At 40.9% G+C, this 72089-nt stretch overlaps 1 protein-coding gene across 1 annotated transcript; it reads right to left on the bottom strand.

Annotated features, from left to right (window-relative positions):
* Window positions 1-28454: 28454 nt before the first annotated feature.
* On the bottom strand, window positions 28455-57953 carry LOC148029225 (transcription factor TGA2.2-like). Its single transcript, XM_087687998.1, has 11 exons — window positions 57815-57953; window positions 52013-52116; window positions 40036-40112; window positions 39726-39926; window positions 39495-39575; window positions 37381-37440; window positions 37153-37230; window positions 36963-37005; window positions 32117-32388; window positions 29171-29407; window positions 28455-29082 (listed from the first exon to the last, which is right to left on the bottom strand). Exons 1-11 carry the CDS (start codon window positions 57910-57912, stop codon window positions 28936-28938), a joined length of 1398 nt encoding a protein of 465 aa, XP_087544124.1. The 5' UTR covers window positions 57913-57953; the 3' UTR covers window positions 28455-28935.
* Window positions 57954-72089: the final 14136 nt, after the last annotated feature.

Genomic DNA, 72089 nt, shown 5'->3' with positions numbered 1-72089 from the left:
TATGTTATTCTTGGTTCAAGGCGTCAATGACTATGACTCAAGCAAAGTGTTTAAGGGCTTGCATGGGACCAAGTTGGATAATAACAAAAGGCAAACCAAGAATCAACTTAAGCATGATGCATGGGATAAACGTAGGCTCAAGTTATGAAATCTTGACACTCAAATATCTTGTGTATTTATAAAGAGATATGTTAAATCCATGATATAGGGTTGAACATGGGCTCAAGTTACGAAATGTTGACACTCAAATATCTTGTGTGTTTGAAAGAGATAGGTGTTCTTTAATTGCCATTGGGAGCACACATTATGCCAAAAAAAAAAATTATTGTGGGACCTCAATCCACTAACCTCTACATCCTTATTGACGGGTAACTTCAAGTAATGCATACAACCATTGGGGTTGCAAACACAAATATGCTCTCTATCTAACATTTCTCTTCTTTGGTCAATACCCAAGGTGCATTTAGTAGAATTACTTTGGTGTATGGTCCATGCCCATCACATTAAGTATCGTGTATATCATCTCTCTATGCTTTGGTTTCCTTTGTATATATAGTGCTTTCCAAAGAATCTCGACTATATCTTCGAAAGGAAGAAAATGGAAGAAGAAGATTCTATCCATTTCAATAGGTGGTGATGCACTTTGGTTTTTTTATGCTCTCCCACAATCGTTAATAGTCTCATTGGGGGAGCCCATCTTGAATATCTACCTATTTCTTGAAACAATCAAGGATATAGGCTATTTCCTTTCATGATTGCCAACCACCACAATAGAAGGTTGTTCACCAACATTGTGCTCCATAATGAACTTGGAAACCCAAATGGATTGACTCTGTCCATAGCAAGGCCAATGGATTGGAAAGTGACATAACACCTTTGTAGAAAAACTTTGTTTGTGAATGAATGCACTCATCTAGAAGGAAAATGTTATTATTGAATAGAGCACTTTCATCTTGGCATGCATGTTTTGTACTATAGTCAATTCTTGAGATGAGGTCCATATCAACTAAGCACGAGCACAATACACTAACATCTCATTGCTCTCAAGAAGGGTGATATTCCACAATAGCCTATGCTAGAAAATATGAGAGGCGTCAAAGGTTATGAGAGAAGATAAAAGAGATAAGAGATAAGTGAGAGGCTATAGAGATGAGATAGGAGAGATGGAGAGAGAGGGGGGAGAGGGGAGAGGGGAGAGAGAAGAGAGAAGAGGATGGTACATATCCATGACCTTTGAAACCAACTTATCAAAGTGCTTGTACATTTATCACAAGTTCAAAGGTGAGAGGGTGGTGCACAAGATAGAAACACTAGCTCTAGGGTAAATAAGAAACTGAAGAAGCATGTGCATTTGGAGAAGTATATTTCAATCCATGCCAAGAATTATACATATGCTCTGTTGCTACCTTGTGATCCTCCTCAAAGCCAATTTCACAAAGTGTATCTAGCATACCCTCCATAATATTTGTCATTTCTAGCACCAACATGTTAGTTGCATGTGTTTGATCATATGTTTGATAACTTGCCTCACCCCTTTAAATTGCAAACCTTTTGGCTAGAGATTAATGGACTCTTTATTTTCATCATTCTTAATTCTCAAGTTCATCGTTAACAATAAAAGGGTGCAAGCATTCAATATGGAATACATTGTATTTCTTTGAATGATAATTGCAAATTGGGCATCATCTTGCAACTTCATACTTGCATAACATGTTTCTCCAATTCTTAAGCAGTAATTTTGGGTTGTGTTTTTTATATTGTGTGCAATAAAGTCAATTAAGCATGATGTGCTTATGATCTCACTAAAAAAAACTATGCACCTATTATAGATTTTCAAATATATGTTGGACACACATCACACATGATCCACCAAATCTTGTCAAGCACCATCCCTTGACATTGAAAAACCCTTAGTAGGTTCCATTTTACAAATAAACATGATGAAAAGTTTCACAATAATGGTAAAAGGGAAAGTGGAATTATATTTCTAAACTAACACATCAATCTCCTTTATTTGAATTATTAAGCCCCCTTTTTGGAGACCTCAAAGATAACACTTAAATAGTTTGTGTGTTGATTTTGATGAGTATAACAGTGTTGATTTCAATTTGCATATTGACAATGGAGAAGTTAAATAGAAATTTTCCCAAAATGGGTTTTTTTTGTTTCTCTCTCTCAATATCTCATGCTTGTTTCACATCTCCCACCTCTCTCCCCTTTCCCTCACAAATCTCTCTTTCACCTCTCCCATTCTCTCTTTCACCTCTCATATCTCTCTTTCTATTGCCTAGAATGCTCTCAAGGCACAACTAGACTAGAGTAAATGCTTATTTCTTGAGCACTTTACTTTTCCACCTCTCTTGCCTCTCTCTCCCATTCTCTCTTTCACCTCTCCCACCTCTCCTAACTCTCTCTATTTCCTACAATGCTCTCAAGCACAACCTAGTCTAGAAGAATGCTTATTTCTATGAGCACTTTACTTTCAAAGCTCAAGCTATCTCTCACTTAGATGGCTTGTGCTCCATGTTCCAAACCTACCAGCGCACTCTCTACTATAAACCAAGCAATGGAAGCAACAAAGCAAGTTCAAATAGCAATAGTCATGGCCACCAAGAGGAATAAGGAATAGTCTCATGATACTTTTATGCACTCCACAAATGGCATACTCTCCTCCTCTTTGATCCAATAGTTGATATTAACATAAGCAAAGAGAGTGAAGAAGAAGAAGAAAGAAAGCGAGAAGATTTTAGATTGCACATACTAGACTTATGGACTAATAGAATCACTCATGGATTAAAATGTTTGTGTGGGACTACACATGTAGGACACTCAATCTTTCATCCATGGATTAAATATAAGTCATACTTGGATTTGACCTTAATAATTCTCCCTCTATCATAGGATTTATAAAATGACTACATACTTACTATTTTAAGTGACATCAGGACCTAAAATTATTCCAAATAATATTTTACTATTTTTCTCATGCCCAATTAGACTCTTCCTAATGTTCTAGCTTCATGATACCCAATGTTATTTTTACTAGTTCATAATTTCAAGCTACTGCATTTCCAGAAACTTTTTTTTTGTAGCTTCTTGCCTTAAGACTCCCAGTTGCTTTCTACTTCAATTGTTGGCCTCCATTGAGTCCATTTGACTTTTTCTTGATTACCTTTGACTAGCTTTGACTTGAATCTCTTTCGTTTGGCATGCAAGCATAATGAAAGGTCTTTAAACCTTAGCCAAATGTATGCAAGTTCAATTTTATAATATCAAGGAAGGAAAAGGAGGAGGCTTGTCAACAAGTGATTTGGGAAGGTGGGAGGTTGATTACAACCTCTCTCTTCCTTTATCTTCTCCTTTCACGCTTCATTTCTCCCTCTCTCATTTTGGCACAACTCCTAGTCTTTCTCTCTTGTGCTTTCTTGTTCTATCTCTCATGGAGGAAGAGAGTGAGAGTGAGGATGGTGATAGTGACAAATTTCATGTGTGTCTTTCTTGTGTGTTTTGAGAGACAGTTTCTTGGTGAAGAAGAGAGTCTTCTTGTAGGTTTTTGTGGCCAGCAAGTGTAGTTGCAGCCTCTCTTGGCCGGTTTGAGCTTCTTGATGTGCCGTGGCAAGGTGCTATTCATTTGGTGCACTAACCGAGAATGAGGTGGCTATGAGATTTGCAAAGAAGATGAGATTGTAGATTGCAGTCTTGTTGACTTAAGGATCTTCATTATTGGCTGCATGTTCGAGAAGAAGAATTGGATACTAATTTGTTCGAAAGAAATGGTTTCCACGGGTAATTCAAATTTCAAGGAGCCATCATACGAGTATGAAGAAGAAGAAGAGAGAGTTAGAGTTAGAGAGAATAGGCGACAATTGTGTGACTATGGCGGTCACCCTACCAAAGTGATGGTACTATTATCGAGAGGGTTGCCTAAAGCTTTTCTTGTTATTCAATCATCTACATTGATTTCCTCTTAGCAAAAGAGCCTCTGCATGAAAGAAGGATGCCACTAGCGCCGCTACTCATGCCTCAAATCCTCTTCTCACCACCACTCAGTACAACATGCCTCATTTCTCTAGATACCCACTCCCACCTTACCTCTATTCACCCATGTTCAATGTCCTTTGGTGTTGCTCAGTCCATGCTCTCTGCAATTCGATAACCTCACTCAAGCAGTGACATTAATCCAATGGCCATATAGCATCCTTCCATGCAACCATACAAGCATGCCACTCTACACTCCTCTCATCCACATGTTCAATGTTGTAGGCCTTTGCCTCCTCATGTTCTTATCCCTGTATGCAGCAAGGCATTGACTTATCTCGACATAACTTTTTTTTTGAAAAGACAAAAAATTAGCCTTATCAATTAACCTAAACCTCTTTTCTAGGATTTGCATACATATCAATGGTTTTGTTTATGCAATATGTCTTTTTTTGAAGTTACCCTTTCTTCCACCAAGGCTACCCCTTAATACACACATTAATTTCTATCATTTTGTGTTTCATCGAAGTTTGCTTTGTTTTCTTTTTTCTTTATAACAATACTTGCCTTTTTCATTTTGCTTTCTCTCGAGTGGGAGAAGTCCAATGCATTATTTTTAGCAAAGGTGTACTCTATAATGATATTCTTCTTTGGGTTTTCTTTATGTGCTCCATGGTGTGGTTGTCTTTCTATCTAGCCTAAGAGTGCACTTGTTCTCATGTGTAAGCTAGTTAAGAGCCCTATATTTCAAGTTTTGCTTATGGTTTTATTTGGCATGCTTTTTAACCCTAGGCTCAATGTCCTAGTTGTGTACTTCTCTTTTGTGTTTTGTTTCCTTGTCAAATGGCAATTCAAAGATCCAAGACAAAAATGAAAACCAATGATAAAGATGAAGATTTTTCCAAGAGCTGATTGTGGTTCTTCTTCAGTTTGTTTGTGAGGACGCTTCACTCTTGTGGGAGGAATAATAACCAGGAAATATGTGCAAATAAAGGCACAAAAATGTGTTCAACATGGAAACATCTTTTCTGAAAATGCATTTTACTTTTGTACCTCTTGGAATTAGTCTCATGCTAAAATGAAATGGTCTTTAAACCTTATCCAAAATGTATGCAAGTTCAATTTTATAATATCAAGAAAGGAAAAGGAGGCTTGTCGCGGGTGATTTGGGAAGGTGGGAGGTTGAGGTGGTTATAACCTCTCCTTTCATGCTTCAGTTCTCCTTCTCTTATTTTGGCACAACTCTTGGTCTTTCTCTCTTGTGCTTTCTTGTTCTCTCTCTCATGGAGGAAGAGAGTGAGAGTGAGGATGGTGATAGTAACAAATTCCTTGTGTGCCTTTCTTGTGTGTTTTGAGGGACAATTTCTTGGTGAAGAAGAGAGTCTTATTGCAGGTTTTTGTGGCCAACAAGCGAACTCGCAACCTCTCTTGGCTGGTGTTAACCCCAAGTCGAAATGGCAAAAAATGGCAGAAAATGAAGGAAAAAGCGGAAAAAGCATGGAAGAAGAGCAAAGACACGCCGGTGACCTCTAAAAGCTAAGCCGAGACCAAAGGCACAATTTTAAGCGCCTCAAAAAACTTGGAAAACTCTTGTAAAAGAGCGCCAGGCTTCCTCCTGTACCAATTGTAAAATATTAGACGGGCATAGGCTAGAGGCGTAAGGCTAGAAGAGGGAAATGGAAAAAAGACCTTGCCACAATGGCCGGTCATGTAAAAAAGGGGATGGGTGCCCATGGGATTTTAGGGTTTGTATATAAAGTTCAAAAAGTGAATGGAAGCTCATTCTTTGGTGTGTGGCTAACAAGAGCTCTCTTCTTCTTCTCTTCTTCTCTTCTTCTTGCTTGTGTGTGCTCTTGAGAGAGGGAGTGTGAGAGTGGGAGGGAGTGACTGTGTGGGAGTGAGGGATCAAGAGGGTGAAGCTCTTCACCATCTCCTCTTCTCTTCTTCTCTTCTCTTCTCTTCTCTTTTCTCGTGCGCGCGGCTATGGAGGATGGAGCTTGGAGATGGAGGAGGCTTGAGGATACTTGAGCTAGCATCAAGAATCGTGGAGCTACCGAGGTGTGCGAGGGAGGAGGCTACTCACATCGCCATCAAGGTAAGCTCACTATACACGTAGGATCGACGACGCGTCGGCTAGGTGAGAGATAGCCATTAGAGCTTGCTTGAAACGCTTCAAGCAATAAGCGGTCCGTGGGTCTTGACGGTTGAGCGTGAGCTCCCACTACATTTTGGTTCCATTGCCAGAACCAACGGATTCATCCCCGAAACGAAGCTTGAGATAGGTAGGAAGTTTGGGTGTTTTTGATCTTCAAAATAAGTAAGTATTTTGGGATATTTTGGTTGTTTGATGGTTGGAAAACACGGAGAATCTATTTCAGTTTTTTGCCTTCGATTTTTGTTGCATTTAGCATAGGTTAGAATTAGGAAATCGAACCGGAGAAGGGTAGGGTTTACTGTTTAAAACAGGGCAAAACAGGGAAAAATCGTGTAAAAATTGGTGAAACGCTCGCTAATGATACCTAAGATCGGCAAGTAAGTGATTGGGGGTATCAACACCACACCCAGGAAGGGGTATAAGAGCCAGGAGTCCAAGGGAGAGCTCATTTGTTCCATTTCAGTGAGAGAGAGAGAGAGAGAGAGAGAGAGAGAGAGAGAGAGAGAGAGATAGAGAGCTCCAACCCGCATCGATTCGATCGCATCAACGATGCGCTTACTGGCCCATTCAGGTGTATGAATCTCTCCCTCTACTCCTCTAAATAGGATCTGGAAGTACATGGCCATTATGCTTGCGTACATCTTGTGAATCGATCAAATTTATGTTCGCGCGGTTTACACACGCCACACTCGGCCCGTCCGAGTAGCCTTTCCTGGGCCGAGTCCCAGAATCGGCCCTCGGCCCCTGTCACTCAGCCCACTCAGCCCAAACCCTAGTCGGCCGTCCGAGGCAAACCGTCCGAGTTCACCCATTCGGCCCGTCCAAGCCAAACCTTCGGCCATGTGGCACATTCGGCTCTCGGCCCGTCTGAACGACCCGTCCGAGCCTCCAATTCGGCCCTCAACCACTTTCCACATTCGGCCCTCGGCCCGTCCGATTTACCTTGTCCGAATTTGCCATTCGGCCCGTCCAAATCAAAACCATCCGATTCAAATCCTAAAATTCGGCCCTCGGTCCTGTGCCTCGGCCCGTCCAAATCAAAACCATCCGAGTCAAATCCTAAAATTCGGCCCTCGGTCCTGTGCCTCGGCCCATTCGAGTAACCTACTCGGACCCTGCAATTCGGACCAGTTGGTCCGAGTGCAGCTTTTTATCAAATTTTTCAGAAATTTGACCTAACCCGGCAAATATGCAGCAGCGCAAACTGTCGAAACCCTTCGGGCACTCAGAACTTGATTCTGGCACACGTAATAGGAAAAAAATCGTAGCACGCAACTGCTTAGCAGCTAGAAGTGGACAGTTGCGAGACCCAAGGACTTAGACGCGAGCCGCTGAGTTGTAAAACCTAATTGACCAAAAACAAACAAGGCAACATACAAGAAAAACCCTAAACCCTGACAAAATGGCCAGAAAATTGATCTACAAGCCTAGCAGGCCCGAAACAAGTGAGAGTGCGTAAGACACTGAGGAATTGCTTGCTGCACTCACATTGAAAATCCGCACTTGAAGTACACTTAAGAAAGCTGAAAGCCTGATTGAGCACAAGTGCACGAGAAACGACACACACACTGAGCAATCATAAATTGAGGTTTGTATTCAATAACTAAATGAACTCACTCAGATAAACCACTCAAGGAACCCACCAATAGGAGAGGACCCAAGACATAGACAAACCATCAAAGCGCAGATTAGGACCAAGCAAGGAGCACCAACGACATGGATTTAGCAAGTCTACTGAACCTGATCGACAGCTTGGTGGAGAAGACAACTCGACAATGGCAGAGAAAAGCTCAGACCGCTGGTCTAATGAGAAACTCGATTTGAACGTCTTCCCAGATGCTATTCAGCAGCAGCTGGTAAGCAGTTATAACGCACACGCCCGGTATGAGCACCGCGGTAGGACAGCAAATGCTATCATTGCAGATCTAGAAGAGGAGAGAAAGCTAGCCCGCAAAGCATTACAAGGCATAGCTGAATACAATAGGGATCAATAGGCTAGAAGCCAAAGGCAAAGTACGGAGTTGCGCAAGGTGCAGCGAGTGTTGAACTTAGCAGGTAGAAACCGAATAGATCACGAGAGAGCCCTAGAGGGGGACTTGACGTTGAGCGAGCTTCTCATGAACTAGCTGCTAGATAACACGACTGTAGAACAAAGTGTTGCGGCACTAGCGACATCGCTGCTCGCAGAACTAGGGGCGAACCAAGGCTCAAAGAGCCAATCCAAAATACCGATCGTTGCCAAGCAACTCGACAAGTACCAACCCCATGACGACCCATACAGCTTTGTTCAACAGTTTGAGCAAGTCTGCGAAGCCAACGGCCTCAACGACCTAACTCAATGCTTACAAGCGTTCAAGCTTTGCCTAGGCAGCAAGGGTAGGACGTGGTATACGAGCCTAGATACTGTAGAGCGAGCCAACTTCAATGGCCTCAAGGATCTCTTCATCAAGAGATTCGCCGAGCCCGGATACTTTGATAACCTACTAGTATGCTTGATGAACGTCAAGCAGAAAGAGGAGGACATCCGCGACTAAGTAACCCATGTGAGGAGTCTCTTCAAGAGAATCCCTCTGGGTGAGCGACCAACTGAAAGAGCAGTTTTGATTGTATTCATCAGCGGAATTCAAGACGAGGAGTTATATAAGGCTTTGGCAGGAAATTCAAGCTTGCAGCGAGATGTGGTAGCTAGAGTGTTTGAGGAAGCCATCAGAGTCGATGATCAGCTAAAAGAACGGAGCTCCAGGAGCTCGAACGTAGAAGAGACCAACTCGCGAGGTTCAGAGAGAGCGTCAACCTCTAGTGAGCGATCAATCCCATCATCCCAAGATAAGGGGAAGGCCACCGAGACAGACCAAGGCTTGGCTGATGTCAAGATGGAATTAGCCAAGTTGCAAGACATGTTGAGACGACCAACGCGCTCGCATGTCCAATGCGTGTACTGTGGCGGAAACCACTTGCCGTCGAGTGTCAAGACCCTAGGTCAAGACCTTGTGCTAACTGCGGTAGGTTTGGCCATGACGTCACGCATTGTAGATTACCAAGAAGACTTTTGTACTCGCAACCCTACAGCCAACCTTACCTGGCGAATAGGCCGCAGCCATTCTTTGGAAGGGGAGCCCCATTGGCCCTTCCCGCGCCTAACGATATGAAGCCAGCGATTCCCAGGATGGAAATAAATCCTACGGGCATCCCTAAACCGCCTGGTCCTTACGTGACCCATCCACTGAGCGATGCTCCAGTCCACTACGTGGAAGAGCCAGGTGAGGAAGAAGCTTACATATACCCTTACGTCTCGCATGACGACGAGGGCAACGCTGTCCTCATGGACTATCGACCCGTGCCAGTGATGGCGTTAGGAAGAGGATGAGGTAGAGGCCTAGGAAGGCAGACGCAGGATCCAGTCATCTGTTGGACTTGTGGTCACCCCGATCATGTCTCATCACGTTGCCCTGAAAGAGAGCAGTAAAACAGAGACAAGGCTGACCAAAGGTGCGCAGAGTGCAGAATCACCCATCTCTTCGTAGACTGCCCAAAGCGAAAGCCATCTTCTAGCTCAGCTGACGTACCATCTATCCCATTGGGGCTATTTAGTGTCGAGAACCTCAATGGAGAGGCCACACCTATCCCATTGCGGGTCATGACCCGAGCCCAAACGAAGCAGGTCGGCATCTCTCTGCCAGGACCTAGCAATCTTGATGCAGCCTCGATAGGAAAGAAAAGCCGCAGGCAGAAAAAGAAGAGATCGAAAGCTAAAGTCGCACTAAAAACCAAGAGTGCTACGACTTTGCCTGCTAGAAAGAAGGTTTCAGACGCAGAGGTAGAAACTTCAGCCGCTAAGACGGCCGAAAAGGGAAGCGCTAAGGTAGGGGAATACTCGCATCTGAAGCGACAGTTAGAGGCCATAGAAAAGGTGAAGGAATGGGTGAAGGAGGCTCAAGAGCATCTCAAGGACGCTGAGCCCATCATAGAGGATGAGATCGATGATCTCTCCAATGTAAGCACACCAATATCACCGCCTCAACCTATGTCGGCAGAAGCAACCGCGCCACAAGCAGTGCCGCTAAGACCAAGCCTTGATGCTACAGAGCCGCAGATCAGTCACGGCCATTGGCCAGGATGATCCAGGTTAAGGGAGAGACGAGTATCCAACGATCTCCTGACCACACTAGTGACTACCCCTGTAACACTTAGTCTAGGAGATCTGCTTAGGCAGCATCCTACCCTATGGCAAGATCTTAAGCAATGGGTCGAAGGGTCACGAGAGCAGGTCACGGTAGACCCTCAAGACCATGACGTAGAAACGCAAATACCGAGTTTGACGCTGCACTCTGTGCCTAAATCCTTGCACGTCAATACCTTCTGGGAAGGTTCTGAGATGCACGCAGTCTTACCGGTCCTAGCCCTAGGCGACACAACAAGAAAGGGAATCGTAGACACGGGAGCTGGGGTTAGTGTGCTTAGCCACGTAGTGCTTCAGACTTGGGGAACCCACCTATCAAAACTGCTAGGTTTAATGTCACACTAGAAAATGGTATGAGAGTAAAGCCATTCGGGGTACTTAAGAATTGGCCAGTAAAGATTGCAGGCGTCCAATTCTCTGTTGACTTTATAGTCATGAAGGGAGTGGACTACGATATCCTATTAGGCCGACCCTGGATGCGCAATGCTAGAGTCATCGAAGATTGGGGTAACGGCTTAATCTTCTTTGGCAACAGAACGGATTCCGTAAGGATAGAGATGGATACTTGGAAGACCTCACCGGTCGACCTAGACTCCATCTCTGCTATGCTCAAGGGTAACGCTCAGGTCAAGGAGTCCTATGGGCCCTTGACTAAGTAAATCCCATGCCCAGAGGATGAGCGGGATTGGATGCACGTTCTTGCTACAATCGACCTGCCATTCTCAGACCATCAGGCATATGAGCAAACCATGAAAACGATCGGCAAGCCTAGCAACACACTCTCCGTACCAATCTGCATGATGGCAGGAACCCTTCGGGGAAAGCCTAAGCCTGTCAACTTCCAAGTCCCAACTAACAAAAGGGAACTCCAGGAGATGCTGGAATACTTGACAGATAAGCTAGCTGGCAATTCAGCTGCAAACTTCAAACCATTACAGGATCTCTTAGGTGAATCCAAGTGGCAATGGACCAGAGTGCATGACTTAAACCTCATGTATAACTGGGCCCTAATCCTTGACCAACGACAAGAGGTGTACCAAGCCCTAGGAGATGACGAGCAATCTGGTGAAGGGGATTCTAACGACGAATTTGAAGACTGCCAATCCTTTAGTGATGGAACTGAGGGTGAAGTGGATACCGTAGAATACAACACTGAAGGACAAGAAATAGAGCAAATACGAGCAGAATCCAAGCCGCATAAGAGAAATATCTTTAGGATAGAGTGAGGGGTCATGCGCAGGGAAAGTGACCGCTCCTGATTGGAACACGTAGGAGCAATAGACCTTGAACAAGCAGGCTTAGCCCAGCCAGGGACGACACCAGTCCTTAGGACAGAATCACCATCTGAACTGCGTCCACCAAGAGAGACTACCTCTTCTAGCGAGGACGAGGAGTTCAACTCTGAGTCTGAGGTTAGTTCAGATAGTGATCCAGAAATCCCTAGGCCACCCACGACTAGACACACAAAGGGGGACCTACCCGTCCACCTAAGGTGCAGATGGTTAAGGCAGGAAAAGGTAAAACAACCCAGGGAAACGTGAACGGAAGAACAGCGAATACCGCAGGACCTTCGTAAGCGCTTCACGAAATTCAAAAAAGGGGATAGGGTAGTGGTTCTATTAGGTGCCAAACATCAAGGACAAACCAACGAACCAATCGAGGGACCAGCCAAGGTCAAGGAGGTGAATCTGGCCCAGGAAGGGAAAATACCCTGACCAGTCTTCATTGTCGACGACTTGACTGAGGAAGAAGAAACTAGTCTTGTCGCTCTCTTGCAAGAGTACATAGACGTATTCGCTTGGTCCTTGGAAGAGCTTAAGGGGGTAGACCCAAGTGTCGTGACTCACAACATACCCATGACGTTAGACGCAATGACGATCAAGCAGCGACCGTACCCTATGAATCCAAAACACGCTCATGCTGTCAAAGAGAAAATTGACAAGCTAATGAGAGCGGGATTCATTTACGAAATTGAGCACACAGACTGGGTATCACCCATAGTCATCATGATGAAAAAGAATGGAAAAATCCGAGTGTGTGTCAATTACAAGAAGGTGAACATTACTACGAAGAGGGACAACTGTCCATTGCCGTACACCGAGCACATGCTTGAGAGGGTGGCAGGCAAGGAAGCCTACAGTTTTCTGGACAGCTTCTCAGGGTATAACCAAGTGCAAGTGCATCCTGCGGACACAAGACCGCCTTCGCCACTGAGTGGGGCATCTTTGCTTACATAGTCATGCCCTTCAGGTTGACTAATGCCCCTATCACTTTCCAACGCCTCATGTGCACCATCTTTAAGGACGTGCTTCATAAGGAGTTAGAAGTCTTTGTCGACGACCTGTGTGTCCATTCGACCTAGATCGAACACTTAGACAAACTCTGCGCAGTCTTTGAATGGTGTCGCTTATATCGTCTCTCCTTGAACCCCTTAAAATGCCAGTTTTGGGTAAAGCACAAATGCATCTTAGGGCACGTAGTGTTGAAAAACGGCATTGCCACTAACTTCTCGAAAGTCAAGGTTATTGTTAACCTTCCACCCCCAATTAATTACAAGGGAATTCAATGCTTCTTAGGCCATACGGGGTACTATCGGCGGTTCGTACTGAACTATGTGTTGATCGCCAGACCATTGTACAAGCTGTTGATTGGCTTCGAGTGGACCGAGGCATGCCAACAAGAGTACGAAGAATTGAAAAATGCTCTAACCACAGCATCAATTCTACGAGCCCTAGATTGGACCATTACCTTCCACGTGCACATCGATGCTTCTAAGTTTGCCATGGGGGCAGTGTTGTGCCAACCTAGTGAGCACAACTTAGATTATCCAGTGAGCTTTGCTAGCAGACAACTCACTAAGTCGGAAATGAACTATTCGACAACAGAAAAAGAGGGATTAGCCATGGTGTTTGCTGTGAAGAAATTTCGGCATTATCTATTGGCCACACCCTTCATCTTTTTTGTGGACCATCAAGCCCTTCTCTATCTAGTAAACAAACCTTGTGCTACAGGATGCATAGCTCGATGGCTCCTTCTGCTCTTGGAATTTGATTTCTCCGTGGTTGTGCGGAAAGGAAAACAATACTACATGGCTAACCATATGTCACACATTCCCATGGGAGAAGCCGCTAGACAAGGTGTCGTTGATGAATTACCCGACGCCCATCTATTCTACCTATCTAGCGAGAGAGATTTATTTAAGGCTGATCTAACGCCATATTGAGCGGATGACATAGTCCAAGTGCTTGAGCACGGACTACCTGAGCGACCAATAGAAAAAGCCCGACTTCGGTGCTTGATCCTTAAGATCTAGCCCTATCAGCTGATTTCAGGCCAACTTTATAGAATGGGGCAAGACGGATTGCTGCATAGATGTGTATGTGAGCATGAGATGCATGATGTGCTCTTGGAGGCACACAGCGGCATTGCAGGAGAACACTTTAACGGTGACACGACCGCACGAAAGGTGCTACAGTCTCAACTATGGTGGCCCACACTTTTCCACGATGCCACGCGATTCGTCAAGCATTGTGATGAGTGCCAATAGACAAAAGTCCCGATTCGCAAGGATCAGATGGAGTTGATCCCAATTATTGCTCGACAACCCTTCGAAAAATGGGGAATCGACTTCATAGGACCCATCAGTCCTACGAGCAGTACTCACAAGCCAAGTACATCATTGTGGCCACCACGGATTACCTCACGAAATGGGAAGAGGCAAGAGCCACACGTAAAAATGACACTAGGACGACTGCCAAGTTCTTATGGGAGCAAGTGATCTCACGATTCGACTGCCCATGGAACTGGTCAGTGACCAAGGCACGCACTTCATCAACGAAGTGATAGCGCATCTCCTGTCCACCTTTCTCATTATCCATCGCAAATCATCGCCATACTACCCTTAGGCGAAAGATCAAGCAAAATCCATGAATAAGATTCTCGTCAATGTCCTGACCAAAGTAGTCTCAGCCTCATGTAGCAACTGGGACAACAAGCTTATGGCAACTTTGTGGGCTTACCGTACAGCTTATAAAATGGATGTCGGCCAAACCCTGTTCCGGCTAACCTATGGAACAGAAGCAATTCTACCCTTAGAATTCTTTGTTCCTAGCCTGAGAATAGCCCTTCAAGAATGATGGGAAGGGAAGGAGGCATGGACCCGTCTTCTAGCCACCCATGCACTTATATGTGAGAAGGCCCATCGCAAGAGTTGGTTTGACAAGCATGTCAAGCAGCGCGACTTTGAACAAGGCGACTTAGTGCTCCTCTACTCCATTAAGGGACATAAACAGAAAATGAAATTTCGAGGCCTTGGACCCTTCAAAGTTCGTGCGATCAGCCGCACAGGCAATGTCGAACTCGAAACCTTAGACAGTGAGGGAATAGGCTTCTTTAATGGCAGTCGTGTCAAGAAGTACTACCCTCCCACCCATCCTTTGCACGAGCCCCCGATGTTAGAACCGCCTGTCAAAGTACGAGTGGCCACAATCACTGAGATTGATGATGAGGATGAGGAAGCTGTAGAGCCCACATACCTACATATAACGGTCACCGCAAAACAAACCTGCGCTTTCAACGCTCTGATCGATGAGGGAGCAGACTTCAATGTCCTAACTCATGATCATTGGACCAAACTTGGCAGACCACCACTTCAGCCCACGAATGCTAAATTAAGCCCATATGGGGGCCCATTCCTACGCACTCCTCGGCAAGTGCAAAGTAGCTGTTTCTATCGAGTCTGAGATTGTCGCAATGATTTTTTATGTGTTGCCAAATGCTAAAGACGCAGGCACGAAGTCACTGCTAGGGTGCACTTTCAAAAAGCAGACTCACTGCAATATTGATTATGAGTCGCAGCGCATCTACCTTGCAATAGGCAACGTTCACATTGTTGCAGCTTTCAGCAAGGGCTGTGCGCCTTCATCACCGTCTGCAAAGCCACCGATAGAATCCTCCATAACCAAATCTAAGGAGGGGGTAGCGAGCGGCCGCCACCTCCCAGAATTCAAGAATCACAGCCCACAGTAGCAAAACATAAGGCTCAACAGCCTAGATTTCAATGGAAGCCTAAGCAGCCGCAACCGCCGGACTATATCAGGCCTCACTTGCAAACATCTGTCTACGTATGACTATGTTTGTTTATCTCCCGATTTTAAGCACGTGCTTTGAATGGTCAGAAGTTTTAGTCCTCAGTGTAACAGCAGAACAACAATCGACTGCAACATCACCCTCAGGTGTAAAGGACTCCTACATTTAAAGCCCTCTTACGTGCGCAGGGCTACTACGAGGGAAATACCTGGCTGTGGATCCCTAAGGGCCACACGGCCAAGGGCACCATTCATACACCGCCCTCAAGCTTGATCAAACCGTGTTCCATCAACCCTCAACTCCACAAGCCACAGTGCTCTCCTGAACCACAACCATCCACCTCATCCATGCCTAGGCCCAACAGAGTCCCACAAGCCCAAACCACAGGCTCCGTCACAAGAGTCATCACCCGCCGAAGTCAATCAGTCTCCCCAACTCCAACCTGAATGCAACAACCTGTCCGTCGTGGCTACTCCTAATCCACTTAACATCCAAGTGGCCCAACCACAAACTCACGAACCCTCCCAATCGCCCAACTTCGTTGTCAAAAGCTCTTGTTCTGTCAAACCTCAACCACTATCGGCCTTACGCCCTCCTATGAATGAAAATCCTTTTTAGCGCTAGCCGCTAACCTCGCTGAGGACACCGGGGGTGACGTGGTGGATTGTATTAAAAGACTAGATGACACTTTCGTGTCACTCGCGCTAAGCTACGACTGCTTGGACTTAGGTCTATTAGAAGGACCCTTTGCAACTGAAGTGCAAAATATGCCTTGCTCTTGGGAAACCTTTGAATTCGCGTTCACAAAAGCTTCTCGCTCCGTTGCTGAGTTGCTTAATAGCGAAATCTCCAAGGAGCAAGCCATCAAACAACAACTTATCACGTCATACGATCCACAAACCACTTCTGCTATCACTGACCAAGAAACCGCGGAGTTATCACAACTCGCTGATACTGGATCACCCTTCTTGAGGCAGTGGTACGCTCTTAGGTTGCAATGGGAAGTTGAAAGATGTCGCATAATGACCAACGCGGAGCAACGCTGCGCCATCAAAACAGTAGAGTATGATCCCACTTACGTCGCGCCCACCTCGTATAGAGTGTTAACCACTCTTCATGGCCGACCCATGGAAGAACACATCAAAGGACACCCCTACCTCGATCACTTGTTGACTGAGGAAGAGTTACACATTGCTAGCCATGTCGACTCTGGTGACTTCCTCACAGATGTTCTCACATACATCACGTACGTGGGAATTTGACCCTTTGATTTGGACCGTGCAGCTCAATTGGAATACAATCCAAATTTCTATACTTGGCTCCTTCACAAGTAACTCCTACCCCAACATGCCAAAAGCCCTTGATCTTTTGACCCTCAATCCTAGGAAGGATTCTTCTCAAGATGGAAGGGGAGGGAGTAAGGTAAAATGAATCAGATGAGAAATGAATCAAAGGGGGTAAATCAAAGCAAAATTAGTGAAAAACATAAACATATATTATGAAAAAATGGATGGGGTAGGAAAATGGGCATGAAAACTTTGAAGTAAAGGGAAAAAAGTCCAAGTCTAAAAAGGAAAATCTACATTGCTTCTTAATGAATTCATTCAAAAAGCATAGAGTTTTTCTTTTTCAGCAACAATCAGCGAATTAATATATGGAAAGCACTAATGAAAGTTACGATTTATGGCAGGAACATAAAATGTTGCAGCAAGACCACGCCCACTGACTCCCGTTCACAGACAAGGAAAGGGAACAATACCGCATCCACCTAGAGAACCGCGCCTTCAGTCAGCTTGAATTTCGAACCATCCACAACATAGAAGTTGTGGTGGCCAAGGAGGAAGCAGCTAGGAGGGTGGTTGAACAATGCAACCTCATGAAGTATCTTCCCTGCAGTGCGTGGAGTTTCTCAGAACGTATAACCCAAATCAAGAATGTGGCACTGTGACGGTGGGCAAAGGAGAAAATGCAAAGCAGGTACAGGTTTGCTTAGACCCAGCCTTGGTGGAGAAGGCTTTGGGGTTGGTGCCAAAGACGGAGAGGAAATAGAAAAGGGATGTTTATGCCATGCTTAAAATGAAGAAGGAAGATGTGCTCACAAATGACGGCATAAGCATCCAAGATATCCCCAACGCGAAAGCCAGGATGCAAGCCAAGCTGATACATGTGCTCTTCTCCAGCCAACGCTACAATTCATTGATGCATCGAATTAGCGTACATGTGCTGGAGAATGTAGCAGCCCATACCCTAGATGAAGTAGACTGGAACGGGTACGTGCGAAAAATGATCGACCAGGCAGCCAAAGCATTGGCCCTAGAAAGTGTGCCAGCAGGAGGAGAATCTCCAGCCTCTAAAGCTACAGAAAGAAAGAAGGCCTCCTCCAAAGCCTCCTTCATCGGGTATGGAGGTGTCTTGACTGCGCTCATCCAGGAGGCAGTAAAGGAAGCACAGGATGCAGAAGAAGGAGAAGGAGAAACGTCAGAGAGGTCGCCTCCTCACTAGGACAAGGATAGGTCCACTGATAGAACTGAGACAGACGAAGAAGGGGAAGGACAGACAAGCAAAAAGACAACCAAGAAGCCTAAGAAGAAGACAACGCAGAGAAAGAAGAAGGATGACGAAGGTAGAAAGAAGGAGAGAGAAGACTTGGAAAGGGCAAAGAAAGAGTCCCTAAAAGAGGCCAAGGAAAGAGAGAGGAAGAAAAGACAGGAGGAAGAGAAGGAAAAAGAAGAATTGCAGAAAGCAAAGAAGGCATCGAAACATGAAGCAGAGGAGAAGAAAAGAAAGGAAAAAGAAGAAAAAGAGAAAAAGAAGGAAGAGCAGAGAAAAACGGAGGAGGAAGGGAGAAGAAAGGCGGATGAGGAAGAGGAAGAACTAAGAAGGAAGGAGGAAGAGGACCTGGCTGAAGCCACACGCTGGTCCATCGAGCAACAAAGCTGAGCTGATGAATTGGGGAACTGGAGCCCACATAGAGAAGAAAGGCCAGGGTCTAGCACTCAGGTGCTAGAGATCGTGCCACCTGCAGTCACTGAGGGCAAGGGCAAGGCCCCAATTCATCCAATTCCTACCCTCCTGGTGCCTTCCACTAAACCCACCACCATCACCCCTGGCATCCTGACCAGTGCCGACGTGTCAAATTTTGTGGCATGGATGCAATACTTCATCAACAAAGAGATGGCCCAGGGACAGAGCACAGGAACCACGGCCACAGGACAAAAGCGGTCAGCTACTGATGCGGAATCCAAGCAAGATCCTAAAAGGCAAAAGGTAGAAGCCTCAACCTCACCCATCCATACAACGATGACGCCATCGGCTAACTACGATGAGTACGTTGCCGAGCTGCTGTCCCAATTGGAGAAAGCTAAGGAGGAACACAAGATAGTCGTGGCTGAGTTGGTAGCTGAGAAGAAAAAAGTAGCCACCTTCCAGCTGGATAAAACGAGGATGATAGCCATGCAGCAAAGGGAGATCGCAGATCTCAAGCAAGAAATGAAGGCTAAGGATGACAGGGAGGAGCACTGGAGACAGCAGCTTGAAAACAAAACACAGGAGCTAGTGAAGATGCAAAGAGAGCACAAGCTCCTGATAGTGCAATACCAGGAGCTCGTTACGAAATCTGCTCAGGTTGATGCGCTTGTGGCCGAGCTGAATACCAGAGATGAGGAGAGAGAACAAGACATGGAGAAGCAGCAAGAGGAGATTGAGTGCCTGACAGATCAACTAAACTCTGAAAAAGAAGAGCAAGAGAGGCTAGTCAGGGAGTTGGAGGACCAAGAGCAGAAACTCATTATACTAACCCTAAAGCAAGGAGAGAGCTTGGAAGAAATGAACAAAAGAGCAGAGGAGTGGGCTGTGCACAATGAAAAGAGGGTGAAGACACTAGCACGGCGCCTTGCTCTGGTAGAGAAGGAGAAAATCATTGCAGAGAGCAAGGCAGAAGCCGCCCAAGTGGCCTTCGGTGCCCAACAAAAAGCCTTCCTCGACACCATTATGGACACCACCCGCTCAGTGCAAGGAGAGTCATTGGAGGTGATGTAAAGAAAGCTCAGTATCGCACGCAGAGCCTTACATGCTGGATTGCAAATGCCACCCCTACCTGCGGAGTAAGGTAGACACTCCCCTTAGGAAGAGCACCGCACTTTCTCCTTTCAGGCATCACACAAGCGGCAAACCACCAACTTCGGAGGCCCCCGTCAACCATTCACTGTCCATCTGGCTTCCCTGACAAACATCAACTTCCACACGCACCTGAATCTACATGTGGTCCTTCCCTTTACACCATCATTGCCCAAGTGCCTACCACCCTATAACAACACAGAAGTGCCATGGGACTGGCACCCGTCTCGGAGGGGGGTAATGTTAACCCCAAGTCGAAATGGCAGAAAATGGCAGAAAATGAAGGAAAAAGCGGAAAAAGCATGGAAGAAGAGCAAAGACACGCAGGCGACCTCTAAAAGCTAAGCCGAGACCAAAGGCGCAATTTTAAATGAAAGGCGCCTCAAAAAACTTGGAAAACTCTTGTAAAAGAGCGCCAAGCTCCCTCCTGTGCCAATTGTAAAATATTAGACGAGCATAGGCTAGAGGTGTAAGGCAAGAAGAGGGAAATGGAAAAAAGACCTTACCACAATGGCCGGTCATGTAAAAAAGGGGATGGGTGCCCATGGGATTTTAGGGTTTGTATATAAAGTTCAAAAAGTGAATGGAAGCTCATTCTTTGGTGTGTGGCTAACAAGAGCTCTCTTCTTCTTCTCTTCTTCTCTTCTTCTCTTCTTGTGTGTGCTCTTGAGAGAGGGAGTGTGAGAGTGGGAGGGAGTGACTGTGTGGGAGTGAGGGATCAAGAGGGTGAAGCTCTTCACCATCTCCTCTTCTCTTCTTCTCTTCTCTTCTCTTCTCTTTTCTCGTGCGCGCGGCTATGGAGGATGGAGCTTGGAGATGGAGGAGGCTTGAGGAGGCTTGAGGATGCTTGAGCTAGCATCAAGAATCGTGGAGCTACCGAGGTGTGCGAGGGAGGAGGCTACTCACATCGGCATCAAGGTAAGCTCACTACACACGTAGGATCGACGGAGTGTCGGCTAGGTGAGAGATAGCCATTAGAGCTCACTTGAAACGCTTGAAGCAATAAGCGGTCCGTGGGTCTTGGCGATTGAGCGTGAGCTCCCACTACAGCTGGTTTGAGCTTCTTTATGTGCCATGGAAAGGTATTGTTCATTCGTGCATGATGCAAAGTAAAAGAGCTACTTAAGGAAACTGCAATCATATATCTCCAATGCAAATAATATCCGATGCTAAGTCATTTTCCAAAACTCTAATAGAACCTATTATGTTGCAATAGGACTGAAACCAATCCCTATGTGGGGTAACATGAATCAAGCAATCACTACTAAGAATACATAGACAAAGCAATTTTCACCTGAGAAGCATCATGAGAGGAAGCTACTACTCATCATCTGGCTCAGGCTATGTACTATATTTATCTCTTCAATCTTTACACTAGACTTATTAGGGATAATGATGTGATCATCAAACTTTTCGTGCACTTTGCACTTGCCTTTCTCTTTGCACTTATCATCGTGCATCTTATAGCACTACAACCAAATATGGCCTTGCTTCCCACAATAATGATATGTAATAGAGGGCTTACTACCACAAGACTTACTACGAGACTACGCACAAGACTAAGACCTCTATGAGTATCTACCACAATGGTCATCACCACTCTTACCATATTGAATGTCCCTAATAGTCAATGCATGAGAAGTATAGGCTCCATCTACATTCTTTCTATTTATCTTCTCTGTGAGTAAAGAACCCTCAACATCCTAGAGTTTCAAGCCATCCTTAGGTATATTAGCACATATGGCAATATGAAAAGTGGCCCATGACTTGCTTGTGAAGTGTCACAAGCAAGAACAAGAGAGGCAGTTTATCCGTGAACTCAATGCCCTATGAAGTCAACTAGCTGAAGATCAAATGAAATTCATTCAAATGTGTGGATACACTAGTCATTTCATGTAAAGGCACATGACCTATTTCAACCAATACATCTATGATACAAGACTTTCTTGTCATAGAGATTACATATCTTTTTTTCATAACTACTAGGCATTATCCTCAAGTGCTACAACATTGAAATAAACATGTTTAGATAATGATAGTATAAGATTGGATTTACATACCTCATCCTAATCATCCTGGTCTATGCCTTCAAGCTTTACACTCTAAATTTTCAACGGCCTAGCCTACTTCCTTTGGACAAATACTTGCCATACTTGCATCTTTCAATAGGTGAAATTAGTGTCATCAAGCTTTTCAATATTGAAAATAACACTATCATTTGAAGATCCACTATAATGTTAGTATACCAATGCAAAGTCCAAGAATAGGCTATTGTAAATTACTGCACATCAACCTCAAAACTTAGCCAAACTAAGGGCAAACTAAGGGCAAAATATAAGGAAATACGAAGGTAGAGAGCTATCCACAACTGCAAGTAATAGACTATCAAAGTACAATGTCTACTCTCCAAGACAATACTAAAAACTATAATTATAGCATTGTTGTAATAAATGCAATAGTATGCTAAGACCATTGTGGGCAAATAATCAAAAAATACCAAGCTTCCATTGCTAGGAATATCCAAGTAACAACTAGGATAGATAAGAGCAACTAGTAGTGAATAGGCTACTAAAATCTGTCATAAACCCAACGGAGTCAATAACCAATACATCCCATAGGCATAGATATCAATATCAAGTGCAGAGATCATTCAAATACACAACTAACCAAGCAAAGAGTAATAAAGCCCAATACATAACCAAGAAGCATGTATACATCAGTGAACCTTACAAACAAAGTAAGTGTCAATGTCCAAAGCATGTAAGTCAAATCAATCCACTAGTAGGTGTAACTGCATCCAACAATATCCAAAAGAGCATGTACATAAGACAAGAGTCCCACCGTCTCTGTAATCCAAGCTCAACTACGTAGAAACCCAAAGCTCTAACGCAATGTATCCAAGTAAATGCAAAGATCTTGAAAGTGCATCTACTAAAGTGTATCCGAGGTGTGAAAGAATAGTGCAAGGCTCAATACATCAAGTACATGATATCCAAGTGCCCAAAAAACATTAACCAATATATCCTGGAGCGTAAAACCGAATGGGTCATTAGACCCGCAAGAAGTGACAATCATTGAAATAACTGAAGTAATAGCCAAAGCTTCAAGACATAGAATCTAGCTCAAAGCGAAGCCTCAAATGTCACCATAGACATGGCCAAGCACATACATCAATGCCAAGCATTCACATAAGCATATATGATATACTCGAGAAGCATATAAACCTTCAATACATGTGTCTTTTCCGATTAATGTGTGCTGCCCAAATAGTGTACAGTAATGAAAACATGCATAAACTGAGCTATTTGAGCTCAAAGCAATCTAATAGAACTTCAATGCATCACCACAACATCCTCCAAGCATCGATGGACTAAATGGGCATCAATAGGCATATAGGAGCTCCAAACACTCACCAAATAACATTCTTTTGACTTATATTATAGCAGGCCTACTGCATTATACAACAGATAACAAAGGCTTGTGAGCTCCAAACAATGTCCAAGTGCAAGATACTAATACTAGGGAAATGTCAAAGCCTTTGCCAAGTGCCGAAGAGAAGCAAGAAGTGATTGACTGAGGCATAAATCACATTGGTCATGTTAATCCCTATGCTAATCCTACTGATGATGTTGCTACTATTGAGCCATGAGTAGTGATCAATAGGGTCTATTGAACCCTTGGATTAAGCCTTAGCACATGGGAGCAAGCTGTTGAGAAGAAGCGAGAGCAATATGCATACCTTCAGAAGAGGATTGAGCTACCATGAAACCTTCAAGTTGAAGCTTTTGTCATAGACTGAATGAATGATGAAGAAACTCCTCGAAGGGTTGGCTCTGACACCAATTGAAAGGAAAAGCCCAAGTGGAAGCATAAGCAAGCACAAGTAAGAGAGATGCAAGCTACTGAGGATAGAGCAAGAGAGAGTGACTTGAGATATGGGAACTCCAATAGTCACAATGTGTGATAAGCAAAAGCATAAGTAAAAGAGATGCCAGCTATTGAGGATGAAGCAAGAGAGCAAGAGAGAGAGACTCGAGATGTGGGAACTCCAACAGTTACAATGTGTCATCAACCTTCCCTTATTCAATAATCAATGAGAGAATAAAGAATAAAGTAGCAGTGATGGGTATCCTCTACCTACAGTGTACAAGTATGTGATCATGGTGAGTGTGAAGTAAATAGAGGGTGACATAGGCACATATGCCTTTATCCCCAACATGTAGAAAAGACTTCTTGATAGCATGTCAACTAAGAAAGCCAATGTCAAGCTAGCCACCAATCTACGTGCTAGACTAAAATAAATTCCTACCTAGAAATGAAAGAAATAGGCTATCGAGTGACAAAGGCATGGACAAATCTCCACCTTAAATGTATGGGACAAATAGATCAATAAACAAATACCCCCTCAAAGCTCTTAATGTCCTTGTTTGACTCTTACTAATTCACTTCAACTAAGCTGCATATGTAAGACATGGTTGTACATGACACACATGATCACTAAAATATGTATCCTTGGGTTGGGAGTTTTGGATCCTCCTCAATATTTTCATCTAAATATTGTTCATGTTTCTCTTGGTTGTATACACAATCATTAGGATATATGCTAAAGGGATAATATTGCAGATTAGATATGAGGCATAAGGGTGTAACCCTCGTGTAACCTTCTCAACTCTCCTCAAAATCCCTATGTATTCATCTTTTGTGATAAGATATCTAGATCTTGGGGGGGCCTTCAATCTTCGAGAAATCCTACATTCAATATGAAGATGTTTGATACTAGTCCCTCAAAGCCTCCGTGTATGGGATATCGATGCTAACATAATAGGCTCCAAAGAGGGTCCCTTTGGTGACAATTTCTAACACATCTTCTTGCATTCTCCTATTCACTTTTTAGTGCCAAGCTTTATCCTTAAGACTTAGGTATTAGTGTAAGTACCTAGCTTTATTACCATGTAAAGAAATGCTCAAGCACACAAAGAAACATAAAGTGTATCTAGAACTCAAGATACATAGAACAAATGAATGTTGATGTGCATGAATATGATACAAGGGGAATAAATGTGGGTAGTATATAGTTCATCCATTCATTGGAGGTTTGTAATAAGGAGATATTGTAGCTCGCTCATCTCACCAATTCTCTCTCTCCCTCCCTCTCTCTCTCTCTCTCTCTCTCTCTCTCTCTCTCTCTCTCTCTCTCTCTCTCTCTCTCTCTCTCTCTCTCTCTCTCTCTCTCTCTCTCTCTCTCTCTCTCTCTCTCTCTCTCTCTCTCTCTCTCTCTCTCTCTCTCTCTCTCTCTCTCTCTCTCTCTCTCTCTCTCTCTCTCTCTCTCTCTCTCTCTCTCTCTCTCTCTCTCTCTCTCTCTCATTTATTACATCTCAAACATTATATCCTTGATAATCATATTTGATATTCTCATTTTGCCTATGAAATGTTAATACACAATTACTTCTAAATCAAAATGTTATTTGACTCCAATTTAGCATATCCAAAGCATCATAGTTTCTTGTTAAATCCTACATTAAAAACCCTCAAAGGTTGAGTTGTGAACTCCTAACAATGCAATAGAACAATGGCCTAGAATAAGAACTACCCATTCCTTACATGTCTGTTAAGATCTAAGAATTCCTAATGCTTTAAAGATCAATCTAAAATTAGACAGTCTACCGTTGCTTCCTAATGGATGTCCATACAGAAGGGTCATTGGTTGTGAAGAGATTAAGCAAATCAAGCCAAAATAAGATGTGCCTCGATTGCCTTTCAATTGTGTCTATCTTATATCTTGACAGCAATTCAAGAGTAGTTTGGACCATCCAAGGACCCAAACAATATACTTAGGAAAAGCACTACATTAGGGATCAATATTGTTCCTTGAAGACTCAAGTTTGCCCCACTTGGAACATTTTTCAATTTTCCTATATAGTTAGTAGGCTTGCTTACTAGACCTTTCTAGTTAGTCCATGACCTATTGGGTTTCTATTATCCTTTTTGCATAGAAATAATAACACCTATATGTAATTATCTTGAATATTCTACAAGCTTCTAAACAAAAACGTAAAAAACTAAAAAATTTTGAGGCTTGTATATAAGCTCTAGTGAACAAGTATAGTGAAGGTATGTAAAATTTTGTCTTCAATTCTATGGACGAAACGCAATAAGATTTTGTGTTCAATTGTATGAACCTAGAAATGCAATAAAATTTCAAGAATCCTTACAAATAGGCGATTTCAATGCTAGAGAGCAACCACGTAAAAATGACTCAAGTCATCGCATATTGGCAACTAAGACATGTAAGAACACTATGCAAGATATATTAGTGTTAGATTTGTCCACGTGCTTATCGATAAGAACATTGATTAGTTTGCAATTATCACCTTTGTACCTATTTGCCACTTTCCAGTCACATATCCATGACACAAGGATACTTATTGCTAGGGCTAATAAAATATTTCCACCATATTCTTTTCCATGGCAACATGTACACAATTCATTGCAACGCACCTTGAACTTGTTTATTCTCTCTACTAACAATGTCTACTTTTGCTCTCATCTAGATGCACACGTTGCTCTTACGTGTAATCAATGTAATGCAATGCCATTACAACAGTCCTTGAATATCATGCCTTTGATTTCACTCTATACAAGACCATATCAAAACAAGAACTCAACTCAACATGATTTTTTGAGAATAACAATGTAGCACAAAGCATCATACTTCTTGAAATCATTTTGCAATGTAACCATTTAAGCATTGATCTTCTTGTTTTATCATGCCCATGTAATAGCATCATGCTTCTTGAAACATTTACATTTACATAATATAATAATTTGAGCTTACACGAGATAATGTGAAGTTGCATCCAAGCTAAGCACATGTGGTAGTCCTTGTTGCATGAATTATGGGGCCCACCAATCCTCTTTTAAGTTAACATCACAATCATCCACAATATCAAGTGGGCTACACTACATTGATGTTTGTACCAAGATGAGCTAGGCCCACAAACCTCCTTACCTAAAACATTTGGGCTATCCTATCTTCATATTTCTTCCATGTTGAGCCAACTGAGTACCCCTCATAAACCTCATATCTTGAAAAGTAAGGCATCCCAAAGGGCATAAACTATATTTACAAACTACATTTATCCGTGTACAAACTACTTATACACACTTACAATATTTTGTTGTCCATGGTTTTAGCATACAAGTGTTCAGCCCTTACAGAAGGCATACTAATACCTACTCTTGCATGGAAACTTAAAACATTAGATACATAACATCCAACTATCTTTATCTACGCTCTCATCCTTTCAATGGAGGCGGAAAGATTGTAGTTTTAATGAAGCCCAAGGTAGCTTTTACTTAAGTGAATGGGGCCTCGAGGTAGCTTTTGCTTGAGTAAATGGGGCCTCTCAACTTATCCCTCCTATGGACTTCGGGCACATGATATTTCATTCTACATGCACATATTTCTTTCTAAAGCAATTATCCAACTTCTATACAAATGATTGAAAATAATTAAAGAGTCTTGCAACAACATATGTCACACCTTGGGGCAATGTCCTATCAGCTCACATGATCATGTCATAAATTAAATTATCCAAGGAGTTAATAAAGAAACTATGAAGAATATCCTACAAAGATAAAATTTGATGCTCCAATTACTTTGTTGTGCGAAATAGCAAACATACAAATTCTCGACGAATACCAACTATGGCATTCACACACACTGCAGGTCATCTACTATACAAATTCAGTCTCATCAAAACATTCAATTAAGAATACTTCACTAATGGATTAAAATGAATTGTTGTTATTTAAAGCTAGGCTGGAGCCAATTATACAAAATTATCAATTGCAAAAAGAATACAATATTATATCCAGCCAAAATTCTCGGTTTTTAAGAGCGTGGGTATACAAAAAGTTTTGAATTTGCAAATCAGTAGTCAAGCACCAACAAAGTGACAGTTCTTTCTGGCATTGAGCTCGGCTGGAGCCAATTATCCTAAGATATCAATTGCAGAAACAGTCCATTATTAGGTCAAACTCCTGCTTTTCGAATGACTAGCAATACATAGTTCTAAACTCACAAATCATGAGCCAAACACAATTAATGATCGTTGTATTAAAGCACAGTCTGTTATTACTTACATTGAAGGCTTGATCACTTAGGATAATCACATGCAACTTTGAAGAGGCCATGTACAATCACACGGCAATAAGATCGGTATGGTATGTCAAATATCAAGACCACCTTAGTCAATTCCCGTTTTGTGACCAATCATGCAAGAGAATATCAAGAACAAGTCAAGGGGGCTCCCTAACATGCTGAAGGACAAAAACAATTTTGCAGAAATTACTTGTTTGGATCTCAAAATAGAGTCCCTTCTGCCGCTCTTGCAAGTTAAAACCAAAGAACTTTTTACAGACCAAACTATTAATAACTACCATGATTACATTCTTAAAAGCCTCTATGGACATTACTTGTTTAGGTACCCTTCTTAATATCTTTGACATGCAACTTGACCTGCATATCAAGGATGAATATTAGGTAGATTTAGAATACGAGGCAGTGTGCAGACACCTGTTTCTTGTTGCCCCAGCATTCCATCCTGGCATCAAGTAGTCAGTCCCAAAGTGGTAAATTCATAATTGTATCGTTTGGTCACATCTGATATAGACGTAAAAATGAGATTTTGCTAACCAATTGCTTCACACAAACGTGTGTGACAGCTGCACACTTTTGACACTTCAAAATTGCATGTCCTATGACATATTCACACCATATCTGAAAATGTTTCCAACCCCATTAATTTAGCAATCTTACTGTGGAATGTGAACATTGGGCTAAAACATAAAACACTCCACAAAATCCAGGAAGTTTTCAGGTGCATCAGTAAATAACTTTCGGTTCAGTAATAACATTCAATGTGATACACATCATAACTAGAAAAAATTGACTACATTGAGCAAGGAAATTTTACAATTAAACCCAAGTGGAGCCCAGGCACACAGACAGGCTGCTTCACCCTGATATTAATGTGAGCCAAGCACTAAAATTATACAAAGTACCTGGGCCTCCACACACAAATCATATACATGATCCTTCTTATTCTATTTTGCCTTATTCATGTTTTAACAGCCCATATTCTATATTTGCTGCTATTTCAGCCTATTGTACTAAAATGAGCTGGAAAAGTCGAGTATAACAATGCTATAGTGAAGTGGTTTGGCTAACACTTCAAGCCTACCGTTCAGCTGTAAGGAAAGAAAATAGAGACTAGATTACTTCACATATCCAACAGGTCATCGTGGGCTGAATCTTGTGGTGTTAAAGTAAGAGAGACAGTGAGTGCTTCGACTGCTCTGCATCATAGATTGCCTGGACGCTGAGTACAAGTTTCTCACAACTTTTTCTCAACACTTATTCTCGTGGACGTGCTACCCAAAGAGAGCTGAGAGCACGTAGCCGCGAAAAATAATCACCCATTGCAAGCAGGCCCCTTGCTGCCTGACGAGTTGTAAGGATACGGTTCATCTGTTGAAGTGTCTGTTGTCTCAAGTTGTCGGCCTGCTCAGAGGCAACCAACCAACATATGCAACAAGATTAATACCATCAAAAACAACATCGAAACTAAAAATATTATTACTGAACCAACCTGCCGAACAAAGTTCTCAAGTGTGCCAAGCTTCCCCATGGCCATGGCCATCTGACCCATATAATTAGCAACATTTGGTGTTCCCAGGGAACCAGCAGCGAGCGTGTCGGCCAGATTCTGCTGCAAGGCTTCCATCCCTTGTGATAGGGCATCCTCAGCCTGCTGTGAGGATTGCTGTAAGTTACAAACTGCTATTAATTGCTGCTCAGTTAGTGGCTCCAGCTGAGGAATTAAAATCTGTCGACAAGACAATTCAGAATTACAACCGAGGTATCAGAAGTATACATAGCTTGCACACAAGCAGCTACTTGCACAGCCAGTTAAGTACTTCCAATGCCAAGGATTATGAAAGTCAAAATATAGCCTAATAATATTTTAGATATATAGGTTCAAGTTTGTATCTAGGACTATTGCATCGCTCTAAAAGGTAGGCCTATCTTCTGACAGCACTAACTAGAGCCCTGACACATCCATTTGAAAACTTGCCACCATCATTATTTCAAGGCACCTACAAAGAAAGAAAGGAAGTTACATTAACATCCTTTAGGATGCCTCAAAGGCTCATTATGCATAGGACAAATGCCTCAAGATTTTAGTTACAATCCACTTTGGGGCTCTGATGGCATCAATAAAAGAAAACCCTATTTGCAAAGCCACTTAAGTAACAAACATAATGACCATATTGCAACTTGGTGCGTAGGCTTTCTAAAGTCCTCTGTGATAGCTTTACCACCTCAATAACTGCCCATTTTCCCTATTCCCTTGGCCGCCTGCATCTTGGCAAATGCACCTAGTCGTGCTTTGAGTTGTGCTAGTGTAAATTCATCTTTGATTCACTTTTTGGTTCCCCTGAAAATCTTGATTGCTGTCATGCTTCCACGTTATCTTGTATAGCTCAAACACCAAAGTTATTTGATTGTTCTCTTACTTGGTGATACCCCATGGTATCATGACACCCAATTGAATCCTTTGCTTTTCCAACAATGGGCTTGTTTTGGTCTCTAGCTTGTATGACTGAACATCCTTAGCAGTCTATATCATCTCATTTCTCTTGAGTTTCTTCACACCACCTATCAAGGAGGCCTCCTAGGCATGGGATACAATCTCTTTTTACAATGTAACTTCATCTACTGTTGGAAAGATGATGCCTTTCATAACTTGTATAATTACTTGCTTCCTTGTTTTCTTTCTAGAACTCTTGCACTCTTGCCATTTGCTTGAAGTGGCCTTCAATCATCTGTTAGTGGTGTAGCCACATCCATCACCAATTTATGCACTTTGACTAGTGAATCTTTAAGGCTATGTTCTCTGCTTCCAAGTTGCAAACTCATTGGCATAGGCATTCCTCCCATGTGCTTGGCAGGAGTGGGCTTATGGGATGCGAACAAGTTGAGGCAGACTGGCCAGGTTGTACGGACTCTACAGGAATATTGCAAGCTGCTGTGCCCCAGTGTCAACTGCTGTATGTAGGTGCACATGGAAAATATAGAGAGCGGAAAAGAGAGAAAAGGGGGTGGGGCATTACAGCAACACATACAAAAGACCATAGAATGGCATAGGTCTTTTAAGCCATATGTAATACAGAAAACCTTGTATGCTACCTTGTCATCCATATCAACAAAGAGAGGAAAGGTAACATGAACACTAAGTAACTTACCTGCTATACCAACAGCATCAAAACCTTTAATAACAGATGGACTCTTACCACCTTTGGTACCCTATGTGCTTAGCTAAGATGTAGACACAAGCTGTCATCTGAAGGCTGAGATTGGTTAGCTCTGCCTCACTTACCTCTGCACCCTGGAATATATATCAGGACCAAATTCATCCTGATTTCAATCTAGATGAGCAGGTACGCCAAAAGTTTAAACTGCTGTAGTAGAACTTGTGAAATGATGTAGCATCTGGAGCAGCAGCCTATACCACTTCTAAATCTTTTAGTTCTTCACCAAAATCTACATTTATGCATGTCAAACAAGCTATGTGCACACTCGTACATATACTTAAACATTTAAGATCATTCACATGAATGCTCAATGCACCTTAAGTAACCTACAGTATCAGACCTAGGCTCTAATACGAAAGAGTAAAACTTAATGTGCGTTAAGTAACCTTCAATCTTAGACCTCGGCTCTAATAAAGTCTGATCAACTTTAATTTCTTCCAACTCAAATGCATCATCTGCTAGTGGTGTAAGACCTACATAGTTACCTCATGCAATTTGTCCAGAGAACCCCTCATCACATATCATGCCAATGAATCCAACGACTCAAGTACAGCTGTCACATGAAAACTCAGTTCATGCACATGACAAAAATCCACACTCACACCTGTGTAAATCGTTGCAGTTGATGTTAAAGTTGTCCCTCTTTCTCTTACCTCAGCTATGAAGATTTAAACTTGCTCTTGCAGCAGTGATCGGCTACAGCCTTGCGACTAGATCAAGGCCTTGTGCTTCTCATTCTTGGAGGTATACCAATGTCAGGACTCTCAAAGTTCATATTGGCCGACAACACACCACATGCTACGTATTAAGGGAATCACTTGGTGGCCATCTTGGTTCAAGTTAACAATGTTGTTTCCTAGTCATTGGTATCATTGTTGCTGTTAAGTTATAACCATCGTCCTTATCTTTGTGCACTGCTGATGTTGGTATTTTTTGCACACATGTTGTGTCAGCAAATTAAAGATGGGGACTTCGCAATCAACATTAAGCAAAACAAAGCCAGTGACACCTTAACAAAAAGAAGCAACTCCTTATTAAAGCCTATTTATGTAGTTGCGTGAATGTGTTGTGTGCATATAGGTGTGCATGCATGCTTGTTTGAGTGCACAAGGGGATATGATAAATAACTTTTTTTGGTGAAAGCAGGGGCAGAGAGAGACACAGGTGCACACATATACACACACACACACACACACAGAGACAGACAGAGACAGAGAGACCTTCAGCAGTTCCGACGGTCGAAAGCCCCCCATCCACATGAAACAACGCTCTGCTGGTGTCTTCCACATACCAGATACAATGTGAAAGACATCTGCTTTGACAGCAATACCCTTAAGTCGAAAAAGTTCATCATAATGTGCCATACCATTATCCACCAGCACACGCAAGTCATTATCAGTCACATGTGCAGCCAAAGCAGACCGCAGTTCACATAATTGCCTATTTTGTTCCTCAACCCACCGTGCATAGTCCATATCAAATGCAGCAACACCTACCAATCAAAACACAACATAAGACCTTGTCAGCTGTCCAGGTACTTGACCAACTAATTAGCCATTTGACTACTACATTCTAGAGCAAGGTTCTCTACAGGGAGCACTGAAATTCAACATATAAATTAATCAAGCATTGTGTTTGACCAAAAGACTGATTAAACACACACATGCACATGCAAGCGTGCAGACACGCACACGCACAAAGAAAAGTGAAAGTGAAGGGGAGATGAAGGAAAAAAAGGCTGTCATCGTATGGCTCCTTTGCATGTGTGGAAGAGAGGAGACTCAGCACATTCTATGCCAGCATCTTTTCATGCATTGGTTGTATCTCGCTGATCCTTGCTTGACTTCTTTCTCCATTTGTTACATCACTTAAGCTGCTTTGTATTGGTTAGCATATTGTGATCTTTTTGCTTCTGCTGTTTTTGTTGTATTCTCTACAATGTTATCAAATGTTTAGGCTGTGCTTGGGCCACAATCTTGACTGATGAATGGTCTTTGTTGCAAGACAATGTACACTTTATGATTGTATTTACCACGAGCTTGCCAATCTAACTCTTGTTTTACCTGATTGCTTGGCTAGGAACAAAGTCTGTTGCTTTTGTGATAGCTCTGGATGTTTGCCTGGCCTGCCTAATGTTTCTAACTTGATTTTGGCAACCCCCTTGCTACTATTCCACCCAAGCTTCTGTTTGCCATGCATTGACGGTGAGACGTCAGCATCAAAACTAGTCCACCCAAAGTCACTGTATGCATTACCCATACATTAGAGTGGTCACCGTCTGAGCTGTTGGCAGCATTCATTACATAGGCATGGATTTATCATTGACATAGGGTTTTATTTTCTGTTTGGTTGCATATCAAGCTGTTGACTAGGCTGGCATGGCAGCAGCTGTAAATTGACGTGGATTAACATAGCGTTAGACCTTCCATTGGTTGCACAGCAAGCTATTGACTGGCCTGTCATGGAAGTGGCTGGCTTGTGCTACATTGACCTGGTTAGTGTCATCTGAGATGTTGGCACTGACTTTAAGGCAATGATGCATTAAAGCTGTTTGCTTTCTAACAGAGAGTCTGTCTTTGCTTTCCTGATTATTCATTCGCTTTGACTTTTTTTCTTGTGTAGTTAAGCCATTGTTCACATAATAATAACCCCCTTTGAGAGTGTTAATAAGTAATTTCTTCCATGTTTTCTGTGTGGTGTGGTTCATCCTTTGGCCTTGTATATGCATTTAGAAAGAATATTTTTGTGCAGGCTTACTTTAAGAACGGGTTATTCCGTGTGAGTTTGCAATGAGATTAGTCTGTATAGTTGTGTGTTTCCTTCCAGTTTGATCACTGACATTAAAAAGCTTCCCTTTGTTACCATCCCTCCTGCAAGGTAAAGTACATTTCTTAGTCTCACTTCATCTATGATTCTAATTTCTACTTATACCACCCCTCCTGCAAAGCAAAGTACATTTCTTAGTCTCATTTCACTCGTACCACCCTCTTGCAAGGTAAATTACATTTCTCATTGAGATGTTGCAAAGCGCTAAGGTGCTTATAAATGCCTTTCACAAAGGGTGTCAAATTGCTCCGACCTTCAAAGTTCAAAGGAGTGCCAACTTCCATCACCCTGCAATCTACATTTCTCATTGAGATGTTGCAAAGCACTAAGCTGCTTATAAATGCATTTCACAGAGTGTCAAATTGCTCCGACATTCAAAGTTCAAAGGAGTGCCAATTTCCATCACCATCTTGTTTGTTCCACTCTGCAGAGTGGGTCATACCTATAATCAGAGAGAGGGTGTTAGCAGTTAGTATTTTAGGCATTGCCATCATTTGATCTTGCATATAAGATTTTACTGAGGTCCAAGACACTTTGCTATGTTTGAAAGATCTGGGAAACACCATGAATGCCTACAATTCCAACCTAGCCATAGCAAGGGATTACTTGTTCAAGAGCGATCTTCCTAATGAAACCAAGCCTAGCACGGAACAGAGTATGTGCCGCGCTGGAGTAGGTAGAATCAAACTTATTGAAAGCTACAAGATTTCCCTACCACAAACGTGACCAGCTTGCTGGTAGTACAGACAAGATCTTGTGCACTATCATGTTGGCTTGTCCCTCCTTAATACCACATGTTGAAGATAGGTTGAACCAGTTGCAATTCATGTAACACAGGAGGCACCTTAGAGTGTTTTGTTTGTTTCTGGTTTTGTTTCAACTTCATAAAGGCAAAACCCTCCGGCCACTACCTTCTTCGAGAAGGGGATCTAATGTCCCTTTGTTTGTCTTTTGGTACTTGGGAAAGTTTCCCAAGATCCATTGCCATTAAAAGCCACAACCAATGCAAGCACCAAGTGGCCTCATGTAAGGGCCTAAGTAGTGCAGGACTTGTTATACAGCACACACCCTAAAATCAACCAACGTAACAGGTTCCCATAAAGGGATGGCTTACCCTAAGGCCTAAGGCAGAGACCTCAACTTCCAAGGGATGCCTTGTTCTGGCAAGCAATGACTACCTCCTAGCAATTGCTAAGCACCAAGTACCCTCATGTAAGGGTCCAAGCAGTTTAGGACTTGTCAAATGGCAGAACCACTAAAACCACATAGCCTATTAAGTCCCCATAAAGAGATGGCTTCCTCAAGGGCCTAAGTAAGGTCTCAAATTCCAAGTGATGTCTTGTCCTAACAAGCCATGACTACCTCTTAACAATTGCTACTCATACAATTGCATAATATGCAGTGTATGAGCTTGCACACAAGATCAAAATAGAACACATTACTATGTTTGGAAGAATCCCTAGGAATAGCAATGAGCATGAATGCTTGCATTTATCCTTCTATAATGAGACTACACTAGCTGTAAGCCAAGCCTAGAGAGGAACAAAGCATTATCCTTGCATATAATGAGACTAGACTAGCCGTAACAAGGTAGCACTTATTCAAAAGTAATTTCCTCATGTAGCCAAGCCTAGCAAGGAATGAAGGATGTCCCTCACAAAAGTAGGTGTGGTTAAAATGGCAAATAGGTCCAAGCCGACCTAGAACAAATGTATCTAACATTGGGCTGCAATATGATCTGTTTTGCCACAATAGTGACACACAATACCAGAGTTGTTAGAACCTCTGTTCTGCCATCCACCTCTTCCTCTAAAGCTCCCCCTACCTCTAAAGTTACCACGACCTCCTGAAACCTGCATATCGCCAAATTGTTGATTCAATCTGCTTTGCTGGTTGTCACTACCACGTCCTGTACCATGGCCTCTTGAAGAGAACCTGCCACGTCCCCTTCCTGAACTGGAGTTCACCATCCTATTGGCTTGTCCGTCCTACAATTAGGAGACAAGTATCTTTAGAGGCCTATTACTGGACCATGTGCCATTTTGAGTTGGAGATAGTTGTAATCTAGAGGATCCAATTGCTTTACTACTTGGAGAGGACATCGTCAAAGGGAGCTCAAGGAATGCCATATAGTAGAACACTGCCCTATTGCCACATTCCATGGCATCGTACTACCTCTGTATTTGGCAGTGTTAAATTCTTGAGCCTTGCTCAAGGGAGTGAGAAAGTCGCCCAAATTTGTTTGCAAGCTTCCTTATTGAAAGGGGTCCATTGAATGGTTTGAGTCACCCAAGTTCATTTAGATGCAACAAGGAACACACAAGTGTGAGAAGTCTTGGGAAAGCATCTTCCTTAACCACCATATTTTAATGTCAAAATGACACATGATAAGAAAAGGACCCACGAGGGGAGGGAAGAGAGAAGATCTTCATTTGAGTGTCATAAAAGAGTGATGACAATCCTCCACCCACAAAGACTAGCACTCACCAACTAAGTGCAAAGAAAGGCTTCATTATGATCAAAACACGACTCTTAATTCTCTCACTAAACCTCCTTGGTTCAATCACTGGTAAACTCGCTCTCTAAGCCTCCATGGCTCAATCATTTGGTAGAGACCTTCATAGCTTAGTCGCGAGTAGATCGCGTATCCATGTCATGAGGGCTCATCATGTTGAGTGTTATATAATTCACATTATATTGTTTTACAAAACCCAATGGATTCTGAGCCAATCATCCATTGTTGAATGAGTGCTTGTGTTGCTTGAAGGGTTGTAACTACAAGGCTTCGTTACTTTCCACTCCCTCGATAATGCAATAAAGCTACTCAAGAAGTGACACAATATTGTAGAGGTGAAGGATGTGTTAACACACCCTTGCACACATAAGAAGAATTGCTCATAGTAAATATCCACACAAAACTTAATCCAATATCAGTGATGATACAAAAGCTTTTGAAAGGCTTCATGAGTACAAAGGACAAATCAGCTGCAACATGACAGCGACCAAAAAAGAAGATCACAGTGACCAGCAACACCTCAAATAAAAAACTTACCACACCCACAAATAATTCTGAGCCCTACCACTACAAGAGGAAGGTCAATTAAAGGCATATGAGACACACTTTGAATAGCCATTCAGAACAGAATGAGAGCAAATCAATTTAAGATGCCAATATGAATGCTGGAAAACCAAAACTGTAGACCCTTAACAAAACTTAAACTTGCAGAATATAAGATGTACCTGGATGACTGTGATCACCTCCAGAACCTCCAAAATACGTCCCCTGCAATCCCAAAGAAAAGAAAACTGATTATACCATAACATGTTTTTGGTTGAAACCTGAGGAAATTAATTGTAGAACCCATAGTATGCTAAAAATAGCTCCTTGTGGACCAAAGAAAATCAGATACCAAGTTTGTAGCCATATCACCTGTTGTCGAACACGGTCAAGCTCTTGCTCTAGTTGGTTAAGCTTCACACGGCTAGACTCTAATTGCTGCACATAAGCCTGCAGAAAGGCTGTTCTTCAGTTTACAAAGAAGAAAAACATCAAAAACATCAAAACAGAAAGGCTTCAGACTGCAGAAAGGCTGTTCTTCAGTTAACAAAAAAGAAAAACATCGAAAACATCAAAACAGAAAGGCTTCAGACTGCTTACTTTTTTCCTTAACCGACTTTTACGAGCAGCTTCGCGATTTTGAGCCAATCGCCTTAGAACCTGTAAGTAAAGAAAAAGCAGGAACAGCAGTAAAACGCGCTGTGGAAAAATGAATACTTTCAACTGAAACATTCCACAAAGCAGAAGCCATAGTAAGAAATTCAGATGCTACAGGAACAATTACTAGCCTATCAATACAAAGGTGAATATCCCACCTCCTCGTACCCTTATTAATCACATTTGCACCATTGAGAACACAGTCAGGTATGACATTTTTCAGGCCAGCCTTAATTACAACTTTGTCACACCACAATTACTTGATCACATTTCATTCTCGAAACTCCATTTTCTAAACTGCAATCTCCTAAATGTTTGAGAGATTATGGTGAATTCAAGATTTTTTGAAAACAAAGCATGATTAACCAGCCAAGGGAAGCATCACACATGTCAACTGCTTCCTTTGACTCCTCACATGAGTCTCTTCTATGCAGCCTCTTTTTCAACTACAGGTTCTTTGACTTGCCTTTCCAGTGTCTCGAGTCTTTTTGCCTCTTGTTGACCTGTTTGCACTATGATTAGGCCTACTGCATACTTCGAGGTTGTCAACTCCTCTGTTTATTTTGCCCAAAGCTGATGTGTTTGCATTATGAATAGACCTACTGCATACTTGATGGTCTTCTTTCCCCTCTAAATGTGTTTTGACTGGTCGTAATTCAATATTGCTTGATTTTGTTTATCAACAGGCATAACTGCAAGATTCCCTTCTAACTCTTTTGCTTGATTGTCTTAATGCCCTCATATTCACACTGTCGTCTTGTCTTCTTCTTATTGCCTCTGGAATTACTCTAGATCTCCCAGTGGCTTCTCTGGTACGCCAAAAATTATGGAAAATTTGCCTATACCTGCACTGACCCCTTCATCCCTTATTTAATGACTTCTCTAATCTACTCATGCTCATATTTACTGAAGGATGTGTTATAAAGCCACAGAGAGATCTAAAGTAATGTCCCATATTTATGTCATTACTTCATACTTACCAAAGGATGTGTTAAAGCCACAGGGGATCTAAAGTTCTGTTCTCATCATCTTCACTTACCTTCAATCCTCCCACAATTTGAACTTCCTTGGTCCCCCTGATTTCTATCAGTCACCCTAACACAAAGCCACTCTCCTGTACAATTTCGTTGGAGAATTGCACATAATCATAAAGAAGTTATCATTGACTGCTCAAACCTTTCACACAGTTCTTTTTTTCATTCAATTCAAGCCTTTAGACACCAAGTTATGAAAGGGCTTCTCAGAAATCATAGAGCCACCAGAGCTTCAACCTGGACTTTCAACCCTTACAAATTTCCACTTTGACTAAATCCCAAGACCCAGACAGACAAGTTGGAAATAACACCTCCAGAAAACATCTACACCAGGAATTGATCTATAACCATAAGCAAATTAAAGTTGATACTTTTTCTTCTCCAATGTCTTTTTATCTGTCTGCAACTTCAAACACCCCATATGGTTTTGCAATCAAAATTAAGAGTTCCTGTAGCTGCTCACAGATGATCATCTGGAAGCTATGTTGATGGACAAATGAGAGAGCAGAATTTAAATAAATTCAAAAGCACTGATGTGGGAGAAGAAAATAGAAGACAAGAGTCGTGATTAGCTACTGAATAGACCATCTGAAAAGAGCGAAAGAATCAACTCCTCCAAGCTTAAGAAAAGTTTGAGCCAGCAACATGCATGAAAGTCCGTCAAATGATTGCAGTGAAAGCACAACATAGTTGTCCCACAATCAATTGAAGTGATTCTGTAACAGCACAAGCATGGAAATCTAAATAGTTTCAGGTGAAAAGATCAATTTTCAAGGCACAAGTAATGAAGGGTTTTGCTTCTACACCTGGAACAAAATAAAGTACCCTCAAAATTATGGTGCTCAAGCCCCTTTCAATTACAGTTTCTAGCCACTATTGTCACAAAAAGCTTGCTAAAATCATTTTCACAAAGTTGAGAACTGAGAGGTTCCCTGATGACCTTTTGTCAACCAAAAAGCTTGCAAAAATCACTTTCACAAAATTTGAAAACTGAGGGGTGCCACCAGGGCTTCAAGAAAGTACCTTTGAATCCATAACCTTTGCTCTATCTGGATCAGAAGAGCCTGATGCGACTACGATGTCACCACGGCTACCATTCTCAAGCTGTCCCCATGCGAATAAACAGGCTTCTAGTTCAATCAGTGACTCATTTGGAAAGCAAGCTCACCATCAGAATGATCTCAAAGAGATTATACACTGAAACAACTGTATATGTCAAAAATTAACTCATGGCCCCAATTCAGGAATTCTCACCCTGTTATCATCCTTAGCCTCCCCCTCCATACTTGTGGAAGTCTCTGCTCTAGAGCTATTATCAGCCCAGTTTTGGAAGTGGCGACCTGGAGGAGATTCAAATCCCATACGGCTGTTGTTGCTAGCTGGTGTATGTTGGGCAGATTGTGATTCCGTGCTTACTTCAGATAAAGAGCTAACCTGTGAGGACTGGCGATATTCCTAAGCATGAAACAAACAATCACTACAACATTATAATGAGCCCAGGATACAAGTCTAATAATACTTATTGGGCCTGATAGAATGAATCAGAATGAACTCCGAGATATACCTCTTGTCCACCTTCAAAACGAAGAGGAATGGCTGAGAGAATGTTAGAAGGTGATGTGTGTTTTGTAAGGAAAAAACCTGCACAGACTTCAGAAAAATTAGCACAGTTGTATAATGTTCATCGCCACGCAATGCTAAAAACATTATCAAAGGCAGCATCTGAAGCTAGTAAAATATTAGAATCCTATCATGCCCTGTAGTGAGATTGCCACAGATTTGATATAACCACCTACCTAGCTTTGTTTCTCACAATACCACGCACTCCCACAGAACACAGAACAGAGCTCACCTATCTAACTTTGTTTCTCACAATATTACACACTCCCTCAATTCACAAAGAGAGCTAATGCATTACCCTTCCCAATCCTTGCTATCCACAAGGCAGCTACAAATACAAGGGACCTAGCCTGAGCCCATGTAGCAGGCTGCAGGACTTTGGAACCAAAGCCAAGATAAGTTGGAAAGGTCTTATGCAACATGATGTATACATGCTTTTCAACTCTACTTTAAATTTCATCATGTTGACATAATATGCAAAAACTTGGCCCAATAGATCTTTGACCTTTTGAGGAAGTTACTAACTTTAACTTCATTCCTCCAACACTGCCAAACAATTCATAATCAAAGGAAAAGCAAGTGATCACACTGCTTTCAACTATTGACAACACCAGAAATGCTTCACAACCAAAGGGAAGGCAAGTATAAACACTAATTTCAACAATTGACAAACTTACCTCTGTACTTGGTATTCAAGCATAATATGTGGTAAGATCACAGATGTTTTTGTGTTTCTTGGCTGGTCCATAAACCAAGTTTTGAAGTCTTACCATGTCCATAAATTCTGTACAGAATTCAAAAACCACCTGTAGCATCTTCAACATTATTAATAAGAAGTATTATCTGGAATCTCCAATGTACTCCTTGCAAAATTAAGCCCACCTTTGTGTGAAATTAAGTCTCCAATTCTCTCTCCGTCATGAATTTATGTGCCCTCACTTCTGGTTGTAATGTTGCTAGGGCGGCTGTTGTGATCATCAGGGCTGCTAGACTGATAAGAACCTTTCATTTTTCTCATCTGCTCAAGCACGAATGTAGAGCCTTTGTTACTTCTTTGCTCCAGCCCTGCTGATGTGTCCTTGTATTCTTCAGATTTGAGTATTTAATTTTCCAACTACTTTGCTTTAGAAGGAAAGAATAATAGTGGGCATTTCCTGTCCTCTCCAAGTATGATGTGCAAGGTGTCTGGGCTTGGACCAATAGAGAGTACCTCTTTGAGTATGCAAAGTGGAACTCAAAAACTCAACCGAGATAGACCCACCAATCAATCCACTATGCAAACAGCCTAGCCCCAAGCCTTTCAAATGTGCAAACCCTATAATGCTCCCATAAGATCTTGAAGCTCTTCCAAATGGAACTCTCCAAGGGCTCCAAAGCTTGTCAATTAGATGGGAGGAAGTGATGGTGGGATGCGGAGTCAATGCAATGAGAGAGCAAAAGAGTGAGACACACACATAGAAAAGAAGTATGTAAGAAGTTTTTGGTGGATACTTAGTTAACCGTTATTCTTCATTATCTTCACATGTATATGATTGAACTGTGTATACTACTATAAGGGAGCCCGCCCAAGCCTTTGGCCATTGGCCTTTACCCCAATAACCTCCCACTTAAAGGCCAATGACCTTCAAGGGAGAAAAGCTAGTGAAGACACTATCCAACCATTAGCACTCTACATTGCACAAAGCACTCAGAAAATAAATTCTTCACAAGAAGATCTACAAGGTTATCATCCGCATAAACCTAGACAAGCTCAATCCGCTTATACTTAAGCACCTCCCTAATGAAGTGATACCTCACCTCAAAGTGCTTTGTCTTTGCATTAAAGACACCATTCACTGTCAATTGGATGGCACTCTAACTATCACAATGAAAAATAGGTACCTCGTCTACAATATCCAAATTTCCCAATAAACAAGTAAGCCAATCGAGAGACCATGAGATTACACCCCCAATGAATGTGAAGATGAAACATGTAGTAGACTTGCTAGAGTCCAAATTCCCTACAAAATCAGCATCTACATACCCAAGGATAGATGTGTCCTTCCTTCCAAAGCATATGCACATCGCTCTAGTGCTATCAAGTATCCCACGATACTCTTCACTGCTTTCCAATGCTTCTTACTAGGGTTTGCCATACACTTGCTAACAACTCCCACTGCATGGGCCATATTTGGAGATGTGGCAACCATGGCATGTATCAAGCCACCAACAGCCAATGCATATGTCAAAAGTAGGTGCAACGAGGAAGCGTGAGAGTTTGTTGTAATAGGTTGCACGATATAAGAGACAAGAGAGACTACAAAGAAAGATGAAAACTATAAACGAACAAGAGATGTACAAGACAAGAGGCAATACACACTCAATAGTGAGTCATTGGCTATGCAAGCACTAGCATTGGCTCCCTTTCTCCAACAAGACTCGCAAGTAATGGAGTATGCACTAAAGCAATTAAGGAGGAGAAAGTCCTAGCCACCATAAATAGACCACAATCACAAAAAAATTAGCCAGCTTTTGGGGCTATAAAATAATCAAGTTGGCCAACAAAATAATGACCAAGCAGCCAAAATCTAGACCAAATAAATTGGCACATATATCACAATTGGAAATAAAATGCCCAACCTGCAGATGCATGCACAAACTCACACATGACCAAACTAATCTACTAATAGCATAAGGTACCTTGGCCATTTCAACCTTCTACTCATCTAACTTTAGGGCTGTCCTCTTGGCTAAGTTTCAAATTTATAGGCAATCGAACATTGATAGCATTCACCCTCTCCATATTGAAATGCTCGAGTACATTCCCAACAAACTCCTTTTGAGATAGACAAGAATATTCTTGTCTTTGCCCCACCACATAATCTACATGCCAAGAATATGCCCTACGTTCCCCGAGTCCATGTCAAAGGACTCATGCAACCTTTTCTTCAATGCATCCACATCCATGTGACTTCCTAACAATGAACATGTCATCCACAATAGTATCAAGATCATAAGGCTACCATCCATCGTCTGCCATTGTGTATAAACAATATCAATCTCACTCCTAATGTATCCTTGAGACCTCATGAAGGTATACAACTTATAATACTACTCCCTGGGAGCTTGTTTCAATCCATATAAGCTCTTATAGAGCTTGCATACCAATTGTTCCTTGCCTTCCATAATAAAGTCCTCTAGCTAATGCATATAAATATCCTTGTGCAAATCCCCATGTAGGAAAGTTGTCTTGACGTCCATCTGTACCAATTTACAAAGGGTTGTCATCTTGACTACTGGTGAGAAAATTCCATCAAAGTCTATCCCCTTCTCTTGCTTAAATACCTTGGCTATCAATCTTGCTTTGTGCTCACACAATGCATCAAATGGAGATTTTTTCAGCTTATAAACCCATTTGCATGGTAAGGCATGCTTACCTTCAAGCAAAGGAACAAACTTCTAAGAAGCATTCCCTAACCAAAGAGTCCATCTCTGACTACACAACCTTGCCCTTAAGCAAAGAAACAAACTCATACATTAGCCCAACCCGAGCCTCTAGCTGCCTCAACTATCTATCCTCCCCAATGTAAGGCTGCCCACTTGCCTTGGCACTCCCACCTCAACATGTCCTAGCTATCCAAGCCCTACATCTATGGGACAAGTCCTACATGCTACTAATATGGTGGCCGTCCATCCTCCTGGAATACTACCCTATGTATCTTAGTTATCTTGATGGGTTGCTTATGCATCTTATCCTCATTGAAGATAACATCATGGCACCATACTATAGTCTTCGCTTCAGGATCACAAGGATGGCAACCCATCTCACTTGAATCTCGATATCCAAGAAAAAAACACTTCTTCAACTTAAGATCAAGCTTGTTCCACTTGTCCTTAAAGATATACATATAAGCCTCTACCTGCACCACCCACTCATACTCCTTCTCTAGCCTCGCTTGTCCTTAAAGATATACATATAAACCTCTACTTGCACCACCTTCTCATACTCCCTCTCTAGCGCTAGAGAGTCTTGAGGGATGACGGCAAACTAGTGCTAATAAACCAACCACATGGTCACTGCTACATTGGTCAATCAACCAAAATCGATATCAAAATCCAAGGATAATGAAGAGTCAATGAAGGCCTTGCCCTTTGTCTCCTTTACTTCTACATTCATGCCAACTTCTGAAGACCCTTCTTACTACAAAAGTAGCACTACCCCTACTACTACTGCTGCTACTAGTGCTTCTTCTTCTTCTTCTCTTCTTCTTCTTCTTCTTGTCACCCTTCCCCAAGGCAAGGAATGCTCAATTAGAAATGCCACTAAACAAAGATGGAAACCTCCCTCGTAACCTACATGAAAACTTGTGCCCCAATGACATGGAGGTCATATCCTGAAATGTGACTACAATCAATGACATTTGGGGACACAAGGCATTAGCCACACCATCATACTAGGAAGGCAACTTATAGAGGATAGTTGCCACTAAATGAGCTTCAAGGAGGGCAAACTGCATGTTTCGAATCTAGCCCTTGAATCTAGATCACTCAAAGAAGGAATGATTGACTGGTGTCGATAGACTCAAATCGCATGGTCTGAAGCTAGCAATACAATGTGATGTTATTCCCCACATTTATAGAGCGTTATACATAAGTTTTCACTTCTCCCACATCTTGGAAGTTGTCCCACCAAAGGTCACCACCGATCAAACTTCCTTTGAGATACATTGAAGAAGTGTTAAATATGCTTTGGCATCATCAATATCCCAATAGTCAAGGACTGCTTCCTCGAAATCATCTTCATCCCAACCAAATGGAAGAGGAGACGAGAAGTGGATCCCAAAACAAGGTATTACAATAGCTTCTACACAAGCCACTACACTTCAAGTTAAATAGTCACGGCCTTTGAGCTTATCATCAGTGGAAGAGAAGGAACCATTGAATGATAAAATGAAGATAGAAGTGAGGAAATGAACATGAGAGCATACTTGGGGCAAAGAAATGGATATGAGAGAATAGTTGGGGCACTCATGGTCAATTCGCCCAAGGTTCAACGTTTCAAGCAACAAAGTTTAATTAAAGCACATACAGATGAGATAAATCCATGAAGAGATTGCAATGCACAAACACAACAATTGTCAAACATGAACCCACTCTAAAGCGAGAAATAATGTCAAAGGTATAACCAGCAATAAGAAAACACAATAAGCATGTACAATTAGAAAGCAAAACCATCAACATGGAAAGCAAAAATGGCAGCTGCAAATCAAAATGTAGCAATCCAAAGATACGCATTGAATATAGCAAAGGCAAGAGGTAGCCAACCAAGAAGAAAAGCTGACAATGTGGCCACAGCTCTTGCAAAAGAGAAACTGTAGGGTACACAACAGCGCAAGGAGGACCAGCCAGCTCAAACACAAAGTGCCCAACTAACTAGAACACAGCAAAGTAAAAAATGCAACCTATAGTCAATCTAAGGCAATGAAAAATAGCAGCACAAGCACCAAAAACTAGCAACATTGGTCATTTGGTACCATGTGAGAAAGAGAGACAACACAAAAGCAAAGAAACAACTATTGAACACTAAAATAGATAAACAAGAGAGCAAGAACACAAGAAATGAATGAATGATGAAACTAGCGAATCCATATACTAGAGCATGGGAAGATGCATACAAGCCACACAGGCTACAACAACCACCAGAGTGCCCATGGTCTCCCTCTCTTCATCAAATGTAGATGTGCAATGAATGAAGAGAGTCGAAAGGAGGCACATATAAATAGGCCACAAGGTGAGGCCCAAGACAACTAAGCCGAACATAAATGGCCACCAAAATGCACACTCAGATGCCCAACCAAATGCCTAATTACAACCAATCAAACCCACGAAATGTGCTAGTGTAACAAGTGTCTCCAATCTCCCCCTCTCTCATAAATGTAAACATGCAATGAATGAGGAGTGGAGCGAAGACACCTACAAATAGGCTGCAAGGCCAGGCCATAGACAGTTCAGCCGAACATGGATGGCTTTTGAATGTTGACTTAGGTGCCTTCTGAAATGGCTCCTCGTCCTTATTGACCTTCTCCAATACCATCTAGTTGGAATAAAGATGACGTTTAAGGAAGCATTTCTCAATCGGGATACAAATGATGCCAAAGCATAATCATCGCTTCTCCAATGTACCTCAACGAAGTCCTATCAATGGCATCTCTTGTTGGACAACCTTCAAGGTGAGGACAAAGCTCCAACTTATGTAGAGATCTCATCAACCATGTGGGCTATCACATCCTATCAATAGCATCTCTTGTTGGACAACCTTTAAGGTGAGGACAAAGCACCAACTTATGTAGAGATCTCATCAACCATGTGGGCTATCACATCCTATGGTCAACTTCAAATCGTCTAGTTCAAGCCACTTGACACCGTTCAATCATTCATTTTTCTACTAACCCAAATCCAAGGCCAACTTTGTAACATGCAATCTACCCTACCAAATCTCATTGGTAGGGACAATCCTAAAGAAGTTACCTTCTAAGTGTGCTAGTGTAGCGAATGCCTTACGAGCTCACACAACAATGGCTCCAATAAGTTTCCAACATAGGACTTCTATGTTATTGGAGCAAGAGTCTATATAGCAGTTCAAGGGAAATTGCCATCTCATTCAATAGCACCCATGAAAATTAACTAGCTATAGAGAGGGGTGAGATGAAGAAGGAGCCATGCTACTTCTATGGCAAAAAAGGGGCATCTCTAAAAGGATTGCAAGAAGCTAACATTGAGCAATAAGAAGAAGAACAAGAGCAAGTTCTCCTCTGACCACAATTGGATTCCCACATATTAGTACCCTTGTGGAAAAAGTTGTGTCTGATGTGAGTAATTTTTTTCAACTTCGTACTTAACTTTTTTCCATTAAAATTTTGGGGCAAATTTTTTAGCATTCCACACTTAACATTGTGATTGTGATGCTTTAACATTTGATCTTTTACGAATTCAAAATTTAGTACGTTATATTGGTTTGAAATTCCAAATTTTCAACTTTAAAATGTGAAATGTGTTGCTTCGTGGATTTTTTCATTGTAGAATTAGGGCCACACATGGCAACATGGAATGGAGGAAATGATAGTGATATTTTCTTCAATATCTTTGCATTGTATATTATTCTTTCTCCTCATGGATATCTAAAAAAATATGTTATAAATGTTTGTTAATCAAGAAGTGGAATCGAATATACACCTAAGAGGATATAATTTGATATAAAAACTTACTCGTTTATTATTAAGTTAGAACACAAATGAGTATGGTAGTTCAATATCTTCATTTTGTAAATCCATCCTCACTTGATGTAGCATACATGATGATCTAACTTTTAGGATTGCAATAATGTCCTCGTTGAACCAAACATCAAGATCCACTATAGGGTCTTTGCTGAAATTATCAAGATTTTGGTCTAAAGCAACTAGACTACCATCAGCATAATGCCATCTACTATAATAAAAACTAATGATGAAATTTTGAGTAGCAACTATATATTCACAAGCTATAGAGTCTTGATCTATCTTACATATAATTTTTCTTTCTATCCTAATGTCCCATCCTTCATCAATAAATTATATAACATGATCATATGGTAATCGCTTCACTTAAAGTATGACCTTTGATCTTCTTATCTCAAAATTAGAAAAGAAATCAACAAATATATTAATAGGCATAAACAAAGTAATTTTGTTTAGCCTACTTGAGACATTAGGTTTTAATGCTTTGTGTATCTCTATGTGGGCAAATTTTTTGACTAAACCACCTATTTGATTGATAAGCATGAAAAGTGTTGCAAGATCATTGGGATGGCAAGAGCTACTTCTATTTAAGATGCCTTTATTAAGGAGGCATGAAAAATATTCAATTATAATAAAGTCATCGCAAAAGTGATGAAACATTGTATTTACCAAAAGACATATCTAATAACATATCTAAAACGGAAGTGACCTAGTCGCACCATCAATGTATATTAATGAGCCAATTATGCCACACATAATTCATTTGACATTTCATTATTTGGTGAAGGATTCTTGTCTCAGCCTCCCCTTTCTACTTCTACAGAGAGTAGTAGGATGCCTCTACCTAGCTCCTCAATTGTAGTGAATGGGAAAGATCATTCCACAATAATGGATGGGAATGGGCAATGCGTTGCAAATTGCCAAGAACATCCCCAATCATGTTCCTGACAGCATTCGCTCCAGGGAATGATCAAACTTGAAGGAACGTAGTAGGAAACGCCACATTCTATTTGCTTGTTCCCACTTGTGACCCATTTGTGCTATTTTCTCCATATATTGCTCGCGTACATCTATCAACCTTCCCACCCAACCTTCCCTCTCTCTCTCTCTCTCTCTCTCTCTCTCTCTCTCTCAGAGCATTGCACACCCCTCTTGTCAGTCAAAGCCATAAATGGTTGCTTCTTCCCAATGCCATTTCAAGCAAAAGGCGCTCACCTAGAGGTTAGTCACAGATGCAACTTGTGGTTTTGGCTTGCCATCAGCTGTCAAACATTCATGGCTCGAGTCTTTACTCTTTAGACTTTTCCAGTATGTACTTGTTTTGCAGCATCGCAATTAGTCTTAATATATGATGCATTGTCCATTTTGATTTTACTAGCAATACAATGTATAGAATCTGCTTTTAGAGTGTCTTGAACTTGTAAAGTTGTTTATTTTAGTATTCCAAAAAAATCCATAGTTTACCTACTTTTAAATGTCTCGTTCCCTTCCCATTTCCAAAATAGGGCCTCCCCATTCCTAGCACATTTCCCATTCCCATTCTTGTTCCATGTTGCTAAGGCAACCTAAACGGTACTCCAATAATACTTCTCTTATGTGCTTGTTGTATAGAAATGTAGAGCAAAAATTATGCCTCCAACTCTTCATTGTCCTCAACTCCAATATGAACTCCAATCATGGGCACAATGCTACAATAAAAGGAATTGGTCTTCTAGCCCTAGTGGGGTTATGATCCCTCACAACTATCCGGGCCAAAGAGGATTTGTGAGAGGGCAATGGAGATGGGGCACAAAGGCATTTTGGCTTGCATGGGGCATTTTAATAGTATGCCATTGATGGCCACTTGGAAGTTCATTTGCATATCTCGGTGGCCAGATTTTGATTGAGTATTTTCATTTTGACAAAATTCTTTTACCATTAGGTAGCCTACATTCTTCTCTGACATTTACCATGGCATTGCAGTTCTTCAAGCATGTGCTTCACTCAACTGATATTCCTTCCGTTATATGTCCTCCACAAGCCAACTTGATTTATTTATTAAGTCAATCTAATTTATACAATATTTAGACAAGGACAATATGCGCATCACTTAAGATGTAATCATGTAGATTCTCCCACTTAGTAAACCACTCAATGCCTTAAATTTCATTGTTCGCAAATTGGGCAATGTCCCCTTCCATCCTCAATCTCTATGTCATATGTACATCTGCATCATACAGGTGTGGAGCTCTCCTTAGGATTAGCTCCTTGATTCATAGGGGGATTAGGAGCTTTCTCCATTGAGCTACCCAAATTTGCATTCTAACTGTAATACATTTCTGAAATTTTTCTGGCTTGTTAAACAGCCCCAAAAAATGCATTTTTACTTTTCGTACAACATACAATACTTTTTCCAACTCCAACATGTTTTATAAATTGGGTCTCAATGTGCACACCACTTTCATCCCCTTATCCCACATTCAATGCCATCACCTTGTCTCAATGTCCCCATCATCACTTTATCATTGGCGTTGTACCTTAGTCCTAGAAGCTCCCACCTGGCTATCAAAAGGTGTTGCCCCTGCTACCAATCTACCACCCACTTTCCCAAAGCTGCCGCAAACTAATCGGTGGTTCTTCCCAAATGATGCCATACCTCCTAGCAGTCTCCCTAGCATTGCGGTTCAAATCTGCAGCACTCTTCATCAACTTCCATTGTTGCTATGCATCACGTAGCATCTAGAATTCTATGTTTTAAATTCTAGGTTGTTGTTTAGCAATGTCCACATCACCTAAAGCAATTGCCTACTATCAAAGACTCTTTAGTTGGCAGAGATTTTGCTGCCAGCTGCTCCAGGATATCATTTTCATCACTAAATAGCCCTCAATTGAAGCATTTCATTACCCTCAACTCCGAATCTAGTACATCAAGATCATTCTTTGTGGTTTTGCTGCAATCAAGATCCATGCACAAAGAACAACACTCTTGACACTCTCACTTAGCCTATTCCCATGAGACTCAATAGTTGTTGGACACTCCTACTCCTTGGGCACCCGTGTCTCTACCTTCTTCATTCGATTCATTACTACATCCATTCATATGATACTTCTCTCTCTCTTGCAATTTGTATTCTTGTCCGAGTTCACTGGTTTTAGTCTTGTTCATACACGCTTAATGTTTCTCTCTCCAAACCCTAAGGGTATCTTCACTCTCTCAAGTCAATTTCAAGTCTTGGGATGCCTTTCAGCCTACCCTATTTTTCAAGTCCCATGCATGTATGCATAGCACCCATTTTCTTGGACCTAAACACCACATTGTGGATTACTACTCCAATCATTTTCAAGTCTCGGGATGCTTAAGGCCTACCTATTTTTCATGTCTCATCCATGTGTGCATAGCACCACTTCCTTTGGACCTAAACATATAATGTTAAAGACAATCCAATCTCACACTCTTAGGAATTTCATCCATAGTTATTTTTTAGCATGAGTCAAAACTTTGGCTCTAAATTGTTGTGCTCTCCTAGGTCCATCTCTATCATCACCAAAATACCTTACACTTGCCAGACGCTGTCGGTGGTGGTGGTCATTGGCAACAGAAGGTTCTAGCACCTAGGCCATGCCCAATGTTGCTGCTCTTGTAGCCACAAGGACCTGCTGCAAGTTGTGGCAAATGAAGCTGCTGGATGAGGTGGCATGGGGATTGGGATTGTATGCAAGCAGAGAGACTTAGCAAGCCTGTCTGCAATGTTGCTGCCTAAAGCACAGAACCTGTTGCAGCTGCTCACCTGACTTTTTGACAAGAAGCAAACATACTTCTTACAAGTACCTACTGTGCACAGCTGCTGTTAGTTGGCTGGTAGCTGAATTGCAGCTCAAGTTTTCTACTGCTGCCGATGTTGATTTAAATGGTGGATATCCAAGACAGCATGCTGCACAACTTATGTTGGCGCTATCAGGAACAAAATGCAAGGGTCATGCTTGACAAGATCTCTATTAGCTAACAATTAGCAGCCCTCTTATGACAGTGGACAAAGTTGCTTTGACAATCAAACACGGAATTTCCAGAAAGCATGTTTGTTTCTTCCAAGTGAAGCATGCTAAAAGTGTACTTTCGTCAACCTCATCAAGCCTTGAACACAAGGAAGGTTAAGAACCTTGTAGCACGCCACCAAACTTTTCTGTACAAGATCTCTGCTACCTAAGAAAGAGCAGACATAAGTTTACATGACCACTAACAAATGTGCCTCCAAGTGTATTTTTTCAACCTCATCAAGCCTCAAACATAAGGAAGGTTAAGAACCTAGTAGCACGCCACAAAACTTTTCTGTACAAGATCTCTGCTAGCTAAGAAATAGCAGACAGGACTTTGCATGATGACCAACATGACGGCCAACAAACATGCATTCACAAGTAAGTACCATGCTGACAGAGTTGCCAGAAACTATGTTGGGTTCTTCTAATTGAAGCATGATACAAATAGCTCCTCTCCAAAGATGATTAAATCCTTACAAAACTCGAAACCTTATCACAGTGTTCATGCACAGGAAACTGATCCTTTCAAAACCCAAGGTAAGAAAAAGTTAAAATAAAAGCAATAAAAACTACATAGCCTTACAAACCACAGCACACACTTAGATTCATCAAACTATATGCAAGAAAGGTACAAAAAAGGGCGAAAAGGCTCACTTTTGTCCAAATAGCCAAGTCCGCCGTCACTTAGCCCAATGTTAGAGGGTTGATTTATTTTCCCAAGACCAAACAACTCTGAGCACCTTGCCTCCAAATTGTCACTGATACATTGTCACAAAACAAGAACAAAAGAAGTTGATCTCTCTCTCTCTCTCTCTCTCTCTCTCTCTCTCTCTCTCTCTCTCTCTCTCTCTCAGTTTGAATTAATGGAATGAAATGCTTACAAAGGGCCTTCTAGCCAACCAAGTGGACTCGAACACAAGTAAAAGACAACACATGGAGACAAAAGACTACAAAAAACACAAGGCTACAGTAACAAACAAAGAAGATCATGAAGCGGACAACCAAGGTAGTGTGGATGATATCCATCCACACAACACCCACCTCTCTGAGGATCACACAAGCAAAAACCATGGAACTAACTTGCCACAATAACCATCCTTGTATGTGGCCCACATGATCATAGATACCTAAGGCCAAATCAAAAATAAATGCATTATGTGTTCACCTAATGTGCCAAAAACCAGTCCAATGCAAAAAATGAAAAAGACGGGTATACTCATTTCTTTCTCTCATAGGTCAAATGTACTCATTTCTTTCTCTCGTAGGCCAAAAGACACGCATGCTATAACTATTAAGTGGCAAGATGACATGGTAGAATGTACTCATTTCTTTCTCTCATAGGCCATTTTGGCTTTTTGGAGATGCTACCGAGAGCACTTCCTGCACATATCTCCGGACGGCTTCATTACCCGCCCAAGCTACATGGACACACACTTGTCCCATGGAATCAAAAGCGCCATCGGACAGATCCGTAAATCTTCACACCAGCTATGGGTTGAGACAGGTAGATACAGGGCCTACCCCCTCCCCCTAGAAGATCGGATCTGCCAAATCTGCCAACTCGAGCCCGAGACAAAAGAACACTACATATGCAGGTGCCCAGCATACTATGAGATCCGGGGACGCTTCCACTGCCTATTCAGAGAAGGATTCGGGCCACTCTCTAGAGTGATGGATTTCAAGGACCAGAGATGCCTTGGGCTCTTCCTGCTCGAAATACGGCGCCACAAAGACCACCTCCTCCGGACCTCGAAGCAGAGACGGGGAGCCGCCTAATGCTTGCTCACAGAATTCTACGGAGAGCCAACTACCATCCCCACCAGCCCAACTAGCCTCCCGGCCGTGGAGGACCACCCTAGCCATAGCCACGGCAAGAAGCAAAGCCCGGTGCCCACGCCCAACCGGCCCCCGTAGGAGGCACATGTCGAGGATACAAGGGATACTACGCCGCCACCGGAGGGCCCTGCCCCACCGATTCAACCTCTCGGTGTTAGATAGACCCATGCGGGACATTTTAGGATGACCAAGCTCCATACTGGGACCTGGAAAGTTTCCCAAACATTTTGTATGTAACATTTCGGTCTCATAGGCCACCTTGGCCTTTCGTAGACATTAATATAACTTTCTTTCTTTCTTTCTTTCTTTCTTCTCTCTCAAGTGACTACCCTGGCGGTAAGTTACTTATTTTATTAACCCCTTAACCCGGGTTCAAATCTCCCTTTTTTTAAACACCTATGCTAAATGGCCATGTGGAATATAGAAGGTGAACCCAAGACCTTCTAGTTAGCACACCTAGAACTTTGCCAATTGTACTACATTAGTTTCATCTCTTCCTCCCTTCCTCCCCCCCCCACCTCTCTCTCCCCCCCCCCCCCTAAAACCAACCCCCCCTCATTGCACCAACCTTGAATGTCCCACCCTCGCCTCAACACACATGTCAACCGACCCTATCCTACCCACCCCGCCCCTACATTCACCATCGTCTTCTTCTTAGTTTCTCAACTCTACCATTGTTTTGCTCTACCTCAATTGACACCTGTCATAGATCAGCAACCTTGGGGTGAAGTAGTCCCTTCCATACACACTTTTCTTTGTATGACATCATGTTCTGAAACAAAGAATCTTTCTCAAACAATTCATCTTCCAAGACTTTGACCTTGTCCCATCCATCATCCAAGCCTCCTACCCTAATTTCCTCCCAAGTTTCAAGATGTTTTTCTTCAGTCTGTGTTATGACTTCCTTATCTAGGATCTCTTTCTATGGTTCAAAATGTTGTGTTTGAGAATAGGCTTGAGAAATGGAATACATAAACCAAGGCTAAAAAATAGTACAATGACAAAGGTAGTGTGCAACAACTCCTGAAGTGGTTATGTTGCAGGATGAGTATCTTAGTTAATGAATTGAAGTAGGGAGACTACCAATAAATAGGTAGAAAGAATGCCAAATAAATGACCAATTGGCCAGCCATAAACTAGCACCAAAAATCAAGTCGTCCAAATGCACACTAATGCACAAACTCCAACACCCAGGAGATGTACTTTACTAACACCAAGTCCCAAAGGTGAGAGCCTCGCAATTAAAACTTAGGCGCATTATCATGAAATTGTGGACTTAAGTCTTTTTTAAGTGCATTACTTGGTTGGGCACTTGTGGTATGTTACCAGAAGTGCAAGCTCTTACCAACTTGAACACTTGGTAGGCTCATCAAGGAGGAGCATGCAATCAAGCTCTGTTGTTCATTCGGCCTCCATGCTATCCTACCAATGTGTAACAAGCACAAGAAGGGGCAAGATCCAAGCCAACCTCAACACTTTAGCTTATAAAGATGATCAAATGATAGTCAACTTATAAAAGGAAAAAACTCAAGTAAAAGATCAGCAAACGATCATATTCTCAAGTAAAGACCATGCTAACTAAACTATCTGCAAAAGCAACTATCCATAAAGACTAAATTGATAAAGAGAGCACTTGGGAAGCTTCAACAGCACAGTAACTGAGAAATCAAAGCAATTCAAGACACTACCTTGAAATGGACTCAATTTCCCCAAATACACACACGCACACACATACAAGCACTTTTTAGGATACATCCACGAAACTTTACCAACAAACTTTATCGAGAGCTTTCATAACAAGCTTTCTCCATCCTTGAGCACTTGTCATAACATACAAATGTGTTGAAAGCACTAGCTCCTAGACTTTTGAAAGCCTTTGATTCTTTTACATTATAAAGTTGAGTCTTGTAGGTGCTTCCATTCATACCATTGACTAATTTTTTTAAACGTAAACTAAAATCCTAATTTTACAAAAACATTTAAAGCCCACAATGTTTGACTTTTAACTAAATTTTAAAGAAAGTAACACCTTAAGTTTAACTATGTTAATGCAACACAATTCAATGTTCTCAAAAGCACTAATCACATGAGCAAAAAAGTCCAAACCTTAAGTTCAACTATGTTTATGCAACACAACTCAATGTTCTTAGAAGCACTAATCACACAAGCAAAGAAGTTCAAGTGATATTTGTGTCTAGAAAACAAAATACCAAAAGAAAAAACTTAGTCAATCATCATGGATAAATGTTCCACCAAAAATTCACATGTTGATGTCTTGTGTCATACAAATTGGGGCATAATTTTACATGTTTATGTTGGCACGTCATGGTAAACTTTAGGATGTGTTTCACCCCCATAAGCTTTACTTTGGCTTAGTTGCAAGCAGCTTACTTAGGGAAAGATACACGACACCAAGAGGGGAAAATGTAATTTATGTTGTTAGCATTGTTTGCTTCCGTCTAAGCTTGTGTCTAATGTAAAGCAATTAACTTCGCTTGTACTTGATCAAAAAGCCCTATATTATGGAAAAGATCGCGTTTTTTCATTTTGATAGGATCTGACTTAAGATCATTGTGAGGCAAAGCAAAAGGTATGTTCTAGTTGGAGTGTTTGGAATCCTAGAGAACTCTTCTAGCTCAATCAGCAAAAGCATGGTTTAGAATCAAGCCGTGAGGCCACTTTAATGTACAACAAGAGTTGTTACAAGGATAGTATCATCCTATCTTCGCCTATATCTAATGATCCACTTCAAAATGACTCATTCTAAGACTAGCTACATGTACAAGACCAACGATCGCCTATTAGGCACCAAGATTTATCATCGAATTTGAGAGCCCATTATATCTTGCAACCAACCAGTTTCCCAACCAGCCAAGTAGTTGAACCAATTGAGACACACCTCTTCTCTACCCAAAAGTATGCATCTCTCTTCAATGGAGCAAACACCTAATGTTGTGTCTAGGCTCCACATTACCTTGTATTTGCAAACCAGTTGTGTAACTCGAATCTGCCCTTCTCCATGTAGACTTACTTGCAGTTGAGCAATACTTTTTAGGCATCCTATCACACTCCATTCGACTTTGCTACACAAATGTGTGCCCATAGCTTACTAAAGCCCTGTACTTTGAGGCGAGGTTTACTAGTGATTTGCTGAGCTTAAAATAAACTCATTTATTAGAGATAGAATAAACTGTACGTTAGCTCCCTAATATCACAACCAAAACCCTTTATGAGCAAACAATCCTTCAAGTTCCACCTATCTAAGCCAACTTGCCATTATATTTTTGAACTACTTTAATTCCACAACCAAAACAAGAGTGTTTTTTTGTGGCATCCAAGCGCAGTCCTGCTCATTTCAGCATGGACAGTATTGTTTGTAGCACCAAAGTGCACCCCATGCAGCCAGAATACATTTTTAAACAATATGTACCACGGACTAGTATGACATAAAAAGAAACATGGTCATTTTCAAAATGACCTGAGAGCTCAAATGCCCATTCATCCAGCTTCACTAGACAATATAATGCAAGGTAACTCATCATTTGCAGAAAACTCTTTAAATTTCAATTCCAGATTCTCAATTCAAATGACTGCGCGGCCCTGCAGTGTATCCACATGTATGTGTACTGCACACAATGAACAGCACCAAGTATCCCAAGAGAGCTCGTAAAGATCTCCACAAGCTTGTCAATGAGACTAAAGATAATCAAACTGTCTGTAATGCACATAAGGAAGGTCAGATTCAAAAATGGCTATAATGTGAGGATCCCCATAAGCCAGCCTTTGAGGACTGTTTTTTTGCCTAAGATAACAATGCAGGGACAAGTAAATAGGTCCTTCCCATAGCAAGATCCACCACAAAGTTGGCAGAGGAGTTACTTGGAAATGGAAGCACTCTATTTTCCAGGTGAGGACCTGCTCACATTCCTAGCAATTTCTACTGTCGGAAGATGCCGTAGCACAGTTGCTGTTGAAGCTTTAAGCTGACTACCTCAATCAATGGTAATCTGGCCCATTTTTCACAAGGGCCTGCAGGTTCAAACCCCACACATTTCTAGGACGGTGTGTTTTGGTGCAGCTATTGTTCACAATGGCACCTTTTGTTGTACAGTTGGCACAGCTTTTGTGCAACATCCCAACGAGGTGTTTTTTTCTCTCCAACAAGATAATCAGGTGTGTTCTATTCACTGTTTCACTTTCCCCAAAGCGCTTCATGTCAAGAACAGACCCCATTCATATGCATACAGGTTTTTAATTCTGTGACTCGTTGGAAGGAAATGTCGAACAAGTAAAGAAGAAACTATCCAGAAGGACTCCAAGCCTTGAAGGAGTGGTACGAGAATGAACCTCCATCTCTACATTATCAAAGCGCATAACCAGCAACGGATAACCCCTCGTCATCTGCCCAGACATCATCACATTTTGGCAAATTGATCCTCTCTTTCTGCCCTAAGTTCCAATCTTTCACAGCTCTGCCATCATATACCAAAGCAGAGCTGGAAAAGGGGGCAACAGCTCCACAAAAAATAACCATTCTATGCCCAGCTTCATATAACCAGACACGAGGAACAGAGAGAGAGAGAGAGAGAAAGAGAGAAAAAGAGTATGAAAGGGACTTACAGAGATGATGATGATGCTGATGGAAGAGCTGAGGGGAAGCTCTGCATACCGAGGCCGAAACTTGCTGAGACTCCCGATTCACGGCGGATGTTATCCATTAGCCCTTCTCACCATGCCTCCTCTCTGATGAGCCTGGCGGTGCACACTCTCTCTCTTGCTGTGTGATGAGGAAAAAATCTCTGCAGGCTGAGGCAGAAGGGGGGGAGGGGAGCTGACACAGATGAAGGGAGATCTAAAGGAGCAGAGGTACAATAGTATCGGCAAGAGGTAAGCACCGCATCCGCAATTAGCAACAAAACTCGTGTGCCTCAAGGAACCTTTAGATGCAAAAAGGAGGTGATGAACAGTGTTTTGCTGTGTTGTAAGTGTAGTTAAGCAGCGGTAAAAGAGGACAGGGAGAGAAAGAGACTGGCCCTGCCGCGCTCCCTCTCTCTCTCTCTCTCTCTCTCTCTCTCTCTCTCTCTCTCTCTCTCTCTCTCTCTCTCTCTCTCTCTGTCTATCTATGAAAAGGCCTCTAGGCCTCAGGCCTCTCTCCTTCCAAGACGAAGCAATGTCCTAAGGCAAATTTCGGGAATCAGAAGCGCAGAATCGCGAGATTGTATTGCTCAATTCTCGATGCTCCTCTTCTTGTTGCAGCAGTCAGTCGCGATGGTGGCAATTCGCTTTCGTCAGGACGAATTGTGCGCAGACACGAGTGTGACAGCAATTATCGAGCGGCCAAGGAAGAAGAGAAAAAAGGGACTCCAGAGTCCAGCTCGCCTTGTTGCTTCTTCTTCATCAGTGGCGGAAGCAGAGAGAAGCCGAAGAGCTGCAGTGTCTGTGGCAGCTATGGCGGGCAGTCCCCCTGTTACATCAACACACAGGACTTAATCACTGTAGCTGATGACGAGAGGACGACAATGCACCGAATTAATTTATTATTTATTATCGCTTCGCAACATTTACTTTATTATACTTCGGCTTGTTTTTGTCTGTTTATTATTATTTTATTATTATTCTCCCTATTTTTCCATTTCAGGAAAAGAGCAGCATTTATGTTTTGATGGAGAATTTTTATTAAAATGTGAAAATTTCGAAACAGTAAGTCTGTAAAGTGAAAGAAAAAAATATTTTTTAGTTTTCCTTTTTCATGAGATGCGTACTTTTAAACTTGTTCCGGTAGCGTACTTATTTTTTAACAAAAAATATTAGCCGTTAATTTTTCTAAACCATAGAGAATATTTCATATTTTTTTCTATTTAATAATAATAGTTTAGTATATTGGCTCCCCGAAGAACGAGTTGTTTCGTGTCAATATTATTTTCTTTGTCGTGAGAAATGTGTAACTTAATACATGCTTTAATAATTACCGCTTATTTTTTAATCAAAAATATGAGCTCTTAATTGTTCTAAGGTTTTAGGTCTTCCTTTAGAACATTTAATCGATATTTTCATTATTCTATCTCTATCTATTTGTGGTCGAGCTTTTCTAATAAAATTTCGTTTTTTCCTTTTTTCTCTAAGCTCACACGTGTGCCCTTACTCCATTATTCGGGCTTCCCCCAATGGGAGAGGAACACGTGTCCAACGACCACGTCAACATTGCCCCCCAATCGATAAACAATCAACACATTCATGGAACTCCGTTTTTCTTTCCACCTCTCAAATCTCTTGGCGATTATAAGCCTATTTCTTTTGCCATTTTTTATTGTTTTCCACTAATTTTTTAATGTCCCCACTTGTGTTTGATAATCAAACGTGGTAGAACCTAGGATCCCCAACCACTCCCTTTGGAAATGCCTGTCCCCACCTTACCACACTAACTCTAATCCAATAGTAGAGCATGTTCACATGTGTCCTATCATCGACACTACCGCCCCACACTACAATATGGCAATGGGTGGCACATGTGTGTGAGTGTGTGTGTGTGTGTGTGTGTGTGTGTGTGTGTGTGTGTGTGTGCACATGCATGCGGCATTATATAGGCAACAACGTGACTCCACACATCTCAAGGGAGAGAGGACGAGAGTGAGAGAGAGAGAGAGAGAGAGAGAGAGAGAGAGACAAAGAGAGTAATTTAACAACAAAGAGAAAGAGAGTAGTTTAACATGGTCGGAGCAAACCCAAGACACTTGACCAAACCTCAAAGTTTTGAACCCTAACATACGCAGCTCAAAGATAACTCTTCCACTAACCATTCTACTGTCATACAAATCCTAATCTAAGTCTTAGGACTAATTATATGAAGATCCCAAGCTCAACATCCTTCTATAAACAATTCACTCCTCAAATGTTTTGCCCATAGAATGCTACGTGCAAGGAGGTAATGATGCTACTATTGGATTAGTTCAAGTTTTACCTCCGCTAAATGAGAGGCTATACATGAAATATCCAAAATTGGTGTGATGGGTGTAAACTTTTATAACCAATCACTATGATAGCCTTTAATTCCATTGTTTTATGCACTATAAGAGCCTTCAAAATCCTTGTGTTGTCATTAAAGCTTATTTCCTAAAATGCTTTTATCTAGTTATAAGGTTTTATTGGTTGAAAAACACAACTTGCGAGGTACAAAGTGCACATAATCTACCATGAGGTCTTAGTAACTAGAATAGAGTGAAATATGGAGAAGGAGAGTTTAATGTCAAACAAGTGATGTGTTCATGTGTTTCACTTATTCTTTAGGAGACCCGACAAGATCAATTGAAAATGCATTCAAGCTTGAAACTGGTGCTTGACCAAAAAGATTAATTAAAAATGCACCCAAGCTTGAAATGGTGCTAATTTGATGTGCTAGTCATTCAAAAAACAAACATCTTTTTCTAAAGAAGTGTGGCAAATATGGAATTCTACCATGGCATGAAAGATGTGGAGAAAACATTGTGCAATCAACGTGCTCATTTGATAAAGCGATATTCTTTTCATTGCATTAGCCCACCAAATTTTGATATGCATGCAAGCGAGCAACAAAAGTTTCTCGATAGGAACAATGTTAGCATCCCAAAACTTGAGTTGGACTTGTCATGAATGGATTCTTCTTGTGAACGGATATTAATTCTTGTGTTTTTAAAGAGACACCTTGGATGTTACTTTTAAGCTATTATCGTGTGCTTGTAAGGTTCAATGCAAAGTGAGACACTTCACTAACCATTTTAAGTTTAAGCCAACATTACATATCATCCACAATAGCATAATTATTGATCAAATTTTAAAGCAACATCACACATGTATAAAGTTGTAAACTTGTTCAAGTCAAAGTTTCAATGCACAAGCCCCATGTATGCTCCCATAATGTCAAATGAGACCCCACCTACTGTATGTGTGCAATATAACGACACAACTGCATAGGTCATTCAAAAGACAAGAAGACTTTTAGCTTTTTAGCCACCTATAACTTGTGTTCATATGGTGTTCACTCCTGAATGCCCAACAATTTAATACTGAACTTGGCCATAAGAAACTTTGTAATGTAGTTTTACCTTAATGTTTTCTTATTCAATATAAAAGTTAAATTTGAAAAAGTGAATTGCCTCTAAATTACCATCTTTGTTAAGTAAAAATAGTACTCTCCCTCACAGACGAGTTATGTTTATTATTAGAGTTGCTCCAAAGTATAGGTTAATTGGAGATTTTTGGGGAGCCCCACCCATTCTTCCTCACACAACAAGCACAATTTATGGATATCCTATAGTCGCAAAATCTTCCATCGTGCGCCCCCATATCCTTATTGAAATCCACATAGTAAAGTTTCCTTTCCCAAAGTCATCACATTTCCATCCCTCTTAGTTTTTTCTCTTTGGAATGGTGCCATGCTATGGTGCATGAACCTAGTGTCTCCCTTCAAATTGCTTACATTTGAATAGAAGCACCATTGCCACAAAAAGTTCATTATCTTTTGGTACCAAATTTTGAGCAATGCTTATATAGATTCATCCTTCATATCTACTTGAATTTACATGATTCATATGATGGGTGAGAATATCCACACAAGAAAGAGATATCGGAATTCATGTGACTTGTTAAGAGTTCAACAACTTAACACATATAAGAAACTCCTATTTATGTGATTTTCTAAATTTCAACCACTCAAAACCTATTTAAAAATCCTATTTAGCGGCTTTTCTAACAAAATGATTTCTATAATGGCCATCTTCCTTTAGTAAGGGTGATTATAATAGTTTCCTTTCATATTTCTTGCTTGTTAATTTCCTCGCATCACCATTTATGTAGTCATGTGATTGGAGTTTGAGTTTTGTATCTCGAGCTAACATACAAGTGCAATCTAAGATGAGCTTAGCTACAATTTCCAAGGTGTTTTGAAAATAAAAATGAGGTATCTCTTTTTCTTCCACCTCCATAGAGCTTTTACATTTGTTGTACGTATTTGGTAACTCCGTCGTTGAGACTCTTATAACCTAAGGAATTATTTTTGGACATTACTATTAGCATGAGCTCATGAGAGATTTAACTATTAAAAAGCAATTTGACCAACAAAGAAGAATATAAAGAAAGCCTAAATACTTCCCACCTTTGCCTTTGATGTCAAATCATAGCGAGTACTCTTTGATGACTTTGATGGCAGGAAAAAAAGATGTTGGCCTTTTCAAATCTACCACACCTTACACATAAGTCAAGTGTGCCCTTTTGAGAATGTGCACACCTTTGCACTGCCAACTTCTAATCCAAACTCTACATTGCTTTGATGACATTGACACCATATGAAGTAGAAGTTGAACTATCTTTTGAGCCACATTCAATTCCCTTTTTTTCATGAGTTGGGCACGGACTACGGCTTGGGATGTAAAGGTATCTTTACTATATCATAATTCACAAAAAGACCAACCCAAACCCTAGGCTATGTGGCAATAATAGGATGACTCCCAATCTCTCAAATATTGAGGTATTTAAGGAATATAAAGTTCCTCCTTGGTTTTTATCACAAGACTCGGTTACTAGAGATCCCTCCCTCCCTCCCTCCCTCCCTCCCTCCCTCCCTCCCTCCCTCTCTCTCTCTCTCTCTCTCTCTCTCTCTCTCTCTCTCTCTCTCTCTCTCTAACTCTCATTGATATGTCATTTTCAAATCCCTTCAACCAACACAATAATTTTAGTTCCCATGTCTCTCACTATCATTTGATAAATCAAGAAAAGCAACTCGGTTCATTCTCTCAACATGAAAGGCTATGGGGTGGCTATCAATCTAATGGGGAAAAAAATATGTAGTGTTATTACCATGAAGATGGACACAAGGTAAGGAAGCCTCCTATAGCTCCTCAAAGGATAGTGGAAATGAGCCTCCCATGAGCACCACCAACCTGGAGAGTGCTCATCTCAATCCACTCAAACAAGCATCCAACACTTCTTCAAAAACATCCAACATGCTTTGCTGATGTACACCTACTAGTGCATCCAAGCTTTCATCTCAATTATTGCTTATGGCCCTCACACCATTTAAAGCACATAATATAGAAATCCATGCCTTTGCTATCTTAGTGAAATTTTTACAATTCTCTCTCTCTCTCTCTCTCTCTCTCTCTCTCTCTCTCTCTCTCTCTCTCTCTCTCTCTCTCTCTCTCTCTCTCTCTCTCTCTCTCTCTCTCTCTCTCTCTCTCTCTCTCTCTCTCTCTCTCTCTCTCTCATGCATATCTATGAGCATGACTGCCCTTCAGGATAGAATAACAAAATGTCAATGGATTCTAAGCATTTTATGCTCTTTTGTGGAGCTCATGATAAGGTACAAGGGACATTTTCCCTTCATGCCGTGGCTATTATGATGAGAGGAGGTGGTACAACTACACTCAATGAATGTCATAATCTATGTCGATGAACTAATTCATTTGTCTAGGATAGCAATATCCTTATTGCAACCCTTTGTTGTGCCACCTCTCAATAAAATTGAAGTTAGTCTTGGATGCTAATCTATCAAGACTTCACCATTGTTAGATGTCAACACATTGACAAATCATCATGGCCACATGATGTGCTATGGACATTGAGGGAAAAAGTAACGTGAGCATGTTGAAAATACAAAAGAGTGGGGTAGTCAACCAAAACAAGCTATCCAATTTAGGTTCCTATTAGGGGAATTGTTGCAAGGAAAAGGATAATGATGTAGTATTGTTGCGATGATCACCATCACTTGATATCCTATCCTCTTCATTCAAGTCCCCCTTTCTATAATGCACTAGAGAGAGTCATTACTAGACTCAATAGAGTTCACATTATTAAAATCCTCTACTTTGTTATCACTACTCCCATCAAATACCCTTGCAAACACATTCTTAATAGTGGGTTTTCTAAGAAGGTTAATGTGAAGGAGTAGCACTAATTATAAAAACAAATTATATTATCTTCAAATATGAAAAATTGATAGTTTTGGATTTTCAACCCAACATTGATTATTAGAAGATGGATTGTGATATATGGATTATCTCATAAGCACTTAATTGATATCTAAACTTTGGTCTACTATGTAGAGAATTATACAAGCAAAAGGCAAATAGATTTTAGTTGAATTTTGTGTGTGTGTGTGTGTGTGTGTGTGTGTGTGTGTGTGTGTGTGTGTGTGTGTGTGTGTGTGTGTGTGTGTGTGTGTGTGTGTGTGTGTGTGTGTGTGTGTGTGTGTGTGTGTGTGTGTGTGTGTGTGTGTGTGTGTGTGTGTGTGTGTGTGTGTGTGTGTGTGTGTGTGTGTGTGTGTGTGTGTGTGTGTGTGTGTGTGTGTGTGTGTGTGTGTGTGTGTGTGTGTGTGTGTGTGTGTGTGTGTGTGTGTGTGTGTGTGTGTGTGTGTGTGTGTGTGTGTGTGTGAGCGCGCACACGTGTGCATACAGACCTCTACGTGTGTGTAGGTGTGGCCTATTTTAAATTCTTTATACTTCTCAAGAATTAGGCAGTCTTCAACCTTCCAATTGCAAGTAGTTACCTATTTGTAGATGTTACTTTTGGCTGAATACTTCATACAAAATGAGGGGAGGGAGAATAATTGCATGTATTCATCAAAAGGTGTTCAAAATCTATATTATAACTAGAGGATTGTTTGAGCATCACAACAATCATATGTGATAGATGAAGGTTGATTCCCAAACCTCAAATTATTATTCTCTTATTTCTCACATAGATAATAAATATGTATTTTTAATATATTTTGGGTTTTTCTCAATCATGGGATTTTTGACATGGAGTGTGAAAATGGGATATGCTTTGTCTTGTGGAAGAGTTCATGCTCTATCTACATAATGGTAAGTGATAGACACTTGGCCAATGGACTTCTCTACCTTGCTCATTATCATGATAATAGGAGTTAGTCAAGTGAAGTCTTGGGAGTCAATGAACATGTGACTTTCTGTAGTGATTAGTAGTCACTTAAGTCTACCTTGCTCATTGTCATGATAATAGGAGTTAGTCGAGTGAAGTCTTGGGATTCAATGAACATGTGACTTTCTGTAGTGATTAGTAGTCGCTTAAGTGACTTGTTTTGTAGGCTATATGGTGGAGAATGAAGCATGAGATCAAGAAGACCATTCATCGTAGATTTAGGGGCACCAGTAGGACTAATTGGGTGGTTACTATCCAACATGGCCACAAATGTGAAAGCAGTAGTATGCTAGCTGGGAGAGGATACAAGGGAAAGGTGAGGGGAAGAGCCAAAAAAAGTAGGTGGGTTGGAGGCTCATGCATTAGAGAGGATACAAGGGAAAGGCGAGGGGAAGAGCCAAAGAAAGTAGTATGTTGGCTGGGAGAGGATACAAGGGAAAGGTGAGGGGAAGAGCCAAAGGAAGTAGGTGGGTTGGAGGCTCATGCATTAGAGAGGGGACATGAGAGTATTGAGACTAATTTTGAATAAGGGAAAATAGGGGAAGAGAAGAGGTAGCAAGTTGTCTTTGAAGATCTTCATTTCTTACAAGGTCTTTGAGGTGATCTCTCACTTGATTCTTGGTTCAAAACATCAAAGGAGCCTTCCTTGGTCATCAAATAAGAGTTTTGATGGGTTTGTGCTCTTCATGTGGATTATTTTGGGCTACAAATAGAACATGTAATAGATGATGTCTGGCATGAAAAGAAGTAAGAGGGAAAAAAGAGAGGCAAGCAACTTGGATACAAGTTGCAATCTAAGATAGAGACGATATTCGATATAAAGAAAGTGCTTGAGGAACACATTCTTGGAAGCAAGGTTGAATTTATGCTTTTGGTGAGGTTCTTGGCATTGCTAAGCATGAATTTTGTGATGAGATAATAAGCAAAAAAGACAATTTGTAGGAGAACCTTCTCAAGCATTGTTGCAGGTTGAACAAGTCATGGGTTCATAGGGTATTCAATTGGAATATATTGATGATTCAATTGTTGTCATAAAATATGCCAATGCTAAAAGTGGGTTGTACGAGGGTGAAAAGAATGATGTTATGGCTAAAAATGTTATGGTGGGTAGTATACAAATAAGGGAGTTGTGCACCATCAGGTTCATGAGGAGCGAGTGCTCACTTTATTCCTAACAACCACTACTCTCATGCACCCTAGGCAAGAGCTAAAAATGAAACTATTGTGAAGATAGGTGAGTGGGAGACGCCATGTATTGCTCTATTGGACCATGGGTTTGAAATCCATTGTGATGGCACAAAGTCTGTATGAAAATGGTGGATGGCTAGTGGATATGGATCCTAGTTGGCATATGCGGGTTGCAAATAACTCATCAAGGGAGCTCTATGGTGCATGCTCGATTCTAAAAACTATTGGAGATTTCCACAATGAATATCACTTCTTTGTGCAAGATTCATGTAGTTATCCAATTATCTTAGGGTAGCCATAAATTATGGAATCAAGAATGGAAACTAAGGTGATAGATTATGGTTCTTTGTATGCTCATGTGCAAAGTAAAGATGGTAGAATGGCACTTCAATTTTTAATTGTATGTGTCAATCATCCCTGTAATTGAGATATGCTTATAGATTATTTAGTTCCATCTAATGCTAGAGAATTCAAGGGTTTTTAGACAACATTGTTGTAAATGGAGGCTATGGCAGTGCTATTTGAAATATGTTTTTGCCTCCAAGAAAAGGGAAAACTATCTTTATGGCTAGTTTTCAAGAATGGATAGTAAGCAATGCAAGTTACAACCATGTGAATGGCTAAAAAAGGGTTATGTACATCATGCTAAAAAAGAGTTGAAGAATTATGGTATTTTGGCTGCGATGACTATATTTTGAGTTTATTTTAGAGTTGAATTTTACTGATACACTATCTAAAATTATTGCAATAATTAAAGCTAAAAATAGGGATGAAAAGCATGTCATTCATGTATGTTCTCTAGAAATTTCTAATGTCATAAATGAATTTTTTTAATAGGAATGTAAAAGTTGCAAAAGAGGGCTGAAGCATTGGTGGAAACAAAATATAAAATGGCTCATAAAAAGATTAAGCCTGTGGCTTTGCCTTTACCCCGTGACAGTGATGGACTAAATGAGACAATGTCTTAACAGCCAACAAGTCTTCGTGATCCAAATGGTGTAGGACATGAATTTATAGCATAAACATTGAAAGAGCTGAAGGTTGGATGTAATGGGTTTTTCTTGCCAGGTAGTAGCAGAAAGTGATTGTTCTACGCAAATGTTAGCAAAGTAAGGAAAGGCTTTTGCATTTCAACTTGTTGAAATTGGCTACGTGGATTCGACTATTGTGGCTCCAATAGTGATGGAACATGGAATCTTGAACCAATTCTTGTGCCTTTGCACATATTAGCCTAAGATGATGGAGTTCTTAAATGAGAAAACCAAGGTATGAAATTACAATAGGTGAATCCTAACGACTATTTTCTATGTCTCCTTGATAGGTGGATATGTTGTGAAATGCATACCTTTTGCTTTTATGTTTTAATGATAGGTACTTATTGCACTTGAGGGATCTTAAGTTAATGGTGGAATTGTCCACAGCTTGCAAGGCATGAGTTGACATTACAAACAAGGAATGCACTTTGTATGGGGATGGCATGGATGGGATTTTTAGGTATGAGACTAAGAACTATCCATTGTGGTTGGATATGCCAAAACCTAATGTCTTGCAAAGCAAGATAGAAATTTGATGAGTTCAAATGGATTGGTGATGGGACTTATTCACAAGTATGAGGTAAGACTAATTTACAATTTTGAACTTTTCCTTATCACCTTTGTTACATATATCTTTGAAGATCCTTTATCTATTTTTTTTCTAATCCTTCATCTCATTTTTCTTGTAAATGAGCTTGAGAGGAGAGATAGGGTTGCAAAAGAAAAGGAGAATTTGTCATAGCAAGGGAAACATAGAGAGACCAGTAGGTACTCAATGAATTACATTGTTTTTTATTGAAGTGTAAGGAGTTCAATTTGAGTTGTTGCATTTTTATTGATATAGCTAGGGTACATGATGACTTTGTTGAGCCCTCGATAGATTTATCTTCGTAGGAGAGTCTTGATAGAGGTTTATTTCTAAGCATTTTCTATGATTGTTTGGTGTACTACTCTCCACTTCTTTTGGAATTATTATTTTTTCTTTTGCCTCTACAAGGGACTAGTCTATACACCATCATACATCTCATTATGTCCCCCTTGCATACTCTTCTCTCCACATGCAAGTCAAAATTATGATCTTGCTCTCTATTCATTTTGAAATGAACTTATCCTATATAAAATACCAAGAAAATCAACAAAAAACATATGAGACAATTAACCATAGCCACGCCATAGCTAAATCTTGTATTAGACTACAACATAATGTAGCCATAGCTAAATTGAATGAAGATACAATGAGAATCATGATGAAGGCAGTTGTAAGAGATCTATATCTTTTAACGATGGGCATTGAGTATCCAGCCTCAATGTTAGCGGGGAAGGTAAGAAACCCTCATGCTCCAAGAAATGGAGGAGTTTACAAATGTGTAAAAAGATCCTTACATTGGCACTCTCTTGCCTTTTATACTCTATCCTAAAGTAAGCTAATCCCTAAACTAAGAGTACAATCTATCCCTACCCAAAAGTTTTGTACTCAAAACTTTGAAGATTAAAATGGTAAATAGATGGTAAAATGAAGAAATGAGATGCCAATGCTAAAGTAGCCTTGTAGAAGCATCATTAAGGTTCAAATATTGTGAAAATCTGGCATGCTATCCTGAATAGAGTAGATGTAGAAACTTGGCCATAACCTTGGATAGGAATGTCAAATTGATGCATATGAGGTACATAAATGAATTATATGTCATTAGATATCCATGCATATCATCAAAAGTTAAGTTTGATGATGATAGACCAATTATTTTCAACACAGAAATTTAATACATCAAGCTATCCACTACTCAGTATACTAGGTATCTTCTTGAAATAACCATCGAAATTATTCCACATATGAAGCATGTTGCCAAGAAGACTCTTCCACATAAAAATCCTTCCACTTGACAATATATTCTATGACAATATCATTCCTCAGAATCTTCTCCCACTTGTCAACAATATTTTCAAGCTCATAAATGATCAACCCATCCTCATCAAGGGGAGGTAGTTCTTCAAGAACTTGAATCTTAGGGCCAATATACTTCTTGAGTTGGGAGACATGAAAAACATTGTGAATGCATGTGTTTGAAGGTAAATCAAGTTGGTAAGAAAGATCTCCAACTTTTCTTGTGATTTGACATGGACCATAATAGTGATACACAAACTTATTATGTCCTCCCTTAACACATGCATAACAAGATTTAGGTACTTTCAAAAATACCCATTCTCCTTCTTCAAAATCCACATGCCTTCTTTTATCATCTGTATAAGGTATCATAGTCTCTTATGCCTTTCTAATATTTTCATTGCATTGCTTCATTAAGGCTTCCATATTTTCTAACTCTTCTTGAGCAAGAGAATCCACTTCATCATCATGTAACAATGTTGAAGGTTCTTGGACCTTGTATCCATACAATGCCTCAAAGTGATATGCCTATACTCATGTGATATGTATTATTGTAACAAAACTTCACAAAATGAATCCAATGATCCCATGCATTTTGTATATATGGCAAAAGTGTCTCAAAGAGACTTTTAGCCTTTTATTGACCCTTTCAGTTTGTCCATCTGTTTGTGGATGATAGGCCATGCTTAGAGTTAATTTGGTTCCCATAGAAGTGAATAGGATTTTCCAAAAAATTTCCATAAATTTTGTATCCCTATCAAAAGAATATTCATTGGTAACCCATGAAGTTGAAAATGCCTTCATTGAATTGATTAGTTGACTAAATAATGGACTTTGGTAGGTATGAAATGGGCTAATTTGGTAAGCCGATCAACCATAGCCAAAATACTATTCCAATCTTGCTTAATGGTAGGTAATCCTATAAAAAAGTCCATGGTTATGCCAATCCATTTACCATGTGGAATGGGTAATGGCTGAAGTAGACCACTAGGCAACAAATTGGAATATTTATTCTATTGACAAGGTAAACATTGCATCACATAAGCTTTGACATATTTCCAAATTCCTTTCCAATAAAATAATTTATGGATATTATCAAATATGTTGAATAATCTAGTATACCTTGCTAAAGGAGAAGAATGCATCTCCTATAAGATGCCTTGATTAAATGATGTGTGAGGAGTCAAATATAGTCTCCCTTTGAACCAAACAAATCCATTTTGCTACTTGAAATTAAGAAATTTAGATTAATTTCCTTGTAGTTTCTTCATTATATTGGTAGTATGCTCATCCAACAAATATTCCTCTTGAATATCATGAATCTAATCTTTATGAAGGGTAGAAATAGTAGAAATGTAACATGCCTATATTCTAGATAATGGATCTGCCACTACATTATCCTTACCTTTCATATAAGAAATCTCAAAGTCATAGCCCTGTAGTGTAGCCAATGACTGTCTTTGCTTAGGATAAAGATTAGGTTGTGAAAAAAAAAACTTTAGCACTCGACGATTGCTCTTGACTTTAAAATGACTGCCATGAATGTAGGGATGTCATTTCTTAGTGGCATGAAGTATAGCTAACATTTTTTACTCATAGATATGAAGTTTTCTTTCTTTATCATCCAACTTCCTACTTTCATAAGCAATAACACCATGATCCCGGCATAAAACAATCCTAATACCATGACCACTAACATTAGCATGTATGACAAATTCCTTAAAAATTATGGCACACTAAAATAGGTGCTAAGATAATAAAACTTTGCAACTCATTGAAGCTCTTTGTAGCTATAGCATTTCAAAAGAAAGCTTCTTTCTTCAATCTATCATTGAGAGAAGCTACTACATGGACATAATTCTTGACAAAGAGAAAGAGGATAGTCTTAGAAATCCTTGCAATGAAGTAGAATTATGTGGTATGGGCAAATTCTTAATGCATTGTACCTTCTTTGGATCCATTGTGATCCCATTATCACCCACAATGTGACCTAAATATTCTATCTCACACTGGCCATAAAAGTACACTTGCTTTCTTTTGCAAAAAGCTTATGTCTTCTCAATGTGATGAGGAATTCATAGACATGCTGTAAATGAGCCTCTTTATTCTTGATATATATAAGGATATTATCGAAGAATATCAAGACATAACCATATAAGAATGGCTATAAAACCTAAGTGAAAATCTTGTAAAAAGTATTTGGAGCCTTGTTCTCTTATCTATAACCCTCTCTTTGTTGATTGAACTATTGTCCAATTTTGTTGATTTGAATGATAAGTCACTCCAATTTTGGGTTGAAAGGAGCTCACTTATCTTTTATATTTCTGACTATAGCATTTAACATATTATATGGCTGCATGTACATTTGTAGGATATATTGCCCCAACCTCTACTAAAAGGTTTGGATCGAGACCAAAAATGCACTTGTTCAATTTTGCTGAATCAAATAGACCATCAACATACATGGAAAGATTTAAAAACTAGTTGGAATACTCTCTAATTGTAGAGCATCTTTGCCTAAGATCATACCATTTCAGTTCTAATCTCTCTTTTTCCATTGGAGATATGAATACTTGAGTCATGGTTGATTTAAAATCTTCCCAAGTCTAAAAATTTTGTCCAATTTTTCTCATGTATCTCCACCATGTGTGTGCATAGCCCTCAAGATATAGGATTGCATAAGATATCTTTGCTACATCATTCCATGGATAGAGGGTAAAGTACATTTCTAGCTTGTTGATCCATTCTTTTAAATCCATCGGTAAGGATTTATAATCCTTTGAATTGAGGTATGGTAATCTTCTCCTTATATTCTCTGTCATAGTGATAATGTTGTCCATGGTTATTGGTTAGACCAATTGACTATTCTTTATGGGAGAAATTT

Source organism: Lygodium microphyllum, chromosome 11 (assembly GCF_053477565.2).
Source record: "Lygodium microphyllum isolate KBCC chromosome 11, Lygodium_microphyllum_v1.1.10, whole genome shotgun sequence".
NCBI lineage: Eukaryota > Viridiplantae > Streptophyta > Polypodiopsida > Schizaeales > Lygodiaceae > Lygodium > Lygodium microphyllum.
Note: the sequence above shows the minus strand (reverse complement) of the source record. Positions and strands in the feature narration are given on the sequence as shown.

Bases quoted from the DNA above. Each gene is read 5' to 3' on its own strand.
- LOC148029225 (XM_087687998.1), bottom strand. From the start codon at position 57,912: ATGGATAACATCCGCCGTGAATCGGGAGTCTCAGCAAGTTTCGGCCTC. The intron at 40,113-52,012 runs GTGAGCCTTTTC...AAGTCTGTGCAG, and splicing joins ACTTGGCTATTTGGACAAAA to GTTTTTTCCTTACAAAACAC. The intron at 37,006-37,152 runs GTGATATGGCTA...TTGGGATTGCAG, and splicing joins TTGACCGTGTTCGACAACAG to GGGACGTATTTTGGAGGTTC.